General features: G+C 49.7%; 1 protein-coding gene and 2 long non-coding RNA genes across 6 annotated transcripts; 1 reads left to right on the top strand and 2 right to left on the bottom strand.

Annotated features, from left to right (window-relative positions):
- Nucleotides 1-26744: 26744 nt before the first annotated feature.
- Nucleotides 26745-33655, bottom strand: LOC108962208 (uncharacterized). Its single transcript, XR_003944849.2, has 3 exons — nucleotides 33551-33655; nucleotides 27324-27375; nucleotides 26745-26993 (listed from the first exon to the last, which is right to left on the bottom strand). It is a non-coding gene; the product is annotated as an uncharacterized LOC108962208 (long non-coding RNA).
- On the top strand, nucleotides 31202-43571 carry GATA2 (GATA binding protein 2). Of its 2 annotated transcripts, XM_050979354.1 has the most exons (6): nucleotides 31202-32629; nucleotides 33171-33658; nucleotides 34358-35113; nucleotides 37614-37759; nucleotides 40727-40852; nucleotides 41680-43571. In XM_050979354.1, exons 2-6 carry the CDS (start codon nucleotides 33430-33432, stop codon nucleotides 41977-41979), a joined length of 1557 nt encoding a protein of 518 aa, XP_050835311.1. In that variant the 5' UTR covers nucleotides 31202-32629; nucleotides 33171-33429; the 3' UTR covers nucleotides 41980-43571. The 2 variants fall into 2 exon arrangements, with proteins under 2 accessions (XP_050835311.1, XP_018770649.2); XM_018915104.3 differs by lacking the exon at nucleotides 31202-32629 and having other exon boundaries at nucleotides 32972-33658; nucleotides 34358-34957.
- LOC127060079 (uncharacterized) lies at nucleotides 43091-49445 on the bottom strand. 3 transcript variants are annotated; one of them, XR_007778655.1, is made up of 5 exons: nucleotides 49112-49445; nucleotides 46816-46956; nucleotides 45737-45880; nucleotides 44995-45138; nucleotides 43091-43226 (listed from the first exon to the last, which is right to left on the bottom strand). It is a non-coding gene; the product is annotated as an uncharacterized LOC127060079 (long non-coding RNA). The 3 variants fall into 3 exon arrangements; XR_007778654.1 differs by having other exon boundaries at nucleotides 44995-45080; XR_007778656.1 differs by lacking the exon at nucleotides 49112-49445 and adding an exon at nucleotides 49007-49108 and having other exon boundaries at nucleotides 44995-45080.
- Between the last annotated feature and the right edge of the window lie 20679 nt (nucleotides 49446-70124).

Genomic DNA, 70124 nt, shown 5'->3' with positions numbered 1-70124 from the left:
AGCTCTCACCAGCTCAGCACACTCGCCTCAGGCAGTCCCAGCATGCAGGACCAGCTCCCCACTACTCACCCCTGTAGGCTGGGATGTCCCTTCAACACCTCCAGGAAACATGCTCTTCCCTCCTCACAGCACAGGACAGTGCCCAGGTTTATTCTTGAGATCAACTTGGCATCTTCCAGGCTGTAAGGAAAAGCTACATTTGAGATGCTCTGGCTTGAGTAGCCCAATGGCCAACTGTGAGGTCAGCCTCTGACTAGAGGGAATCTGTGCGTCTCAAGAAGTCAAACAAAAAAAAGCATCCTGCCTGGGTGGACATCAACTGGCATTTAAGGCATTCTCTGAGCTGGAGTCCATTCTGCCCATCAGCATTTAATTAATTAATCCTGAAACCCCTCCCTCCTGGGGATGAAGTTTCTTAAATGGAGCTCAGAAGAGATAATAAGTCTCTTGAGGGATGGCTACAGGGAGAGCCAAAAGCTCCATCTCATGCCCCAGCACCGAGTACATCCACCAGCATCTCCAGGGGCTTCCCAGACCAACAGCCCTGCCATACCCCAGGGTCCCCAAAAGCAGCACAGGCAGGTGGGCATCTTCTCTCCAGGCCATATCCCAAGTCAACCACCATGGCAGAGAAATGCCTCTTTCCAAAGTGTTTTGATTGTTTCAGGACTTTCTGCTCTCCCTGAGACCTCTCCAAAACTGGCTGGGCAGTGTGGTTTTCTGTCTCTCCTGGAAGTAATTTCCTCCTGCTGTGGCTGCCCTAATCAATTAGTGACCTCTAAATGGCCTCCCTGATTGCACAGTGACATCCGGAGCACATCATCACCGCCGGTTTCCTCCTCTACCTGGGCAGCAGGCTTTTTCCAGAGCATGGAGGCTGGGTGGGGAGCACCCCTCTGCCCAGCCCTCTTTAATGCTTCCCACCCCTGGGTGACTTTCCACTCTCTGCCCATCTCCTCCCACTCCCATGCAACAAGAAATTAAGTTTTCAGCCTTTGATGTTCTGGTAACACAGAGATCAGCACAGAAACGCCCCAAAGCTCCACCTGAGCAGCCTTTGGAGTAGTAGTCATTCCTACACAATTCCACTGAAAAGCCCATTTATCCCACTTACTCCTGACCATCAGGGTCAGTGCAACCATCCCAGAGGATGATCCAGCTTCCAGAAATGACGATCAACACAATCTCTGTTATCAGCAAACCTCCCAATTCACTGGACAGGTCAAAAAGAGAATCAGGAAACTCTGGAGGGTCACCCAGCACAGGGAAGACAGTAGAGTCTACAGCCAAGATCCAGCCTGACAGCACCTACCTGGGACAAGCTTCTTCCCTCCTGGTGACGCTCTCAATGTCTCAGGCAGGATGGCAATGTGTGGTCACCACTGCATGCTTATTGCTGCAGGACAGCCATCACTACCTATCTCTTTCTTCTGCTGACCAAGCAGAAGAAAATTAAAGATAATTAAATCCCAAAGTCAGACAATATCCTGAGTTAGAAGTCATCCACAAGAATCATCAAGTCCAAGGCTCTGCACAGGACAACCCCAAGAATCCCACCATGTGCCTGAGAGCATTGTTTTTTAACAAAGCATTCATTGAAATAGAGGGAATGGGGTTATCATGGCTGGCTACCATTTTTCTGCCATTTCCTTTCCCAGCTGATGTGCAAACCCCAAATATGATGGGCCCATTGGACTTTTGCTCTACACTTTTTCAGTAGATAAGCAATTGAGGGCTTTCACTTCTGAGTTACAGCAATTGAGGGCTTTCACTTCTGAGTTACTACAGCAGCCAAGCTGGCTCACAAGCCTGAAATATAGGAATTCACAGTTTATTAAATATGTGTAGAAGAGAAATCAGGTTATCTATCAGAGTATACATATTTCAGTTATATTTTTTTGAAGCTTCCCTCACTGGGGTCTTGCCTGGGCCATGTAGCAGGGCTGTTCCACAGAAGCTGCTATTCTGAGGAGCCAAGACAGTCAGTAGTTAAAAAATTTCTTATTTTCTTATATCTCGCCTCCAAAGGGCTGCCTCTGGCACCACTGGAGGAAGTCACCCAGTGTTTTGTTCTCGTAAACTGCCCCTTTGATCAGCTGTTATTTGAGTGGATCAAACAGCTCTGAGGACGTAACCACAAATCCCAGGACATGCTATGACGGGCAGGGAAGTGGTGTCTCCAGCATGAGCTGGCACAGCCTTGGCCATCACAGTCGGGAAACAGCCCCCTGCCCTGACCCAGCCCCAAATCCCCCGTGGGCATCTCCAGGCTGCCACAATGGGCACAGCTGACGGCCTGGCTGGAGCAAAACTCCTGGGACATGGCTCAGCAGGGAAACACTCCTGCCCTTCCAGTGTGCTGGCACTGTGCTGCCAAGCCCCAGGCACGTGGAGGGTTTTCTCACCATCCCAGTCAGTGATGACTGCTCCATGGCTGCTTCCTTTCACCCAGCTCCTTCCCCATCTTTGGGAGCTCACACAGCCCTCATACCTGCTGTGTGGGACAATCCCCATCCTCGAGCAGCAGAGCCAGCTTGAAGGTATCTGACCCCAGTGTGGATAAAAGCCAGCCCTGAGCCTCAGGTAAGTGTCACTGCTCATCTTCCTGGGCACACAGAGCAAAGCTTGGGTGGAAAATTAGATTTTCAAAGATCAGGCTGCACCACAACATTGCATGTTTGACATATTTGTTCCATGTATAACAAGCAAGGGACAGGAGCTCAGCACACAGTTCCTCAGGAGTGGTACCTACATCTGGTCTCTCAATAAAATACTTGGATATACACAAACCTCTATGTTCCCTATGTCTTAGAAGTGTGTTGGTCTGGGAGCAGCTGCCCTACAAAGCAATGTCCAACTATTTGGTGCCACAAAGCCACAGCCCCACGAAGAGTCTCTGCTGGCTAATAAAGGGTTGAGGGCATGTTCTGCTCCTTCCCTCTGTGGTAGCACTAACAAGCCCTTTTCTCTACCAGTTCAGGTCTTGGCACACACAATCTCAGGGGACTTGAAAAGCCCAGAAAAACAGGGAGACAGACACAATGACCTTACATAACTGATGTGCACAAAAAAAGTGCATGTAAGATAGTCATGGCTTTTGTGCTCCAAAAAAAAGGGAGCAGAGGGTCTGCTGGTGGACTGGATGAGACCAGCCATCATGGGGGACAGAACACAGTGCCCCTCCAGTCAGCCACCCTCCCCTCCACTAAAGGGACACCAGCCTCCTCAAATTGCTTGTGTCACAGGTCCTCTCTCAGCTACATTTGCCAGCTCATGTGGCTGCCAGCTCATGGCTAGGAGCTCATTTAGCTGAGCCAAATGTAAAACCCCCTCTCTCTCCAAAACCCAGTAGGCAGATAAAAACAACATCCAAAATGTTCATTTTAGTCAAATTTCTTGATTCTGGTAATTCAAACCAACAACACGGAAGAGATGTTGAACTCACACTGGCAGATGCAAACTCTGCACTAGGTAAAGGCACACAAGGTATGAGACAAGGATGGTGCTGGACCAGGCTGGGTGGGAGATGGAGGATGAAATTCTTCCATCAGAGCCTTTGCCATAGAGAAGGATGGCAGCAGATGCCAGGCAGGGAGGTGGCATGCCCAAGGCTGCCAAGGACCAGGGACCAGCCCTAGCAGGCACTTTGCATGGGCCAGCCTTAAACATATTTCCACAGAGCTGGAGGGAAACCCCAGCTGCAGTCCTGAAAAATAACAAATAATAAAAGCGGCTGTGAGCAGCAGCAGGGCTGGCAGGAAACATTCCCAGTAGCAGCTGCTTCCTGAGTGCGACATTTATTTGATCCCCTGGCACCATCTGGGCCATGCCCTACTCTTTGTTTTCATTAAGAGTTTAGAAAAACAATCCAGCTTTGACTAATTGCTCTTTAAGGTCCCAGGCTCACCCTTTCTCCTCCCCCCACATTTCCTCTCCCAGCCCCTCACCCCCCATCCATGCCCTCCATTCCCTCCAGTCAGCTCTCCCCTTCCATCCACGCCACTAACTCCCCTTGGCCACATGTTCCCAGACATACCTGGTGTCCCCTAGTGCCAGGCAGGACACATCTTCACGTGTTGTCCCCCATGAGCATCCTCCTTTGCCTGCTCAGGCCACATTGGCACAACCAGCAACACATGTCATGGTGTGCCAGGCAAACATGAAATGTCCTGCTGTGCTGGCCTGGAGCTGTGACTCCCTCGGCAAGGAAGGTGCAGCAGGTCAGCAGCACCATCCAGGACAGCCATGCTGTGAGTGGACACCTCCCAAATCCTGTTGGCTGGGAGCTGCTGGTGCCCTGTCCAGACCTGTCACAGTCCTCGTTCTATCTTCAATATGAGGGTGGTGTCCTGGGGGAAGCAGCCCTATGGCCCAGCCTGGACAGAGAGCCTGGTTGGTTGAAATGTGTATTTTCCACCCTGGAATAACGAGAGAGTAAAAAGTCAAGCCTTGATCTGAAATCCTTGCCACGCTGGGAGGGGGTTGTTATTGCACAGGACTTGCACGTTCCCCCCACACCCGGTGTCCTCCACCTGATGGCTTTAGCAGGATTCGCAGGGAGGACAAGGAACCAGAGGAATTCCGGCCCCCTAATTACACTTGCTGGGAGGAATTTGCTTTTGCAATATCCCTGCTGAGTTAACCTAACAAGCATGGAGACGGGCCCTTCTTATTTAATTAGCAGCTCCACCATGAAGTCCCCTTCACAGCACGCACACGCTGGCTGCCCCCTCTTCGAGAGCCCCGCCGGTGTTTGTTCCCTCTCCCCTCACCCTTTGCCCTTTGCAATCCCCTGCGAAAGCTCAAAGCACTTTTATGCCTTCCCTCTCCCACTTTCCGGTCCTGAAAGGTGCGCTTGGGTCGAGGCAGCGGCTCTGTTTCCTTGCTCCTTCCTAACAAGTGCTTCCTGCTCCTTGCTGCCCGTGATTATGCGGAGCTCACGAAGCGCTGGGATTTCCTCCCCTGGCAGCCCCGCTGGCCCCGCGGCGCTGCGCGCTCGGCTGGGCTCTGCTCCCAGGGCTGGGGAACTCATTACTGCAGCCCTGCAATCTCGGCTGCGAGAGCAAACCGCAGCCACCAGCCGCGCTCCCGCTTCCCGCAGCCGCAGGTTGGCAGAGGGCGATCCCCCTGCAGGGGGAAACTGGCCAAGGTGGGGGGAACAGGGAGCTGGTTTGGGGAGTTTTCTTATCCAGGGGGATTGCTGCTGGATGGAGCTGGCAGGGAAAGGTGGAGCGCGTTCACTGTGGATTGCTGCGAGTCGCTCCAGAGCCGTCCGAGCCCGCAGGCTGGGTCGCACTCGGGGGGAGTTGGTGAAGGTCACAGGTGGAGCTTGGCTTTCAAACAGTGATCAGTCCGGTTCCAGGTGTGCTGTGAAAGGCAGCCAAGGCAGCAGAGATCACTGGTGGGCCAAGTTTATGCTGCCAGAACAAGGACTGCCAAGAATACACTCGGGGGGTTTGCAGGCTAAAGCACCGACCCTCTCCAAGACAGAGCTGTGCTGGCAAAACTCTGCAGTGAAGAGACTTGTCTTATACTCCAGACTAGCTAGTTATATTGTAATGAGAGAAAACAGAAAAATAGGCTTTCTGAGCCTCAAGAATCATGGTGCTGGCCTCAGCTGTGGTGGCTGGAAATATTTTACGTTCCCCTGCTGTGAATTGCGGGGTTTCAATAGCTCCAGTTTGCACCCTTAAGCCGTGTGGGCATGTGTCATCTTCAAACAGGTACATCACAACCCTCTACCTGAAAAGCTGCCCAGTGAGACTCTCCTTACCTCCTGTGCCCATCTGCTTTCCCACTGTGCCGTCTGTGTCAGTCTAGCTCCAAAGCAGAGGCTCCTGCAGCCACCCACTGCTTGCACTTCCACAGACAATGCTCAGCTCCACCCAGAGTGGAGATCAGCACCCAGACAGAGCTCTCACCTGCATGCTGAGAGAAGGGACAGGGCAACAGAGGAGCAACGCTGCCAGCAGGTGCAGCAGTGGCTCTGCATGACTACAGGATGCCAGGAGAAATCAACCAGGACGTGACCACTGCATGGACTTTCTGGAGCAAGAGTAAATTCTTGATGAGGATTGAACTTACCCAATGGCCTGGCAGAGGAGAACAAAGCTGGTAGCCCTCTTGGAGGTGTGCTGTTGTGCCAGCACAGAGCCCAGACTTGTATAACTGGTGGATGGATTAATGGAATTGTCTATGGATACAAAGAAGGGGGAATCACAGGGGTCTGGGAGGAAAGCAAAAGGAATCACAATAATTACTGATCAATTGAGGTCCTTCTGGCTAAAACACATGCACCTTAACGCAGAAAATAACCCAAAGCATAAGTGTGGAAGGAGTTTTGGGAGAAAAGCCCAAAGTCTCATCATCCTGCCTGGATTGCAGGCAGCAGGACAGACAGGAGGAAATGGGGAAAGCTGGAAAGAGCAGGGTAACAAGCCCCGCTCTTGGCCATGGCCTAACTGTGGGCCACATGTGAGTGGAAGAAAGGAAACAGCACCATCCCTTAGGGATGGGTCTGTTGCCAGCTGTTCTAAACCACAGCAGGTTGTGTTTCTCCAGGGCTGAAGCCCAGGAGATGCAGAGCAGAGATGCACGTGGAAACGACGTCTGTGTGGGCAGTGAGGATGGATGGCACGGAGGAGACAGGCTGCGAGAGTCTGAGGCAGGACAGGAGCAGCAGGGCACTGCTCATTTCCACAAGAGAGCCATCTCAAAGAGGCATGTGCTGTCTCCTGTGGCATGCAGCCCGTGGCAGGCGCTGCTGGGGTGGAGGCTGTCCCGGCAGGCTGCAGGAAGCGTGACTCGGGTTTCCAGCGCGCAGGAATGCCGGGCAGCGCAGCCAGCTTCCTGCTGCACCGTTTCCTGCCCCTGTCCCTGCCCCCTCCACGGCCACAGCCTTACTGGAAACTCTGAGTGCTGCTCCCAGCCCAGTGTTCCCAGCCCAGCCACCGGCACTGCCCAGCTGGCCACGGGCTGGAGCGAGCCATGGCCTTGCCCTCACCCTTCCCCTCTGCTTTGTGCTACTGCTGGAGCCAAGTGCTGTGTTCTTCCCAAAGGATATGGAGAGAATGGGATAGTGGAAGCAGAGGCGAGGAATGGCACAAACCTTGGCTGTGGGAGACGACACTGGCACTGGGGCTGTGGAGAGTTTCAGCCACTCTATCCTGCTTGGTGCCTGGGCTCATGGGGAGCACTCTCCTTGGAGAGCATCCAGAGGTCTCCCAGTTTGCAGCTGCATTAGCCAGGCAGAGGCTTCTTGCCTGCAGGGTTTGGGCTCACAGAGCTGTGCTGCCTGATAGGAGCAGGGCTCTTCATTCTTTGCCTTCCAACCCTCACTCTCTCCCATCACCAAAGACCCACACCCAGGCTCCCCTCCAAGGAACTGGCTTAATCTCCCTGTCCATTGTTCATCTATCCCAGCCTGCACCAGCAGTTTCTTGCTCTTCAGATCTATCTCCTCTTGTGCAGTTTCCTCTGCCAGCCCTGGACACTGTCACTGGAGGATGCTGCAAACTTCTTGGGACCCACCTCAGCCCCAAAGTTGCTTAGCAACACCATAGATCAAATCTCACCACTTCCAGCTCAGCCCTCCTCATGCCATTTGGTCTCACCTTGACCTTGTTCCTGCAGCACAGACCTTGTCAGGTTTTTGCAAGGTTCTCTCTACACAGCTCAAGCCTTATCCTCATTATCACTTTCCTTCCCACAGGGGATGGAAAGTGAGCCTTCTTCAGCCCTGAGCCTTCTTGCCCTTTTCTCCTTTCACAACATTCTGAGGATGGATAAACTCATCCCACCTGCCTTCTGGGTATCCCCAGCCCTTCCTTCACACCATGAACAGGAGTTAACTCCATGCTTTCACCCCACTGTGGGCATCACCTGCCAGGCAAAGGCCTTCCCCAGGCCAGACAGCAGGCACTGCAACATCCATGGAGGACCAGGGATGCTGGTCCCCAGGCATGCATCAAATCAGTGTCATCTAAAATGCACCTCAGCTGGCTGGGCAGGAGCTCTCACTCAGCACTAGGTAACCACCTAATCTCCCCAGAGACAGTCCTCCAAGGCTGTTCCTGTTCAGGCACTGATAAAAATCTGACCAAGATGTTTTCAACAGTAAGCTGGGAGTGATTACAATGCAACCGACCCCTACCCTCCAGCTGGGAAAGCTCAGTTTGGGGTTTTCTTTAGAAACATGTGGATTTTTAAAAATAATTTTCAAAAAAAATTTAGTCTCTGGTGCCAGCATGACTTGTTGTTGGGGTGGTGCCAAATGTGGCTGCCTGGGCTTGGGGGAAGAGAGAGGGACAGACCAGAGGTGAGACAGAGTTCTGCTCCCCTCCCACCAGGCAAACACCATGGTGGCCCTTGGGTAGCAGCGTGAGAGGAGCAGGGGCTGGACCTGGGTTCACCTCCAGCAAACCCAGGCAGCACCTTTGCTCTTGGGAAGGTGACAGAGCTCTGCCCACACTAATGCCCAGGGAGCAGGGTGAAGAAAATGGGAAGGCAGAGTAAAATGAAGCAGTGGTTCCTGCAGAGGGTTTTCACCTCCTGCTCCCTTTGGGAGTGTGCACAGCACAGCTCCAGCTGCACTCACATCTCAGGCAATAAGTAAATCCAACACAGAGCCACGGACAGGGCACCCAGCAGTGCCTGTGGCAGCTCTGCCATGCAGAGGCCAGTGACTGCATCTGCTGTGTGCCCATCTCCCTCCACCAGGCTCTCACACCAATGCTGTTTGCCATTGCCCCTGCACCATCCTGTGCAAAACAGGGCTCTAGTCTCTACCTGCTCCTTTTTGCAGCTGGTAGGGCGGGAGTGTGGCTGTGGGGAGATGGGAGAGCCATCCTTGGAGGTCTGCAGGCCTTGACTGAGCAAAGCCAGAGCTGAGCTGATCTAAGATCAGCAACAATCCTGCACTCTCAGGCTGGAGCCCTCCAGGAGTGGCTTCCAGCCAACATCTCCAAGACAGATCCCCCTCTCTTGTGGCTGAACCAGCTGGAGCTGCCTGCCCTGGAGCAGCAGACAGAGCTGCTTGTGTGATGGATCCCAGACTCACATCAGTGAAGCTCTCCAGGCTTGCCACAGACCTGCACTGCAATGAAATGAGTTACACCACCCCAGGTAGCTTTGACCTTCTTGGCTGGGTAAGTACAACACAAACCCAGAAGAGCAGAGATGGGCACTGCCACCAAGGCAGGCAGCACCCAGCACCAGCCACATGTCTGTCCTGGACATCACATGCTCTGGGCCAGGGCTGCACATGCCCATGCACACCCACAGTCTCAATAACCAACACCCAGCATTTCTTTGGAGCTCGTGGGATTTATATATGCAGTTATCCATTAATTTTAAAAAGCCACAAAAACCCTATCACAGATAAAGCAGTTGGCATGAAGGTGAAGGAGATGGCAGTTTTGGCTGGAGGACTTAAACACCCTCACTTTATACTTCTGCCAACTCACAGTACAAATGTGTCAGTGCATGAAAACCATTCTGTGAAATTCAACAGTCTCGTTAATCAAAGACATTAAGGATGAAAATTGACCAAAAACACCCTGGAAAGTAAATCATGTCAGGAAAAAAACAAAAAAAGGGAAGAAAAAAAAAAAAAAAAGGGAAAAAACCCCAGAAATGCCAGACATGAGAGTGGCAGCAAGATCCCAAGGAGAACAGAACTGGAAAACAGAACTAGCCAAGCCCTGGGACACAAAGTCCTCCCAAGCAGCTCTGTCACTGCCACTGTGGGTCTGGCTCAGCCCTGGGACTGGACTTAGTGCAATCAACATCTGTGTTTGGGCTAAATAAAGTATTTAATTAGCACTCCAACTAACAAAGAAAGTATCACTACCTGATCTTGAGGAGCAACAGGTATTTTTAAAAACAACCTATTTTAATCCTTGGAGCCATAGGGAAATTACAAACCAGTCACCTGATGATCAGAGGAAAATTAAACATCCAACTTCAGTGACAACAAAAATAACACAAAGTTGTGAAGTGTGATAAACAGCATGGGGACCAGAAGACTCTTTAAAGAGGTTTTTTAATCTCCTCTCCCCTCTGCTCATAATATTGCCTTTATTATTTTCTGATGTGGAACCTGATTCTCACAAGTGCAGTGGATGCTGACAGCAGGGTAATGGAGCAGCAGCAATTTCTCCTGGGCAGACTTTGGTGATTTAATATGCCTGCAGAGAGAGAGAGAGAAGGGCAAGAGGCAGCTCAGGAGGAGAGAGTGAGCTGGCCAGGAGGTGCCAGCAATAAACCATGGAGATTAAGAGCTGGCCATGCTGAGCAGGGTTCAGCAGTGAAGGGTAAGTGATGGCTGCTCCCAGCAGCACCATGTCCCTTCCCAGTGCTCTGCCATGCCTGCCACAGCCCTGGCATTGGCAAGTTCCAAGAACAGGAATGGGTAAAGACAGTGAGAACTCTGTGCTGCAGCCCAAATTCCAAGTCTGCCCATAGCTGAATGTTGCCAATCCAGGTTCATGTTCCTGGCAATCCAGGGGAGCCAGGCTGTTGCACAAGTGCCCCCTCGCAGCCAAGGCCACGCTTATTTGAGAGGGCATTTAGCAAGAGCCCCAGAGAACAGAGGAACAGGATGGATCACTGAGAGGAAGGTGTCCTGTTGTCTGCCCAGCACACTGTACTGACTGCCACAGGGGACAGCTGGGCCTTGGAGCCAGTGGGAAGGTCTCTGCTGGGTTAAGAAGGAAGAAACTTGGGATCTGAACAGCAGCTTTGCTGTTGCCATCCCACATCTGGCCTTTCAGGGCTATTGTAACCATCATCTCTGCCATGTTGAGCTTTCCATGGCCATTCACAACCACCCAGATTCTGACCACTGGTGTGAAACCAGCAGCAGTGACAGACACTGAAGGAGAAAATCTAATGGTGGGACATTGGTGGCAGCACAACACAGAAGGACTGAGAAGCGAAGGACACCAGAAGAGAGCTGATATCCCATCCACTCCTGCACGAGAGCACCCACTGAGAGGGAAAGCTCTCTGGTGCTCGCAGTCCCCGTGCTGCCTGTGCCCTCCTGGCTGACAGTGGGACAGATGACTGTGGCTGGAGTGATGGATGGGGCTGGAGTCCCTCTCTAAGAGTATCTCACAGTGGTTTCCGTAAGTTGATGGAGATTGCACAACACTGCCAACTGCCATGCCGGATATATTTTGCAACCAAGGCTCCTATGCCACATCTGTAGGATGATATGCCAGGGTCTTCTGAGGAGGTCTGGGGAAGTTTGAGCACAGGAAGAAAAAAAAAAGAAAGAAAAATAAAAGGAAAAGAAAAAAGTCAACAAACCTCTTTCCATAGCAGCTATTTTGGTGAGGCACCCTGGAGTGAGAGAGGCTGGCACCAGCCAGCTTTGGAGGCACAACAGCCCAGCAGGCTTGCTCAGAGCTCTGCCCACTCCCAGCTGGGAGAAGGTCCCTTTCCCATGGGTGGGTGGCAGTGCATCATGAAACACCCAGACAGGAACTGCACAGACTGTGCTCACCAGGAGTAGCTGCAAGGCAGGGCTTGAGGTGGCAACAGCAGTGGGGTGGTGTTGGCCAGCTGCTGAGGGTGGCTGTGGGCTGTCCCAGCTGATGGCCCTGGAAGTGCCATCCTTGTCATGCTGGCTCAGCAGCTCATGACAGAAAGTCAAAGCACCAATAACTTCAGTTTATGCCATGTCCCATCTTCTTGGCCTCTTTCCAGAAGAGGAGAAAGGACTTCAAGATACAGGACTGGACTAGAGGATGTTGGAGAAGATGTTCAAAGTGCCTAGCCTAGTTGGTACCACATGTCTTGGACATCAGCAGCTCTCTGGCAGAAGCCCTCAGCAGTGACCCAAAGTAACATCAACTCTCAACATCAACCCATACATCAGCATCACACTGCAAACCCCTCAACAATATTAATTAAATTCACAGCACCATCACAAATGCAAGCTAGCACACCCCACTGCAGTATCTCCACAAAATTACATTCTTTGGAAAAAATTTGGGCCCAGCAGAAGAGGAAGCCTGATGATTCCATCAGGTTAAGGAGGCCAAACAAAGAGAACCCCAGGAATCACTGTGTTCCTGGACTCAGGCATGAAATCATCAGCTTCTGATTTAGGAGGAAAGAGATGATCTCTGACACAGGGAACCTGTATGACTTGTAGACCAAAGCAGGCCATAGGGACAGGAGCACCTTACAGGGACAGAACATCAAAGACAAGTGTTGAATTCCCTGTGCAACAGCTTCTCATCAGCAAGGAGATGTGGCTGCAGAGGGAACCATGGAACCAAGGCTTCAAAGATGCTCAGAGTTCAAGTGCCTGAAAATTAAAGTGCTGGGACATTGTTTCAGCCTGCACTTAACAGTGGGGATGAGATAATGTCAGAAAGCTGAGCAGAAAGCATCTCTTGCAAAAGATTGATTATGCCAGCAAAAAACAAAGCTGAAAACTTTATGGCAGTGCCTCCATCACCTTGGAGCTGAGCTCTGCCCTGTGTGGGATCCCTAAATGCTGATCAATATGGGTCCAGCCACAGGTTCCCCATCACTGATGAGAAATGGTGCTGTTCACATCACTCCCCTGCCTTGTGAGGATCTCCCTGCTCCCACTCCCACGGGAGCAAGCAGCTCTTTTGTTCCCAAATCTAATGTGCTGGGGACTCTTCATGTACCAGTGAGTCTCTTGTTCTTCATGGGTGCTAAGAAAACCTTACAAAAACCCAGTAAGACACAACTCAGTGGTAGATCTGCTAAGGGCTCCCCAAGCCTTTTACATCTCATCTGTTTTCCACAGCCTTGCCAACAGACACCCTCAGTCCTGCCTTGGAATAGCCACGGCCTGACTGCAATCAGAGAGAGGAGAGTTTATTGAGCAGGGGTGTCTCACTGATGTAGGATGGGGAAAGTCTCATGAATTACCTGTTAAATCAGATGCAATGGAATCCTGGCATGCTTCTCTAAGTCTCAGCTACCCCAGTGGTGTCCTGACAACCTGGCCAGTCCTGACCACATCACCTGTGCATGGGTTCTCTCATCTTCAGTGTCTTGGTGGCACCTTTGGACAAGCAGGTGTCCAACTCTTGGGCTGCAGTGAGGCTCCTCTCTCCCCTGAATTGCATGGGTGAAACAAAGCTGGGATCCTCCTCACTTGGCAACTTCACCCTCATCTCAAGGAGCCACCTGGGAGCACTCAGGAGCAGAACTGGCTGCTGCCCACATGGGCAAGCTCCAGCTTCTCTTTGATGCCTCTGTCCCGCCTGGTTTCAGTCTGTTCAGAGGCACAGAAAACACAAACTTCACTCCCTAGGCACTCAGGATACATTGCCCAGGCTCTTCATTCAGGGCCAGCCCTTCCCAGCACCACCACACCAACATTCCCCATCCCACTCTCCTTGTGATGCCACCAGCAGTGCCCACAGGTTGTTTCTGCTGCTGCTCTCTGGTGCCCCGTGAGCAGGTTTGACAGCCAAAATGGTCCCTGGGGGGCTTGGGCTCAAAGCAGCAATAATTGTGTATGTCTCAAGCACAAGCATCAAGATCCAGTAGGGAGTGGGGACCACTGACAGACCCTGTGACACAGAGTGGGGACATTGGAGGAATAACATGGAAAACACTCCCTTCAGATTTCCGTGCACACTCTCTTTCCTGGGAGAAAAAAAGGAAAGGGAAAAAAAGGAAAGGGTAAAAAGTATCCTTTTCAAAGCAAGGATGTGGAAAGGCCCAAACACTCTCCCATGACACATGAGCCAGGATGCAGAGATGCTGTTTTATCCAGGAGGCAAGAAGGGAAAGAAGCTGTATCCTCCCTTTAATGAAAAATTCATCTTACATATCCACAGGTGAGGGCAGCTTGGCTCCACATTCCTGATTGCTGCTCCATGCCTCAATTTCCCCACCAGTAAATCAGGCTGACACTCACCTATGGCAGAGCCAGACAAGGAGCCCTAACCTGGAGCTGCAAAGCCCTTGGAGGGCCTTCACAGGCTCCCCCATCCATCATTGTCCACAACACCAACACAGAGCTTTTGTAGTGCAGAGAGCAGGTCCCAGACAAGGAGAGACACTGCCCTGTGGGACTCAGACCCTCTCCCCTCTCCTCTCCCAGCAACAGTCTCCTTTCCCTCATCTTCTTCCTGCACAGGCCAGACACAGAGCCAAGCTAATAATTCAGATAACAGAATTAAACTGATCCTGATTAGGAAAAGCCTTTACCCTAAAGAAAGCAAACTCTGGCTCGGTGCTGCCTGTAATCCAATAGTCTCCCACGGCCGTGCAGCAAACCCGAAACCTGCCTCCAGGCAAAGGCACTTTCTCTTGGAACAAGGGAAGTTAAATGTGTCTTAATGGGAATTTTGACACGCTTTGCTTTGATTTCACTAATGTTACAAAAGTAACTGTGAGAAAATATTTCATCCCCCCATGAGGAGTCAGGTCCTCGTGTGTATGGACCAGCTGCCCAGAGGGGAACTCTGGAAAGGGATTGTGGCTGTGGGGAGAAGAGGTCTTGGGGCCAAATCCCTCCACACTTTCTGGGGGAAATTGTTTCTGTATGGGTCAGTCAGGGAGGCAGGGAACCCTCCAGCTCCCCAGTTTGCAGTGGCACCTCTGGGGCAGCCAGCATCACTGATGGGACCTCTTCTTGTTTGCCCATAGAGACAAAAAATTGAGAGATAATCCAGGCTGGGGGGCCTGTGACTGCCAGGATGGTGGGTCTGGCACAGTCTTAGTTGGCACTGAGGATACAGGTCAGCTGGATGGGCATCCCATAGGGCCCACAGAAACAGCCATCCAAGATGCAGGAAAAAAGGACATACATTGGAATTGCTAAGAGAGGAGATGCTAAACCAGCACCCACCTGCAACACCTTTCAGGAGGCAAAGATGGGCTGTCTGCAACACGCCCTGGGGCAAGGAGGATCCTTCTCTGTTTATTTCCACTTCACTTGTGCTGTTTGGGTATGATAGGGCAGTCATTCCTTGCAGAAGAAACACCAGCTCCTGGGGTCTCTTAAATGCATCTTCCCTCTCTGTGGAATGGAAAACCAAGTCACTAGGTGCCCTTCTGCTCAGGCATTTGTTGCTGTTAATGACAGTAATGGCCACTGCCATGCCCCTGAGGGGGTAGGAGAGGTGTCTCCCCTCACCCCCACGGAAGCCCTTGGCAGCCCCTCCTGGGGCTCCCCCCACCCCCTGCACTGTTTCCAGCCCCAGGTTCCATTTCATCTGGCCCTGGCAGAGCAGGGTAGGATTCAGTGTGGGCAGGATGGTGGCACGAGCCCATTAAGAACTCCCTGAAGCTTCAGCTGCTGCTTTTCATTTGGCACCAGAAGAGGACCTGGCGCTCCCTGGTCCTCGGGGATGTTCTATGTAAACAAACCTCACAGACATTTTGGGTGCATTTAACTCTGAAGAACCTGGGAAATACAGGAAGAGGGAACCAGATGTCTCCCACAGTGAGGCACTAAGGTTCAGGTAAAAACCTGGGAGAGCAGGGGCAGGACATGCTCTCCCCAGTGTTGGGTACTCCTCCACTCCACATTCAGAGACAGGAGCATCCCTGATGGATGCACTCTGGATCTCAACTGCTATCCCAATGAAATGTGCCACATAACCCCTAATCCCAAATATTTAATGGACAAAAAGCAGGATTTCCTTGGCTTTCCAGCTCAGCGATCACTCTGTGGGCTAGCAGCACGTGCCTGGCTGGCCTGAAGGGTGGTACCCACAGCAAGACTGCTGACAGCTGAGCAAAAAGCAGGGAAATTAACCTGGTGCAGTTAGGACAGCACTAATTTTAACAAGGCTGAGTGCAACAAGCTCAACTGGAATAAATCAGAATACTGCTCAACTGGAATAAAGCAGCCAGGGCTGTGGGGTTGCAAGAAGAATCTCTGTGCCTCCATAGAGATAGGGTTTACTTGCAGCAGCTTTTCCCATCCCTGCTCCAATGGCCCCATCTCCACCAGGCCTGACACAGCCCACATTTGTAAGTTATTTTTTGTTGTTTTAACACAATGCTGCAATTCTAACCCACAGCCTCAGATTGTCAAGCAGTTTTTCTTTTCTTTCCTTCAGAAAAAAAAAAAATACAGCTGAACTAATTTGATGAAAGGAGAAAATAAAATGTAAGCCAGACTAAACACATGCAGTTCCTACCTACAGCCAGGGCCCAGCTTCTCCCAGGCCAAAGTCAACACATGTCAATTTTTAACATGACAGGGCTTTAAAAGGGAGGTTTGAGCCCTGGATGAGAGGCGGCTGGAAAACATTAATAACAAGGTCTGTCAATTAAAGGCAAGCATGACAAGTCACCAAGACAAGAGCTGAGGGGTTTTCCTTCTTCCCCTTCTCTTCCCTCTTAGTCTGGTGAAAAAAAAAAAAGTGATTTAAGGAAAAAAACCTCAATTCTGAAAAAAAAAAAAAAAATGTAGCCACATTACCTAATGAAGGATGGGTTTTGTTTAGGAGCCTTGAGAACAGCCCAGCAGGCAAGGGTTGGGATCAACAGGTTAAGGAATGCATTGTTTTGGGGATGCTCCCAGTGGCTCCACCCATCCCAGTGCATTGCTCCCACTTCACCTGGGCGTGCTGGGGAGGAGCAACAGCCTGGCTGCCTCCTGCAGAGCATCGAGCATCACCATCCAGAAGGATTTGCAGTCACTGCACCGAGGTGACTTGGTGGTGATATCTGTTGCACTGGAAAGGGCTATTTTGGGTTCTGGTCAAGGAAAAAAAAAAAAAAAAAAAAAGGAAAACCACCACCCTGCTTTTATCAGCCCCATAGGAAGTGTTTCTATGGCTTTCATGAGCTGGGCAGGTTTCTGTCCCAAGCCACCCACTGGGCTCCAAAACAGTTGGGAAAAACAAGGGAAAGAGGCAGAGCAGCGGCAGCTCCACCAGCCTTTGGAAATGAAGGCAAAAGTGAGTGAGGAGAGGGGTAAGGGGGAAAGGAGGAGTGAGTGTTGGCATTGGGGGGTGTGGAGGGAAAAGGGCTTTACTCCCAAAACCCAGCAAACATCCCTCTGAGCAGGGAGGATGTTCCCGTGGTACAGAGAAGCAGAGTTGTCTTTCAGCTGGGAGAGCAGGTAAAGACTGAGCCCAGAGGGAATGGCAGAGATTGATTTCACCTTCAGCACCTAAATAAATACTGCATCCACAGTCACACACTCTGCACAGTACATATCGTGCTGGTGTGCATTACACATCCACAGCAGAGGAGCTGGCTGGTGCAGCAGCTCCAATGTCCCCTGCTGCCGTGTCTGTCCCCAGCCAGATGCTCCAGAAGGCCTTAAGAGCCCACAACAGTCAAAGACAACGTGCTCTGCCTCCCAGCACCAGCTCTCAGCCTCTGAAGGGGAGAGGGCCTTCCTGGAGCCCCCCTAGTTAGAGGCATTGCATCCCCCCACCCACCTGGCTGGTGTCTGTGTGGGGCTGGAGCAGCACTCTTCAAGTGGCTCAGATGTGCAGGGCTTTGAGGGATGAAGCTCTGCCCCCCCATGTGCCATTTGCCTGAGTGTGGCAGGTGAGCTGGGCTCCAGCCCTGATCTCAGGCTGTGTTCCACTTTTTCTGGCCCAGCAAACAAAACCTCCCTCCAGCACACATGGGGTTCACTTTGCAAGGACAGGCAGAGACATGCCAGGCTGATTTAATCCAACAAGCCCTGGGCCAGGCCCCTGAGGTGGTGAAAGGCTCCTGGGCTCACTGAAATGCCATCTCCCCTCTCTGTGGAGTGGGAAGCAAAGTCATTAGGTGCTTTTCTGCTCAGGGCTTTGTCACTGTTAAGGACAGTAAGAATAGACCTAGGCCAACGTGCTGAGTGAAAACAGTGGTGAAGCTGATGCTTTCACCCCAGTACAGATTCAAAGCACTGAGGATGAAGAAACCCCACCCCTGAGCAGAGCCACCCCTGAGCTCCTGCACTGGGCACATCAGCCTTCTCCATTTGGGGCATGCTGACCTCACTGCCCAGCTTTGGCCACTGCCACAGCAGCACAGGCCACTAGCCCAGGCAGTGCCCCCCCATGCTCAGCACCAGAGAGCTTGTGATGATATTTCACAGGAGCCACTTTCATCATCAAAAAGCATTTGAAGGCAGAGCTCAGAAAGCCTTTGGCTGTCCCTGTTGTGTGCCCTTGACTTCTGGAAGCTGCTTCACTGATGCTTCCCACTGATGCTATGGTCCTGCTGGGACAGCTGTTGGCAGCACCACGGACATGTCCACAGGCAGAGCCTGGAAAACATTGGTCTGAGCAATGGAAGCACTGTGGCTGAAGTCAAGAGCAGCTGCCTGTGCTCCTGGCCTTACACTTGGCTCTGGTGGCTGCCACGAAGCCCCCTGCACCACCCATGCAGTGGGTGAGTGCTGGCTCTCAGCTCCCTCCAGGCCCTGCACAGAGCCAGAGCACTGTGCACCATAACTGGGGCACAGGTATGTGGCACCTGTGATGATCTGTGCCTTTGCTGCTGAGGTGCTGTTTGGGCTTTTGGAGACAGGCTGTCAGGGCAGCTCAGAGGAGACTGAAGCAGGGAGATGATCCCTCTGTGGCCAGCAGGGACTGTCTGTACATCTCCATCCCCATGGCTGCCTGCTGTCACTGTGCTGTCACCACACCCATGCTGTCCTCTAGCACACAGGTCCCAGATATCCAGCACAGCCTCTCATGCTGTCCTCCCTCCTCCCCTTCCCTTCCAGGCAGGCAGAGCAGCCCCTGCTTCCCACAGAATCACCCAGCAGGATCACTCAGCACTGGGGAACAAAACTGAAGGAAAGCCCTTTTAAATCAAGTTCATGCCTTGTATCAAGCAACGTTAGTCTTCCACTCTCCAGATAATGGATACAGATGTTTCACTGATGCCACGTTTGATTTCAGCCAAAAAGCCAAGAGAGTTTAAAACAATCATTCATCTCAATCTGTAAGCAAAACTTATTCTCTCTAATCTCAATAATTACCTGGCTTCTCCCACATCACAAGCAGCAGCCATACAATGGCAAGGGGTCTTCCACAGGACCCTGCTCAGAGCAGGGATCAGAGATTTGCAAGAAATTCCCTCTTTAAAGAGACATTGCTGGGGTTGCTGAACTAGATTCAACAGGATTGCTTAGGACTCAAAGCAGGACTGGGGCCCAAACTCTTCCCATTCAGGACCAACATCTTTGATCCAAGAGCATCAGGGCTGTTGGTGCCACTGTAAGACCAGAAATGTACAAAGCCACGAGGGATCAGGAGGACTGAACTCCCTCTCCAACTCCACAGGCTCTCTTTAGGCGTACAATGGGGACAAGGATAAATTAAGCATCTCCAATGTAGCATCAAGTGAACAATTAGCAGAGAAAAGCTACCCATGAGGGCCTGATGGAACTGAGCAAGGAGAATTTCTTCCCAGACACGTCTGCTAGAAACAGCCTGAAACATTTCCATTTCTGCTGCCTTTTAATAGCAAGGTCAGCTCCTTTCTTCCTACCCTGACATCCTCCATCAGGGCCTCTTTCTGGGAACTCACAGCAATGCACCAGATGTCACTGAGAGACAGAAAAACAACCAGGGGCCAAACTGGGGCATTCACCATGGCCCTGAAGGAGCCACGCAGCATTTGGCTCACTGGGGAGGGGAGCAGAGAGCACCCCCTTGGTGGCACTGCCAAGCCTCCCAAGCCCCTGGGGCTGGAAGGAGCCCCCTTCTCCCAGCAGGAGCATCCACCCTGTTCCTGGAAAAAGCCAGCAGCCCCACATCCTCCAGGCTCCCCCAGCACTAACTGGACACTGGAAATAATCTTCATATTTGCAGCCCAAAGGAGTCTTGTTTTCCCCATATTTGCTGAGTCTGAACAGCACTCAGCATGGTACCCAGCACCATTCCAGTTCCCAGCAGCCCCAGTGGGCACCAGCACACATCCCACACACATCCCCACTTGCTGGAGGACAGGAGTGCTCACAGTGAGCTCTGTCACAGACCCTCCATAGCAGCCACACTACCAGCACTGGGGTAGCTTACCCCCACCTGTCACAGCAGCAGCTATCACAAGAGAGCCAGAGCTGGGAGACAAGACCAGCACCACTGCCCCAAGAAGAGGGTGCTGACACTCAAACATGTTCTTTTAGCTGAAGGATGCAAATACTCCCAGATTTCTAAAGGCTTCTCAAGACCTCAGGTATGCAACTACCATGTCAGCTGCTGACCTGGAGGGCAAGGGTGAAGTAAGGGAGAAGAGAAACCACAAGACTTAAAAAAAGAGACCCACCTGTGTTTGGTGATGGGCTTAATTCCTCCTTCAAATATTCAGCTTAGGACATATATCCAGCCTTCTTCTCTCTCATCCAAACTTTGAGACTAAAAAATACATCCACCTTAAAAAAAACCCAAACCACCAAACATCTAAATCCCAGGTTCCAAAGTTTAAAAATCTGTGGGTTGGTATAAGTTCTAAAAACACAGCCACCTGCTCTGCCCCCAAAGGAGCAGAAGGAAGCAGAAAGCAGAGGAAGGGGAGGGGAGGGGAAGGTTCAGGCTGTGGGCTTTTATGGGTGCACAGGTGCTCTGTGTTAGCAGGTCCCCAGCTGGGGAAGGCACCTTGGCACCCCCTCCCAGGTGTGCTGCTGAGAGCAGGGGCTGCTCCCTGCCTTCAGAAGGTGGGCATGGCTCTGGCAACTGCTGTGCAACACCTTCCTGCAAACAGCTTATTGAGAGTACCCCTGGGCCTGTGCTGGCCTCTGGCAACACCTCTGTGTCCTCACCCAGGCTGGGGGAAGCTGAGGTAGCGGGGGAATGCAGGGTTAGGCTGGGATTTGGCTTTGCCCACAGCAGCTCCTGTCTCCCAGTCCCACTGCAGCAGGTGTAGATCATCCCCAGGGACAGACTGGAATACACCATCCCTGCTAAACCCCTCAGCTGGCCCCTCCTGAGCTGCTCCAACAGCATGGCTGGGGCCACTGGGACACCCCTGTGGGGCCTCCTAGGGATGGAGGGATGGGGAAAAGAAGGAAAAAATAATCTACAATCCTTTTGCCACTCTCTGAGCTTCTCCCCATTTCCACCTATTTCCAGAGTGTCTATTTTTCCACATTAAAAGGGCTGGAGTAAATGCCACATTGCAGCACATATCTGTGAACAAAGCCACAAGTGTGAATGGCCACATGCACAAATTCTCTGCCCTGATTTCCCAGGTTTTCAGGAGTGACCTTGGAAAAAGAGTGAGCCATAGTTCTTCATGCCACGGGTGATAACATGTTTGTCACCGTTCAAACTGTCTGAAGGCTGCCCGGGCTTTACTTTATTGCATTTCCAGGTGTCACCAAGGCCCGGCTGAATTACGTTGCCAACTCCTTCATAAAAAAAGAAAAGTGACTTTGCTTTCCTGCAAAGAGATCAGGGCTCACGGGAGCCACTCAGTTGTGTGTAACACTTTTTTCCCTCTTTTTTTCCTGCAAGCCTGCATTAGCTAAAACCTGTGGGTGAAAGGCTTTGGGAACCTACCTAAATAAAATTGTTTAATCACGGCGGAAAGCAGAAAAGCAGACTCCGGAGTGCTGCAGCCCGCAGCGGGGGTTTATGAGTTGTTCGATCCGGCGCAGACTCGGGCGGTGCCGTCCCGGGGGTGCCCCCGGAGGAGCCCCCGGAGCCCCGGGCGAGCTCGGCTGTGCCGGGCTCCCGGCGGGCCGGGGGTGCGGAGCGGGGCCGGCCCCGCTGCCCCGGCTCCGCCGCCTTCACCCGCCGCTGCCAGAAGGTGCCGCCGTCCGCCTGCGAATCGCTCCCAGCCCAATTAGGCGGCAGGTATCGGCTGCAATCACGGCTGCTGATAGAGATAAATGGGGAAGGCACTATCTGCCCGACAATAGTGGGGTTTTTTTTAAAAGGGAAAAAAAAAAGGAGAGAGAGAGAGAGGAAAAAAAAAAAAAAAAGAGAAAAAAAACAATTGAACTTTTCATCAGCTGCTAATCATGATTTTTTTATTGCTTTGCTTAGCATTTTCTGGGGAATAAAACCTCAGAGGAGCCCAGTCTTTTATGGAAAATGAAAGGGCATATAAAAAAATGAATGTACATGGATTCTAAATATTTCAGGTTGTATGACTTTGTGTTTGACCTTAGCAGAAGATGAACTAATCCTGCAATATAATAGACTTTCATAGAGATATGGAAAATGGCTGCTTTTTTATCTCAGTTGCCATGGGAACCATCAGAGAGAAGGCCTAGCTGAGATGCAATAGAAGGTTATTAAATGTGTGCTTGTGTATATTGGAAAAATACAGCTTTTTGTCATCTTGTGTCACTCATAGGTCTTTAATGCGTAATGTTTAGGTTATTAATAAACTAACACAGGTCCATTTTTTACAGAGAACAACTGTGAATACAGCCATACAAAATTAGTACAAGTTGAACATTTGCAAAACTTTCAAGCACGGGCAGGGGCTGCTGCTTGCCTGCAACATCCCATCAAAGTTTCTCTCTCTTTCCAAGCAGGGATGAGATGAGCTTTGCTGGACAGGCAGAGGAGACCAGGAGACTGTGGGTGTCCTGTCCCCAAGCCAGAATCTTGCTGTCCCCCTGGCCTGGGGGTCCAGGGCAGTGCTAGCAATATGTCATATGCTGCAGTGGTGCAGAATAAAATGTTTCCTTGTCTGGTTCCTGGCACAAGCTCAGGTACTGCCAGAGGAAAGAAGGGTTGGGTGAGCCAAAGGGACATCTGTCTCTGGCTCTGGAGCTGGGGGCTGCACACCTGGACTGGGAGAGATTTATTGTTATATAGACAGGTTTTGGGAGGGAAAAAAGAAAAAAGGAAAAATAAAAAAAAGACAGAATAAGAAACAAGAAATGACGAGAAAAGTAAAAAAAGAGAGGAAGAGAGAAAGAAAGGAAAACAAATCTGATACTGTCCTGAGCTGGAAGGGACAGACTTCACACTAACTCTAGGAGCAAATAACTCCCTTTCTGTAAGGTTTATTTCTGTCCCTAAAAATCACCAATTGCTTCCCAAATTTGGGCTGTCTCAGGTGCCCTGTTCTGCCTGTGGCTGGGAGGTAGAGGTATCACCCAGCCCAGCCTGTGAAGGACCCAAGGGACTGGCAGGGCTCCATGGCCAGGGTTTGGGGGGAACAAGCTTGGGGGAGCCCTGGGAGTTTTCACGAGATTGACCCAGCCGGACGCTGAGACTGCTGAGGCAGGGGCAGGACTGGGACACAGCTGAGCCTGGCCGTGGCTTTCTGCATGGGGACAGAGGTGCTGCCACACACTTCATCACTCCTGAAGCAGTGGCTGCCCAGGGATGCAGGTGAAGGAGGCTCTGGGTGCAGGAGTGAGTGTGAATACGAGCAGGTGCCTGAGGTGCCCAGGATGATGTTCACAACTCTTCTCCCTTCCCTGCAAATCCACCAGTACCTCAGCAGAGCAAGCCCAAATTTCCAAGCATGCTGTGTGGCAGCACCCTGCACGCTGAGCTGCTGTCCCACCCAGCTCCCCTGGATCGGGGATGGGCAGGGGACACTCTTGTCACTCACAGAATCCTCAGCGAAGACCCGTGTGTGCCAAGAGCCTCGGGGGTGTCCCAGGCCCGGCCGGGGGCAGCCCTCGTGCACAGCAGCCCCGCATCCATGCATACTAAGTAAAGCAAGGAATACATAGATTTTGCCTATCTGCCGATCAAACGCGGAGATCTGCTCTGGTAAATGATGCATTAGATGCGGTGGCTGTATTTGTTGTGTGAGTTTTGAAAGGGTTCCGATAATCTGGAAGCGAGAGATAAGGAACACCATTTATTCAGCAGCACTTTGGAACCAATTTTCAACCCTGTTCAACCCCATTCTCCAGCAGCCTCCAGGAGCCCAGGAGATAAGGATTGGGCTATTCATTATCTTCACAAGGAACAAAGATTAGCTAGCAGAGATGAAAAATTACCCCTGGATAGTAATAATAAGGAAGCTAACCTGGAGAGCTGCTGAACCTATATTCTCCTTGCTGCTGGTGCTGCTTCTTCTCTTTTAAAATTCTTTCCCTTTTTTTTTTTTTTTTTTTTGAATCAATATTGAAAAGGTTGGGGGTTTTTTCTTTTCTTTTTTTTTTTTTTAATGGGGGAGGAAATCTTCCCCCACTGTCTATCATATTTTTCAATATGATATGGTTGTTACCGTGAAAGAGAGCAGAGCACGGTCCCCCTTCCTCCCAGACTTTCTGATGACATCTTTAGTACGAAAGCTTAACAGGAAAGAAAACATCCTTCTTTTCCAGCGGGCATGAGGGGAAAATCCTGACTCCCTGCCCGTGCGACCCCCAATGTCTCTGGTGGCACGTGGAGGGGTGACCCCGGCTGTCCCGGGACGGCGCGGCTGGAGAGCAGGCACAGCGCAGTGAGGCTCGGGTGGGCTCTGCTCCGGTCTCAGCCCCCTGAGCCCCGGGCTCGCACACCCCCCTCTGACCCCGCTTGGGGAAAAATCTGCAGCCTTCAAACCCCACTTTTCCCGTAGTTTTTCCGCCTGAGTGACAGTTTCTCGTTTTGGAGTCGTTCCGTGCCGGGCGATCCCGGGACGCGGCTGCCGACGGCGTCTCCTTCTTCCTGGGCACAAGGGAAAAAAGAGGGGATATATGTATGTATGTATTTTAATACCACATTCTTTTGTATTTTTCCCCTGCATAAATCTGGTGATGTATCTTCTCTCAGAGGATGAAGGGTAATACAGGAGGAGTAATTAAAACACTTACTTTGGAAATGGGCTGCGTGGGGCTGATAAGAATTATCTGCCGCATATCAAGGACCCTTTTCCCCCCCGAACCATATCACAAAGACAGACAGAAAATGCCAGCAGAATAGGATCCCCCCCCCTCTTTTCCCTGCTCACATTTTTACCTCCATTATTATGATAATTCCTCTCCCGCGAAACTTTTCTCCTTCCCTTCCCGAACCATATTTCGTTACCCAGCCACCCGCAGGGCCCCCACCGGACGGTCCGGCCTTTGTTTCTGTATTAATATGGTTTTCCTGCAGCCTCGGGCGGGGGTCCCGCCTGTCCCCTCCTCTGGAGAATCGCGCCGCGCCCCCCGAGCCGCCTGGACGCAGCCCCCGCGACCCCGGTGCCCGTCAGCCCATGCAGGCAGCGGGCGCTGGGCGAGGGAAGCCCCCAGCCCCGCAGACACACGCACCGGGGCAGGGAAATACCCGGCAGGTGAGGGCTGCCAAGCCAGGGCTGGGATGCGCAAACATTTCCGAAAACATTCGTTCTGGCTGCATTTCTTAGTCCTCTACGAAATACGTATTTTACCGTCTCTTTCCTAGCTATAACAACGACTCGTCCCGTAATAGCTGCTTGTGCAAGCTCTTCCAGCTTCTCTGCTGCCTCACTTACGTGCAGGTGCATAGCCCGCAAGGCTGAATTTGGAAGGGAAAGGTGTGAGAAGAAACATGAGGTTATGCAAAACCCAGGCTGGTCAATGGAAAAAAAAAAAAAAAAAAACCAAGACTCCCAAAGCATTTCCTTCTCTAGAGAAGAAAAGAAAATTAATAAGACTAGGAGTAATTTATAGGAATAATTGATCCTACCAAGGGTCTCCCCCCCAGCCCACTATCCCTGGGATCAGAGGAAGAAACGAGAGGCTCGGGAGAGGCTGGGGCTGCCGCGCCCGCCGCGCCGGAGCCCGGTTTCCCTGCGCCGGGGATGTGAGTGCGTGTTGTTGGTATAATATCAATTCATTTAAAATATGAAAGTCAAGTCGCGTAGACTGTGACAGCAACCGTAACAAAAGGTGCAAGCAACAGACAATGTGATGTGCTTGTACAGATATTGTAATGATGCAAATGAAGTGGAGGGGACGAGCTGCCGTATTATGTACATAAATACACAGTGGCTCGCCGTGCCATCCGTGAATGCAGGAGAGTGAGAGAGAGAAGGGGAGGGAAAGAAGGGAGAGAGGAAAGGAGAGGGAGGGAGGAGGGAGGAAGGGAAGGGGGGAAGGAGGGAACGGAGGAGAAAAAAAAAAAGGGCTCAGCTCGGAGCTGCTGCCAGTTTTCAGCAGCGTGCGCGGCGGCAGCCCCTCGGCCGGGCTGCGCGCACCCTCCGCCCGCCGCAGAGCCGCCGCTCCCGGCGAGGGCAGCCGGGGAGGCTCTGGCTGCCGAAGCCCTCCCCAGCCCGCGGAGCGGCCCCGCCAGCAGCAGAACTGACGCTTCCCATGCACCGTGCGGAGAACTGAAAGAAAAACCAGGATAGGCGAGAGGCAAGGTAAGGGGCCGCGGCAGCGCGGCTTTGCGCGGCCCGGGGGCGACCCTGCCGGTACCGAGGCGCGGGTCCCGTTGCGGGAGCGCTTCTCTCGGGGCAGTTTTCCCCAGGGACAAATCTGGCAGGGTTTGTAAAGAACGAAAAAAATGTCCCCAGCGCGGCCAGACCTCCCGGGCTGCCGCCTCCCAGCCGGCCGGGCGGAGCCCGGTGCAGCGCCCGTCTGCCCGGGGGCACGGCGGGGCTCCCCCGGCTCTGCCCGGCGGCGGGGATCTCCCCGCAACGCACCCCGCGGGGAGCGGGGCCGCCGGGCCGTGGTTGGTTGTTTTGATTTTTTTTTTCTTTCCCATTGTCACTGGGGTGATTATTTAAATCTCCATCTTGGAAAGTTGCATTTCACCCAGGGCGGCCAGGCAGAGATTTCCCGGAGACAGAGTGTGCAGAGAGCCCTGCGTCCCCTCCCCGCAGCTACATCCTATCTCCTCTCTTCCTTTGTTGGCAGATTTGGGCATTCAAAAAAAAAAAAAAAAAAAAAAAAAAAAAAGATGCGAGGGTTTGTTCTGCCCAGAAAGCCGGCAGGGCCCGGCCCCGCTCTCTCTGCACCTGCCTGCCGGAGAGTCCTCCCGTCCCAGTCCCGTGCGGCAGCTTTACGGGGCTTTGCATGATTTAAAATTACCCAGGCACATCGGGGCACGGCCGCTCCTCTCCGCCGACTCTTTCACCCCTTCGCCTTTTTTTTTCTTCTGTTTTTTGTATGTGCAAAGTTCTCCTCTTTATCCTCCTTTTGCTTTGGGGTGCTCAGGCTGGAAGGCAAGGAAAAAAAAAAATTAAAAAAAGAGAAGAGTCCAGGAGCGAAGCCTGCCTCGTTTTGATGAGATTTCAATAAGAAAAGCGATTTCACTAAGGGAGTGCGAGTTTCGGTCGCGGGGATTGTTCTTCCCCGGTGCACGGAGCATCTTTATTAAACGCAATTATTTTTTCCTCGAAGTCTCAGCTCCGGCCTGGCTCAGCCCCGCGGCTCGGGGCAGGCGGCCGCGGGGCACCGCCGTTGCCGGGCGTGAGTCGAGTCCCGCTCACCGTGCCAGCTCGGTCTCTCCCCACCAAAGTTTTGCCTGAGGAGAAACAAATCAAACCTGTGGGGTCGGCCTCGTTCCTCCCTCCTACAACAACTCTTTCCGAAATAACCTTGAAAGAAAAAAAAAAAGTTATATACACACAAAAAATTAAAGAGAGATCCTGTAAACGAAATCTTTCCTGGCAGCTCCTGAAAAAGAAAATTATACCTTTTTCTGGACAAAGCTGCGCGTGTCCAACCTCCCCCTTCCCCACGCACGCATTTATCTTCGGTAACTTTTACACAAAAGGCGGTTTTGTGGCCAGGCTGGGGTCTGCTTGAGGCTTTCCCTCCCCTTTATTTTGCAGCCTAGCCAGCCGGGGGGCTGCGGGCACCAGGCTAATTGCGGACAAAGCGCAGGTGAAGGCGTGTGCGGGAGCGTGTCGGGAGCGAGAGTGGGACCGAGGGTTCCCACGGTGGGGTACAAACCCCGCAGAAATCCTCTGCGGGATGGAGGATAGCGTATTTACCAAAACAAGCAAAAAATTAAATTTCCGGGATTTATTCCCCTAGTCGTATCTCTAGCGCGCCTTTGCCTTTTTCTTTCCTTTTTGTTTTTCTTTTTGTTTTTCCTCAACGCAGTTTAAGTCAGGGTCTTGTGGTTACGAGGTAACTGTGTCACTTTATAACCCTATCAGGAGCTATTAATACGAGCTAGTAACGCAGGACGGGGGAGCCGGGGGAGACGAAAAGCAAAGCGGAGACAAGACCAGAGGGCCGAAAACACGGAGAATTTTTTTTTTTTTTTTTTTAAGGCAGAAAGCAAGAACTTTCTCTCCCCCGAAAAATCCAAGGAAATTTACCCGATGCGGGTGTTGGGGCTGCTCGCAGGGACCGGCTGGCCGGGGCTCCTACCTGCTGGCAGAGCCGGCTCTCCCCAACCTGCGGGGGAGCAGGGGCGGGACGCCCACAGCAGACCCTCCCAGCCCCCTCCCCGCCAGCGAGCAGCCCCTTCCCCAGCCCGCCCGGGGCTCTCACATTGCCCGCCGGCACTGGGAGCGCCGCGGCCCCGTGCGGTGCTAAGCACTGAGCACTTCTCTCCCTCTTCTTCCTTCTTTTCACGGAGTTTTCCTGCCCTCCCTCCTGGCGTCTGTGGGCTGCACCTCGGGGAGGCAGCGGGCAATGCTGCCCGGGAGGTCTCGGCCCCCCGGTCTCCGTTCACCGGGACAGAGTGTGGCCCTGGGGGTCGCCGGGGGCACCCCAGGAGAGGGATGTCTGCAGGAACGTGCCTTGGGGTCTGCGGGTTCTCCCCAAGTACAATTTTTCCCAGATCCAAATACCCAGAATGAAGGGGGAAAAAAAGAGGAAGATTCCCCTCCCCGGACATGTAAATAAATGGTCCGTGCGCGGCGCCGGCTTATTTGTTTTCTGCCTTCTCCTCTGCCCAAGAATAGGTGTCAACTCTATCACATGGCGCTACTAACTGTTGCTAAAACATGCTGTCGTCTCCCCCCCTCCCTTAATGATATGACATCACTTGTCAATCAAATCAAAATAACCAGTTGTGCCTCCAGATCTGGGAAAGCTCCCTTATTAAAAGAGAAAAATAAATTGCACAGCAATAATAATAATAAAAATAAAGGTAATAAAACGGAGGCTGTAGTCCCCGGGGGAAGAAGGGGGGAAAGAAGGTAAAAGGGGGTTGGCAGGCGCGGGGTGAAGGAGTGGGGCTCGGTCGGACCCTCTCCGGGGAAGCTTTGGCAGAAAATTGAGGGAAGAGCTGCTTAACCAGCCGTGTGAGCGGCGGGCTGCGGAGCGGAGCTAAGCCGCTCGCCTCCAGCAGCCAGCGCAGTTCGCTGCTGCTCCCGGTGGGTGCATTAATTCAATTAAAAACCTCAGCCGTGCCGCCGGGGCGTTGAGCGGCCGAGACCAGAGCCGGCACCCGGTTCGCCAGAACCAGGCAGCGGGGACGGGACACGTCGGGAATTAAAAAAAAAAAAAAAAAAATCGGATAAAATTATAAACTAGAACAAAACAAACCAACATACTGCGAGCCGGCTGGTTAGGAAGTCTCCCAGCTCAGCCGGGCTCTCAGCAGAAATCTTTCATCCATGCTGGAGGGGTCATTTATTTGACAAAAGGTTTTGATGGGGGGGGTTGCAGAAGGCGAGAGGTGGGTGCGAGGAGAGGCGCCGGCCGCCGGAGGAGAGCACCCGGCGGCGGGGAGTTGGTAGCCGGACCCTCGGGCCGGAGGTGGGGCGGGCGCCGGGGAAGCCGGTCCCGAGGCGGCGCGGCCGGAGCCGCCGCCGCCACCCGCTCGCCCCTTTTGTTTTCCTTCTCCTGCCGGGCCTCGGGTAACCCGAGACGGGGGCTTCAGGGAGCCCCGGCCGGGCAGCGCCGGGGTCTGCCTCGCCATAAATCAAGCCGCCTGATTAATCTTTACAATTTGTCTTTTAAAACAAACACGAACGAATTATCAGCTCGTTAACTGCGATTTTATCACCTGCCTAAAACAAACAGCCCACCCCATTCCCCCCCCCCCAAAAAAAAATCCCCCCAAATCGCGTCCTCGTGCTGATGGCAGGAGGGCAGTAATTAAAACATCCAAATTAATTAATAAGCATGTAGCGAGGAGCTGGATTTGGCTGGCGGGAGGGAGCCGGCGAGGCCCGGGTGATCCCGGCTGACCGCCGCTCTGCTCCACCGGCCCGGGCTCCACGGGCACGGCGCACCCCGGCCCCGGCCGCCTCCGGCGCTGGGTACAACCAGGCGCCGAGGGGATCTTCCTCCAGAGGCCCGCGTTTATTTTGTAGCCATCATTCTTTCAAAACATTGAAAAATTCATTTTCGGGTGCTACTTGGGTGATTTGGGTGCATGTAGAAAGAAAATGCTTCGGAGGGAGAAGTCAGATTCTTGGAAAGCCCGCTTGGTTTTCTCTCTGCCTTTTAACTTTCCCTTTTTTTTTTTTTCCCTTTTTTTTTTTTTAATTTTTGCTTTGTTTCCCTTTCCTCCCGGTCACCACCGGACTGAGGCTCCCGGGCACTCTCCGCAGCGCGGGGCGCATTTGCCCTCCCGAACCCCGGCCCCTTTTTCACCAAGCCCGGCCCAGCGCCTGTCCCCGGCCTGCCCGGGTTAACCAGCCCGTCCCGGGAGAAGCCCGGCTCCACCGCCCCTTCCGCGCCCGGCAGCCGCCGGAGGAGCTGCCCGGCCCCACCGCTTGCTACCCCCCCGCAGCGCCAGGAGGGGCCGAGGGGCGCCGCGGTCCCGGCGCCACCGCACAGCCCCGAGGTCAGGGGGCCGGGAGGAGCGGGACACCCGGGCTTTGGGTGGAGGAGGCGTCACAGGAGAGCATGCGGAGGGGGAGGGGGGGGAAGCATAATCGCCTCTCCCTGTCCCAATCCATAGGTCCCCCAGTATGGCCCCGCTCCCGCGGGCTGCGCTGTGCGATTCCCCCGGGGGGCTGCGTTGAGGGTCCCTTGGAGGAAGGTTACAGGGGGACAATGATTGTGGGGGCGGGACAGTAAGAGAGGGAGCCCCATGTCGCTCCGACCAGACGTGCTTCGCAGCGAGGAAAACGAGCTTTATTATTATTATTGCCGTTATTATTATTATTATTGTTATTATTTTTTAAAAGTTCATTTCCTGGCGAATTTGGCAGTGACGGGTGACGTCAGAGCCCCGGCGTCGTAGTGACTGGGGCGGTCGGGCCGGGGGAGGCCGGCTCCAGATCCCAATCCCCAGCGCTGCCCGCCGCGGGGGCGGCCCCGGGGGCAGCAGCAGCAGCATCCTCGGGGCCGCCCCGCTGCCCCCGCCCGCAGCCCCCGGTGGGGCCCGGCGCAAGCCCGCACGGCCCCGACGCTCCCGCGCCCCCTGCCCTGGCCGCGCCGTCGGGCTGGAGCCGCGGCCGCTGCCCCGCGACCGGAGGGGCTGCTCCCCGCCACCCCGAGCCCCGGGCAGAGACGGTGTCCTCGCCCGCGTCCAGCTAGAGGGCTGGAGAGCTGTGATCAGCGTTTCCCTTTTTCCCCGAAAGCAGCGGGTGAGGAACGGGACAGGAGCGCCTGGGAAACGGGACACGCAGCAGCGCCCGGCCTCGCTCCGGGGAGTTGTTTGTGCCTTTCCCATTATTATTATTTTCCGCCCCAAAGGCGGACCGGTTTATCCGCACCTTCGCGGGTGGCGAAGCCAGACCGGCGACCCGGCTGCTGCCGCTGAGCTGCACCACAAACTCCACAGAAAACGCCTGTTGATTCGGGATGCACCTCCGCCCCCCGCCCCAAAGCACACGAGTAATTGCAAATAGGAAAACTGTGATGTTTGCTTTTTGTTATTAATTATTTTAAGAAAAGTTTGTGAGGTTGGAGAAAAAAAAATCATTAGCGATGTCGCAGCCCCACTGGGAAGGCTGTATTCCGTCCCAGCGTCCTTGTGCCCGGCCCGGCTCGGCTCGGCTCCCCGGGCCCAGAGTTGCCAGCCAACCCCGTCCCAGGTCCTGCCCGAGCACTACGGGCCGGGGAGCGGGCAGGGTCGGTCCCTGCCCTGCAGCCGGCTTGCAGCGGCCCTGCTCGTCCCGTCGGTCTCCGGGGTCGGCGTGGAGCCTCGGAATCATTTGCTTTTAATTATTTTTTCCCGATCCAAACAGTTATTTCAAACTAATGTGACCGGGCTGAGGTTTGTCCCGCTCCCGGCTGCATGCTGCTGTGCCTGATTTAAGGGATTTTAGCATATTTATCTCCCCGGTGCCGATTTCCAGCCGCGGGCATCCCGGCGGCGGCGCTGAAAGTCACGGCTCAGCGGCGGGGCAGCGCTCGGCGGAGTCAGCCCCATCGCCGAGCCCTTCCCGCACTCCATCTCCGCTCGGCCCCCCCCTCCCCGCTCCGCATCCCCGCACTCCCCGGCGGGACCCCTCTGCTTTGCCGTCCCCGCCCCGCAGGGGCGTGCAGCGCCCGGGCGGGGAAAGCCCCCACGGCGCTGCCGGGCGAGATGCTGCGAGCGGGGGAAGAGGGGCGGAGGAGGGGGGTCTGCTGCGCTCCCCCCACCCCGGGCCGGCTCCGTTTGGGGCCGGGGGTGCGGTTGGGGGCGGTGTGGGGCGGCGGGATTGGCTGGCCCGGCCGCCGGCCCTGCGCACCCCGGCCCGTCTGCGGCGCCGCGGCCAGCTGGCGCCAGCGCTCATATAGGATGCGCGGGGATGGGACCGAGTCGGCCAGAGCAGCGGCTTTGCCATCTGAGTAACACTCCCCATCCAACCTCTGCTCTTCCCGCGCTCGCTCTGCCTTTCCCCCCTCCTCTCCCTCTTCGCTCTTTTAATTCCCCCTCCGTTCTCCCCCTCTTTGCTGCGCTCGCATCCTCCACGCCGGCATTCATCGCCACCCAGCCTCCCGCGCCGGGTAAGTGTGGGGCGCGGGGGGGTCGCCGCGCCACTGCCAGGGCGCACTCTGCTTTCTCCAAACACCCTTCACTCCACTCTTCTTGTCTACCCCTATTTCTCCCCCTCCTTTTCCTTTTGTGTCAGTTGGAGTTCTTGCTAGAACTACGCTATATTAGTTCTGCCGTTCTTCCTTTTTTACCCCGCTTTTGAAGCCAGCTGGAAAAACTCCTATTGACGTTTCTAGCGAGGAAGGGGGGGGAGAACGAAACTATTTCCTTTTTTCTCTTTTTTCCTTTTTTGTTTTCCCCTTCTTTTTTTTTTTTTTTTTTTTTTTTTAGTTAAGAGTTTGAAATGGATCTCTGTTTATTTTGTGGGGCAATGAGCAGGGAGAGAGCAAGGCAAGGAGTTTTGGGGACAGGATATTTTTGGAAGGGAGGAGGGGCTCTGCTTCCCCCTCCCCTTCCATGTACCTCTGGGAAAAGAAGCCGGCCGGCAGCCGGCCCGGCGAGCAGCGCACCCACGGCTGCCGAGCTGCTCAACCCTCCTGTCTCTCCCTACAGGTGCTGCCCTGGCGCTTCCCCGGACCTGCCTCCGCTACCCGCCTGTTGACGGAGGGACACGCTGACTTCAGGGTCCTCTCCCACGCCTCAGAGGGCGCGCTCCAGCCACCCGCCGGTTTTCTTTCCAAGAAAAGCCACCCCAATCTCTTAAAACCCACCAGGCAGCGTCAAAAGCGACCCCCCCGAGCAGCACTCCCCGCCCCCACCGAGCGCCGCTCTCTCCTGGCCTGGGGGTGGGTGAAAGGGGAGGCCCAAGGCCATGGAGGTGGCCACGGATCAGCCTCGCTGGATGGCCCACCACGCCGTGCTCAACGGGCAGCACCCCGACAGCCACCACCCCGGGCTGGCTCACAACTACATGGAACCAGCGCAGCTCCTACCTCCGGATGAAGTCGACGTCTTCTTCAACCACCTGGACTCCCAGGGCAACCCTTACTACGCCAATTCCGCCCATGCCCGGGCCAGGGTCTCGTACAGCCAGGCACACGGTAAATCAGCACCCCTGCCCCTTCCCCGCCGAGTCGGCAGCGCTCCGGGGCCCTCCGTACGAGCCGCGGGTGTCCTGCTCGGGGGTGAGAAGTTTCACTCGGGGCCGCTTCGGTGTGTCGGAGCCGGGGAAAAGGAGATCGAAAACAGGATAGACAGGGAGGCACGGCTGGATTTTAACCCTAGGGATAACCAAGGGCTAGCGGAGGGGAGGGAAAGAAAGGGGGGAGGTAAGAGAGGAAGGGGAAACAGCGTGCGCACGGGCTAAAACTTCTCAGACACGGCTACTTCCCGGATGCAAAATACAAACCGATTCAAACCGGCGATGGATTTTATTTGGGGGTGTTCTTAGGAGCCGAAGAGAGAGCATTACGGCAGCTTAGAAAGACAGAGCAGAAAGGGGTTTGCTGCATTTTCCCAGGAATGGGGTGGGAGGAAAGGGATTGCTTGAGTGCCCCTCCTGCTCCCCCTGCTCCTTCTGGTCGTGCTGGCTGGTATATCCCTCAGATGAGACAAGGGGAAGGGGCTGCTGGACCAGCCTGGCTGCTCTTCCCTGGGTTGTGAAGTCTCTCCCGTGGCCGGCTGTCCTCCAGCTGCCCGCAGACCGATGAGCTGCCCAACCACGGGGAGCTGGCGTCTTCCCCAGTCGCTCCGGGCTGGGCCACCCCACGCTGACCCCAAATGCTCTTGTGTTTCTACAGCCCGCCTGACCGGGAGTCAAATGTGCCGGCCTCATCTTATCCACAGCCCCGGGATCCCTTGGCTGGACAGCAGCAAGGCGGCACTGTCTGCCCATCACCACAACCCCTGGACCGTCAGCCCCTTCACTAAGACACCCCTTCACCCCTCGGCGGCCGGAGCGCCTGGGGCCATCTCGGTGTACCCGGGCAGCAGCACCTCCAGCACCGCCTCCGTGTCTTCACTCACCCCGGCTTCGCACTCCGGCTCCCACCTCTTCGGCTTCCCCCCGACCCCTCCCAAGGAAGTGTCCCCAGACCCCAACTCCACCAGCGCCGCCTCCCCTTCTTCCTCCGCCGGGGCTCGGCAGGAGGACAAAGACAGCATCAAGTACCAAGTGTCGCTGTCGGAGGGGATGAAGATGGAGAGCGCCAGCCCACTCAGAAGCAGCCTCACCAGCATGGGGGCCCAGCCCTCCACCCACCACCCCATCCCCACCTACCCCTCCTACGTGCCGGCAGCCCACGACTACAGCAGCAGCCTCTTCCACCCGGGCAGCTTTCTGGGGGGCCCCGCGTCCAGCTTCACCCCCAAGCCGCGGAGCAAGGCCCGGTCCTGCTCGGGTAAGTGTCGCACCCGCGGCCGTCCCGCCGTGTCCCGCCTGGAAGGGCCGCGCTCCCGGGGCTTCGTGCGTGGGGCTGCGCCGGCTGTTGGGGAGAGCATGCGGGCTGCTGCGAGGCTGGGTGCGTGTGTTGGCCCGCTTCGGGACAGAGGGACAGGTGACTGCTTAGTTTTGCTTTCCTGGGATTTTAAAAGTAGGAGATGGAGCTTGGCCTGGGCTCCTGGGTGCCGATGCACACAGGCACTGGCCACAGGGCGCTCGAACGGGCCGCGGGGCACGGGACCAGGGCAGGCTGAGCCAGCAGACCGCGTTGTACAAAGAGGGATTTATATGGAGAAAGAAACCCGAACCCTTTTCATCGGAGAAAAGCAGGCCTCAGGCTCCCGAGGGGCTCAGGCTCGACCCTCCTCCCTCAAGTCAGGCAAGCCCCCGTGGATGACACATGGGGACTTTCCAGCGATAGGTATTTCTCTCTCCGTAATTTCCACGTCTCTCCATTAACACCACCCAAAGCTCCAGTGCAAGATGAAAGCGAAACTTCCCTGGCCTGTCCCCTTCATATCGCAAAGGGCCTTTTTCCCTTCGCGTTTTACAAGAGCAAAAGTTCAAATATAGTTTACATACCAGTGCAACAGACTAAGGTGTCCAGTCACTGCTAACTTACCCCAGCCTAACTTTAATTAGAAAATACTCCCCCCTCGCTTTTTTTTTTTACCCTGAATCAGACATATCTCTTCTTCCAAACAACTCCTGCAGACCTTTCCCATGCTCACCCTTCCTTGCATTTCTTCTAAAAGTGCGCTCCTAAATCTGTGAATTAGGTGATGAGCAAAGTTTTGACCCCACTTTGAAATCACAGTAGTTATACAGTTAGACACAAATTATGACAATTTATGTAATTCTACTGACCTTCATGGTTTAGTATTCTTACCAATGGAAGGAAATTACTGCAATATATTGGGGCTGAATTTAGACAGTCCTTTAAAAATAAATATCCTTATAGGCATTTGCATATGTATTACATTGAACATATTTATTTATGAATATACTACATGTTTTTATTTAAGTAGACAATAATTTAGAAATGTGATCTCTTATGAGTTTTGCAACAAAAATACCAGCTATTTTACAAGCTCATCAGTACTGTTTCAAATGATTCCTTGGAAGGGAAAAATACATTCTTTTTCTGCCGTTATTCCCAGGCAGTTGCTACGATGTGTATGCAATTTTAGTGCATAGGAGAGAAGCTACAGGCAATGGGTAGCCCAAATCTCCTGAGTCTGGAATCTGGCTCAAAATCCAGGTCTCTAAAGACAAGAAGGATCCCGAGTAGCCTTTAAAAATTTTTTGTCCCATAGCTGCTGCTGATTTTTAGATGGGGGAAACAAGGACCTTTTTTCTTTTGTTTTACAGTTGCTTCTTTTTTTTTTTTTTTTTTTTTCTCTCTGTAAGGGAGCTCCCAGTGTAAGGAACTGGGGAAGGTTCGTGACCACTCAGTGTTTTTGTAGGAAAACTAAGACTCACGACAGGACGACTCCTGCAGCTTCCTGCCCTGGGAGGGACAAGAGCTACAAATGCAGTGCTGCAGAGCTCCCCTCATTTCTCACTCTAGACTGTGTTGTTTAAAAGCTACCCACTCCCTAGATTAAGGCAGACCGAGCCCCGCTGAACTCAACATGGCCTGCTTCAGTTATTAGCAAAAAGAATTTCCTTTCCAGTTAAATACTGTAGGATTTGCATAAACGGTATTAAGAGAGATTTCTATATTAAGCAGACCTGCCCTCAAACCATCCAAGGCAAATGAACTTTTAGCAGGAAGCTCTCTGATGCAGAAACAGATATCTTGAAGTTACATGTTGTGTTTTATTTAATGCAGCCATTCTACAATGCTATGTTTACCACATTGTACTTTAACTAATAATGAAGGTAAACTGCTCCCTACCAAATCCAAACTGGACTGTTGAAAAATCACAGAAACAGAAAAGCACTCAAGCCTGTTTTATACAGTAATGTCCAGTGAAACTGAACTTTCTCAAAGGACAGCATTAACAGTGTTTTTATGCCTTAAGAACAAAAATAATAACTGAGACTCTGGTATTTTGTATCCATTCCCAATCTGCTCGGCTCTACTTTCTCATCCTGTAGCATTTGCAGCAGAAAAGAAAGTGCAGAATTGGAAGTCATTTTGCTTAGATTTATTTCTAGAAAACCTCTGACTCTGTCTCTAAAGTGTTGTGTGTTTGCAGGTGTGTGTGTTGGTGTGCACGTGCAGGGGGGTTCTGTGGCAGGGGAACACGGGATTTCACCACCGGAGTGCAATAATCCGGGAGGGGAGCGGTGCCCAGTGAAGGCTGAGGGAGTTCTCGCTGAAATGATAACTTCCATCTGACACAATAAGAGTGTCACTCTTTCTCACTTTGCAGAGAGCGCTGCCTATTCCTGATCATGACATAAAATACTCACTGGAGCCTGGGAGTTCTTGAAACACTGAGCTCCTTGCTGCCTGTACTGTAGATGTCACTGCTGTCTGGTTGTGCTTAATTAACAGAATTAACACACTGTTTTGACTTCTGAAAAGTGCCTAAAGGACAATGCAGAAAGATTTTGTGAAGTCATTTTTAAAGCAAGTAATCTGTTTTCTTTGTGTTTCCATTTAGAAGGCAGAGAATGTGTGAACTGTGGAGCCACTGCTACCCCTCTCTGGAGAAGAGATGGCACCGGGCATTACCTGTGTAACGCCTGCGGGCTCTACCACAAAATGAACGGTCAAAACCGACCTCTCATTAAACCCAAGCGAAGGCTGGTAGGTGTCTTTATTTCTCCTGGGTTTGGGGATAAATAAGCCAATAGGACCACACACAGGCACGAGTCAGTCGTGCCTCATCTCTGCTCAGCCCCTGCGTGGAGCCGAGCTGTTCTGTACCGGGGGTCAGTCACGGCGAGGTCACTGCCGTGCCTCGGGGCACATCTCCCCCTCAGCCCCCATCGCGGCAGGACCACCGAGCCCGCCTGTCCCAAGCCTCCCTGCCGCTCACAATGCATGCAGGATATCGTGTGTCCTTCTCCCCGTTTGTCCTCAGATGACAGCTTTTAATTTAATTCCTCATTTACTTGGCCTCTTGGGACGCTTTGGGCGCACGCTGGGAGCGAAAGGGTTATGAGCATGAATGTCCTCCACCATGGACTAAAAAAAAGTTCCAGCTCCAGAAAAGCAAAACAAATCAGATGAGTCAAAGCTACTGCTCCCCACTCAAAAATTATTTGTATAAAAGCCATGAAGTAATTTTCACTCTTATATTCTCTGGCAATACTAATATTGGTTCCCTCCCCAGACAATCCCCTACTGTTAAAAAAAATCCTATTATTTTTCCATGGAGTCACCTATACTTTGTATTTTCATTTGACTGATTAAAAAAAAAAAAAAAAAGTCCTTTCTAAGCTCCTGGTAGTAGTTTCCTATCCGGATATCTGTACGTTAAAGATAATGAAACTTTGTGTATCTGTTTCCTGACTCTAAAAGCTTTAGAGAGTTTCTATAGGCAAGCCTTGCCAGTCATGCTTGCTGTTTTGAAATTTCTAATACACTCTACTCCGCAAATAATGCGTAAAATGCTAAGAATAATAAATATATTTTTTGGAGCTTTGTGATTTATGGTGCCTAAGTCTCCTAGCTATTCGTGGGCAAATATCAACGAGGTTTAGAGAGCAGAAAATTGGCATTACTGTTCTAACACTGGGATGGGATACAGAAGATTTCTGTCCTGAGTCAGAATTTCAGCTATGTAAGCTTCTTAATGACTCGCCTTCTAAAGTGACTGACATGTAGAAAAATGTTAAGACAACAGTGTAACATTATCGTCTCTCAAGCTCAAGTGCTTTCCAGACTGAATGGGACAGGCCATAGAGTTAAGCAGCGTAGTTGAGTATCAGTAAGCCATCTCAAATATGCAAACATAGGTCTCCACCTTCCAGTGTGTTAGGAGACTGTTATACTTAGCTCACTGTGCAGGGTTTGGGGGGCACTAGAGAGGTTTTCTTTTAGTGTTTCGCTGGTTAAATGTTTAGTTTTAATTGATTTACAGCTTTGTTTATTGCCCCTTTTTCCACTGTAGTTTGCTTGTTTGCGGGGCAGAGGAGGTGGCCATCTTTGGGAATTTGTTCATCTGCCCTGCAATAACAGAGTGATCGTATTAATAATGTCAGCATTTGGACGTCTGGCATTAATTGTGTTTGGGTTGCATGAGTGCATTTGCAGTAGGGGGTACCCCCTCTTTCTGCCTTTGGCCTGTTCTCACAGGCGAGTAAGGCACCGAAATATATGAGTCTCCGAGGGCCTGATTCTTGCCTGAAGCTGCTGAACCGTCCATCAGCTTTGGGAAAGTTACAGGGGGCCGTGGCATAAATCAGGAGCAAGTGAGAACAGAGCCCTGTGCTCCTCTTGGGTGAGCGGGCCGAGCTGTGCTTCCAGCGGCGCCCGCTCCCCACCGGGGCTGCGGGCAGGGCGGCACACCGAGTTCCCTGGGAATCCCACTGCCCTGGGACTGGCTCTGCTCAGGAGATGCCCTGTGCATTCCTGTGAGCTTTGCTGGGCTTCACCCCATGGCTCTCCATGGCTAATTGCAGAAATATCCAGGGAGCAAGGCCCCAGGGAAGGACCGCGATTGATTCGCTTTAGGAAGTAAACTCCAATTCAAGAAAACCCTGAGTCCTCAGCATTAATTCAGTAGCACAAAATGGACTTGGTGTTTTGACCACTTCTAGAAGCAAGGCTGAAGGTTTCTAATACAAAACAACTTCCCAAAATATGGGGTGCAGTTAGTCTGTCCATAACACTTTATACGTCACTGTCCATGCACAAAGGACGCTTTTATCGTGGGTCTGCTAGACAAGGGCCGGACCAGGAATCACGGGCGCCTGCAGCTCTACTTTTCCTGTTCTTGTTCTGGGAGCTGGGTGAATGTTTGCGCTTTCTTCTTTCCCCTCACCTTAGTTTCAGCAGAGCAATAGTTTTATGAAAGGGTGGTGGATTTTTTGGCGGTTTTGTTTAATTTTAAGACAGTTGTTTGAGGGCTTGTCAGCCAAGGAGCTAAGTAGGGACAGAGGCGGCAGACGGGGGGTCAGCGGAATCACTGCTGCAAGGCATGAAATTTGGTTTGCTAAATATTTAAAGAAAGTTGGAGCCGGTTTTGTTTTCTCCCTTTCACTTGTAAATGCAAACTGAATTGTCAGTGATGGCTCTGATAAATACTGCACCCAGCTAAGTAATGTGGTTCATTTTCTTTTGTGTCCACCTCTCAAGGGCCAGAGTAGGGGTAAAAATCACATTCTTAAAGATTCCCTGTTTTCAGACCCAGTCCCAACATTGGCAAAGACTAAAATTCTTCACTGAAGGAAAAGCAAAATGCAAATGCATTTTCATGACGGATGCATTCTAGAATTCTGAAAAGGGAAAATTTGAAAATATCAAGACTATTTTTCCCCCCTCTAAAATTTTTGTTTGTGGAATCAGAGATTCATTGTTTCTCTCCTTACTTCCTTTGCACACAGAGTGCCGTGGGGCTTGAAAGTTTGCACAGGATAATATTTAAATTTAAGCAAAAACATATCATCCATAAAACTTAAAACCGACAGCAGCTTTCCTCCAGCCCTGATGCTCAGTAAAATCTTAGTAACAAGTTCTCCTCAAACTAAATATTGAGTCCAATTTGAGCTTTCTCATGATCTCCCTCCACCTGGTGATACATTTTAATTTTCTTTTTCTTTTGGTTAGTCAGCGGCCAGGAGAGCAGGGACTTGTTGTGCCAACTGTCAGACAACCACCACGACCTTATGGCGACGCAATGCAAACGGGGACCCGGTTTGTAATGCCTGTGGACTCTACTATAAATTGCACAATGTGAGTATTTACTCATCTCATGTGTCGCTGCTTGCCTAGTGTGGATTGATGTCTTAACTGCATGGTGTACACTAGGCTTTTATTGGTTTCAGGGGTTTGGTTGTTGTTTTATTCCTTCCCTGTCTCTAAAGTTCCCCTGGGAAGTGACAGCCGTTCTTTGTCAGCATAGTGATGCTAAGTTCAGTGACATTACAATGTATGAGCTTGGCTTCTAGCTTGGGCAAACCAGGCAAAACAGAGCTGCCACACTTGGTTTTAACTAAGAGGGTTTTGTGTGCTGTTTCCCTCCAGAAACAGAGGCCATTTGGAATGGGCTCCGTGCAAAAATCAATCCTGATGGGCTATCTTCATTTTGACTCGTAAAAAAATAATTGTATCTAAGGCTTTGTTGTATTATTTAATTTTTTAAAAAGAAATTAATTCCGAGCAGGAACACTTGATACGTTGGGAACGTTATTTACGCTGTAGGTAACAGAGGTTACTGGTACAAGATTGCTCATGTCTCAGGACTGAATTTGGGTCAGCGTGTGCCTCCTAGTTTGATCTTCTATTAGGAAATTAATGAGGACTGAGAGTAAGCCTACGGGAAAGGGAGTCATCAGCTGCCAAATTCAGTTCAATTTGTTTTTCATGTCTAGGGGTTTTTTGTGTGTGTGGTTTTATTAAACAAATCAATATAAACAAGTTCTGCAGAGAGAAACACCATTTTTTTTGGCCAGAAAAAGGTCTCCATCCAGGAAAAACACATGGGGGCTGTCCAAATATTTTCATTTTTGCACAATAAAGTCATTTTGTCTGCATGAGCCTGATTTTCTCATTCCTTGCAGGTGAACAGGCCTCTGACCATGAAAAAGGAAGGAATTCAGACCAGGAATAGGAAAATGTCCAACAAATCAAAGAAAAGCAAGAAAGGCTCTGAGTGTTTTGAGGAACTGTCCAAGTGCATGCAGGAGAAGTCGTCTCCCTTCAGCGCTGCTGCCCTTGCCAGCCACATGGCACCCATGGGGCATTTGCCCCCTTTCAGCCACTCTGGACACATCCTACCAACACCTACCCCCATCCACCCATCTTCCAGCATCTCATTTGGACACCCACACCCATCCAGCATGGTTACAGCCATGGGATAAAACCTGATGACCAAGAGACCCATCCAAATATTAGGAACATGGGACTTTGCCTAAGATGACACCAAGTAAGACAATGTTCTGCCAAGAGGAGAATGTAGGGATGGCAAAAGGAGACCTTTGCTCCCATGTGGTTGACTTTTAATGCTGGACTAAAACCTTGCAAATGATGGGTCTTCTGCAGAAATGTGTAGTGGTGCCTGTAATGCACTTTGCCCCCTCAGGTATAAGAAAAAAGAACTCACCTGTTCGATACTTCATGGTCCAGCAGGAAGCAAAAGATGGCAGAAGCTGAAAGAGAAGGCTTGGAACTGGTTTTCCTTTCTCTCTTTGTTATTACTGTGAATATTGTAAAGAGATAAAAGCAGCCTCCCAGGATGGAATTGGCTCACTGGAAGCCAGACATGCTGGATTTCTATTGCGGACTTTGTTTGGGATAGGGAAAAAAAAGAAGAAAAAAAGCCAAAAAAAGAAAAGTTAAAAAAAAAAACAAACCACAAGAGAAAGAAAAAGGCATCTTTATTAAACCATAAATTTTAAAATCAGACACAAAGTCATATTTATTTTGTTTTCCACAAAAAGCCTCAACCCCTCTGATTGCATGTTTTTGTGCTGTCATTTGCAATGGCTACCCTGTAAGAAAAGCTGCCTTCAAGACAAGGAGAGGGGAAATGTACTCAACAGCCCTCTTGGATTAGCTCCATCTATCTTCCATACCAAAGTTACCAGGAAGGGGGAAAAGATTGCGAGGGCGAGGAACAAAGCAAAAATGTAGCCGTAACACGGGATTTTAATATACCCAAGATGGTGATTATTTTGACACAATTCCTTCATTCTTCTCCCTAACATGAAAGATTAATTTAAAAAGAAAAGCCCCTCTCCCAACTACCCTATTGTTCCTCAAACCAGACAACCTAGGTCAGACAAACTGTTGGGAGAAAACTCTGGGGAAGGCAATCCTGCACTAGCAAGGGGGTGATAGCTGCAACACCATTTTGGTAAATGCCTGGTGAAGTTCTAGCACAGCCAAAACCATAATGGGGCAGAAAAACCAACCTGCTCACAGACTTTGAGGTTGAAGCATTTTGTTCTGTTGTGTTGGCAGCTGTCGCTTAAAAATGCAGATTAGCTGCTTGGGTAAACTTTGGGCACTGTGGCCACCACATCCACATGCAGCCAGCGCCGGCTGTCTCAGGCACCCACCCCGGTGGAGTCCACCGGGAGGAAGGGCAGAAAGGAGGCTGAGATCACTGGAGAGGGGAAAAAGAGAGACAATCAGTTTGAGCTTCACACATCCATCAAATCCCAGACACAGAGACAGCTGAGGGAAAGCATCGTTCTAAGGGGAACGGCTGTTTTCCGTAGTGGATTTTATATGAAAACAAGAAAAGAACAAAAAAAAAAAAAAAAAAAGAAAAAAAAAAATTAATCTCCCATTATGAAACCCTATTGTACGTAAATGACCGAAAACAAAGCTATTGCCAACGTGAAGTGTACTCTATTGATTGTTATGATCTGATGCCTCTCGTGAACACAAGCTCCAGTATAACACACGGTGTACATATTTAGGTATACTTCTGATGAAAATGCCCCAATGAACAGAGGGGTTTGATAATGTAAACCACGTAAGCTTAACTCTGTGAAAAGCTTTTTGTTTTATTTTTTTAAATTTTAACTATTTTGTTGTTGGGTTTTTCTTTTTTTTTTTTTTTTTTTTTTTTGGATCAAGCCAAATTGTATCTTTACTACAAAAGTCCTGCTTTAAAGAAAAAACCAGAATGAAACAAAAAAAGATGTATGTAAATTTTTTTAAGCCTGTAATTTTTAAGCCTACTAAAATGTAGTATTTTATAATTAAGAACCAAGCAGCCATGAAAATCCTGCTTTCCTCTTTTTTTTTTTGGTCTGTGTAGGCATATAGGTGCACTTTGTAAAGAAGTGGAAATAAATGGGAAACTAAATTGGTTGGGAGAAATCATAAGAATTTTTAATCTAGTGAGGTAAAAAATTAGGTCCTTTATACTTTTTACCTTTTACAATGGTACAGTTGTACATTATTTGTACCCAACTCAAATTTCTGTAGGATTTGGGCAGAGGGGAAGGGGTGTGGGTGAAAGACAGGGATTACTGATACAGTTGACAAAGTGCAATATATTGTCAGTCACTGCAGCATAGACAACAGCAGTTGAGATTTAAATTATTTTGTACTTGTATCAGCATAAAAAATTCTTCAGTATTTTCTGTTTTTATTTTAATTTTTATTTTGCTTATTTTTGGATTAGTGAACTAAATTATTGTTAATTATGTACAACATGTTTATATATTGTCTGTAAAAAGTGTATGCTTTCCTTATATTCCTTCAAGGTGAATATTGCTAAGAATAATAAATACCTTTTTTGTGAAATTACCTGTGCCCTGTTTCATGTCATAAAAACTGCTTTTAGTAGGGAGAGAGGAAATATTATCGTCACTGTTGCTGGTGGAATTATTAGCTTATACTTTATGCGGAGCAGGCTATGATATTTTGAAACGCTACCAGGGTAGGACAAAAGAGGGTAGTTAAAGAATGATTTAGTATTGGAAGCACAGGTACAAAACCTCATTCTACAGTGTTGTTTTGGAGTGACAGGTCAAGCAGTTAAGTGTGCCTAAGTTTCTAAGAGCTAGTTTAAATTTTGAGGGAGCAGCCACATTGGAGATGATGAACTGTGGTTTCTCTTGAATTTTTTTTTTTTTTGTGTTTTATTAAAGTGTTTGGAGAAATACTTTTACATTAAAAACACATTTTAAAAGCACTGTAAACATAGAAAAGAGGCCAGCTGTGGAAAGTTCTCCAAAGGAGCACTCTCCACCTGGAAACCTGTTTCTTGCCATTTGTCATGATCAGTGTTGGGAAGGGAGCAAGGGGGGATGGCCAGCCTGGAGCTGCTCAGTGCTGCCCTGGGAACAGGAGTGCAGCCCTGAGCGCAGGGAGGTGTGCACATGGACTGGCATGTGAGGATGGAGAAAAGTGCTTACCAAACAGATCTTCCATGACACCAAAACTTTGCAGGTGCTTTCATCACGCAGTCGAGTTTGACCCGCACAAGGAACTCCTTGGGGCCCTACAAAGTGAAGCCAAGTCTTGCAAAGTCACCCTGCCATGTGTAGGGGTGGGCATCGCTGCTGCAACAATATTTTCAAGAAAACTGCTAGTGAATTTTGGGTTTTCTCCTTTGAACCCCTGTGGAAATCAGCTTGGGGATAACTCTTTATTCATTAAGGGAAAAAATGACCTGGGTTCCTTTTTCAGTGTGTGTGTGTGAATTCCAGCCCTTTCTAGCAGTGCTTGTCTTTCCCTCTGCAGCCTCCTGCCCAGCCCTGGTTGCAAGCCCTGCTGGTGAATACCACGGAGCTGCAGCAGCTCTCCATGTGCTGAAGGAAGAACACACAACTGGGACAAGGCCTTCCTGCATCATTTCAGACGAGTTAATCATCTCTCTAACTTGTTCAGCAAGGCTTAGTGCAAACACCCATTAAAAAAAAAAAAAAAAAGAAAGAAAGAAAAAAAAAGAGGCAGTTTATAGCATACTGTGCAAGCTTCATTTAAAAAGAAACATGTTCTTTTTCAGACAGGTTTAAATAAACTCAGCCTCTCTCCTTCCATCTTTGAATAGCTGAGAAATGAGAACTAGCAATACCTCTTTAAAATTTGGAATAATCAAGCTGTTTGCTTTGGTTGCACAGCACACATCCCATTCAGGTTGTGATGGTGGCTTACCTGGGGGCTGCCTCTGCCTCTTTGCTGGTTTGGTTGGATCCACTGACAGAACTGGGGCCATAATCCATCAGGCTGTCAGGAGGGGTGGTGCATCTCCCAGCGCCTGGAGGAGCGTGCTTCTCTGAGCGGGGGCTTCAGCAGTTCCTGCAACACAGATAATAAATAATCCCATGTTTGTCAGGTGGCACTAATCTGTGAAAGATCAAACCATCTCTCTGCAATGTGTGTATTGTGTTTGTCTCCAGACATTTCGCATAGCAGAAGAAAAACAAACAGCAGGGAATGGAAATGGAGCAAGTGTGTAAAGTTCAACGTAAAGTGTAAGCACCGAGCAGATATCAAGGCAACAAATTGGGATTTATAGTCCTTTCACTACCACCAAACACTGGGGGACAGGATTTTTGTAAGGGGGAACCCTGACATTACTTGCCTTTGGTTCCTGTTGTTGGGATTATTGTTTTAAGCGGTGCTTAATTGTCATGTCTCCACGGCCACATCAAAAGCCAAGAAGATTAGGTTACAGGGAGTGTTTGATGTCAAAATACAAAATAAATAAAAGGGAAGCTGAAAAGGTACTGTATTTTCCATGATGTCTACTGAGGTTTTTGCTTCAAACATCCCTCTTTTTATTATTATTTGGCAAAGGTTGCACTTTTATTGACAAGATTTTATTTACTTGCTTTCAAATGGCTCCACTGCTTTCCTGCAGCAGCTCGAAAGGGTTAATATCCCCTCTTTGATGGCAAACACGGTATAATTAACGCAAACTTCTTAAGTATCCTGGTGACCTGTAGATGGCCACATGAGAATTTTGTTATTTACTGACTTGCCAAACATTTATTGCTTATAGAAGGACAAGTGGGAAGCAGGCATTAATTTTGATGCTGTTATCTGTGATTGCATGTAAAGTTCATAGCAGAGAGTGCCTATATGTCATCTGCAATTAAGCATTTTCCCATTTTTAAAAAAATTAATTTCACATTGGTGGAGGGGGTTGGGGCAGCAGATTTACAAACTGAGCTCCTGCCCATCCGCAGGGCAGGCGTGACACAGCCAGAAATAGGACAACTTCCCCTTACCTGCAGGCTGCAAAAGAAAACAGTCTGGCGCCATGGAGCATTTGATCCTTGGCTTCTCCACAGAGACAGTCAAATCAGGACCAACTGTGACAGGGCAGAGAGGGACATTTTGTGGTGAGGCATCTCTCCTTGGAAATAAGCCTGAAAAACAAAAATGAAGCCAAAAGTGGCTATCAGGTGAGTATGTTCATTTATCTCCAACCTGGACTGGATTAGAATGCATGACCTAGAAGTAAAATGCTTTGTTTAGCCCAATTCCCTGGGCCATCTGGTCCTTGCAAGTAAACATTTCTGAGTGAGAGTAAGTGACTGTTCTTTAAGCATGGTGATGTGAGCGCAAACCAGGCTGCTCTGGGTCTAACAGATCAAACCTCAGCACCAGGGCAGCTGGCTGGTGCCAATTCACAGACACCATTTGCTGGAACAGCTTTGGGTGCAATTCTCTGTGGTGCCAGCTTTGCAGTCAGCCCTGAAGGTTCAGTCTGATGTGTTCCTGCCAGATCCAGAGCTTGTCCTAAATCTAGGGCGCACATTGCACCAAGGTTCTGCTGGGAGGTCTAGGACCCCTGTCAGAGGAAACTCATGGGAGACACTGCAGAACTGCCCTGCATTTGCAGTAAGAGCTAAGTTGCATTTCTGAGCACTGAAAGCGCATCTGAACACAATGTGGTTGCAGGATGAGAGACACAGCAGAGAAAACTTCCAGCAGGTAGGAGGACAATAGTGAACTAACCCCTCCTTCAGAGAAAAGGCTTCAACATACCACTGAGGGAGGGAACTGCTACTGTTTGGGCTATAAAAACCCGAATCAGGGAAGTATAACATTCACCCAGCCTGTGGAGCAGCACCAGGCAGAAAAGAGCCACTTGCCTGTATCCTGCACGCTCCTCTCTCTGTGGTTCTGCACTCTGGGCTGCAGCGAGTTATTTGGGGGAAAGTTGACTCTGGCTCAGGAGGGTCAAGAGCCTGTGTAAATCATTTGGAGTTGGGCTATCAATGCCAGAGGGTGAACATGGACCCTTGTTTCTTCTAACACCTGCTTCACCAAAGTCTTCCCCAATGCTTTTAGTTTTCTCTGGCTCTTTATTCAGCTCCTACCTGCTCTGTGTCAGGCAGAGAGTACATGGTAGATTTCTTTACCTGGGACATTTTATTGTCTATTTGGTTGTGATTTTTTGTCTCTTGTTCTTTAGTTCACTCCCACTTGCCCATGCTGATATTCTGGTGGCTGGTTATACTGCTAGGGTGATGTCGAGGCAATCCCTACTGGATTTTGCTGTAAAATACAGATTATTTTACCATCACCTGCTTTAATTCAGCCCATCCATTATTTTATTTTAATTTTACTTTTGTTTTCTTTTTTGTGGATCCTTGAAAAATGTGGAAGCAAACCCACCCCCTGTTGAGAGTTAATCATAGATAGAAGAGAACTAGATGAACAAAAAGGAACAGACCAAAATTGTTCACATAACCTTTGAGCCCACGGGCACTCTGGACTGCACACTATTTTCTTCTTTCCAAGCATTACTCCCAGCAGCACAGGAAATATGTTCTTGATGAAAAAGCACATCTCTGGAGGCAGACCACTGCCTGACTGGTGCCAGGACTCACCCCATTCCCTCACACACTCGCTTTCTGATAACAAGCAGAATGACAGCACTCTGTGCCTCAGTTTACCCTTGCAAAGCAGGCATAAAGAAGACATGACCTGCCCTATCAGCTACACACAAGTGTTAACTTGCTCCAGCCTAGCAAACTTCAGGGCAAGTTCTAACAAATGTCAGTATGTGGTGTGCACTGATAGGCACAGGGAAAGGGCACAGCACTCTCTAGGTTAGAAACTCCTCCCTGCCTCTGCTGTGGAGCTGCTGCACTGCTCTTACCACCTCCCTACAGCTGTTTGTGGCACAGATGACACATTGGAGACATTAGTCATTGGAGTGCATCCCCTGGCTGATTCCAAGAGCTGACCACACAGCCCCACGGAGAGCCCCACGCACACGCAGAGCCGCACGCAGCGCCTCCAGCCCGGGCCCATTGTGAAGCAGCCCTCTCGCCATCTCCCATGCTGTCAGCCCCTGACCTTCCTTTCACATGCTCTAATGGTCACTAGAACACTGCAGAGGGAACACAGCCCTGGGATTAAACAACCCTAATTTGTCTCCAGGCCTTTCCCCCTCCTTCCCCTTACCTCAGTCTCCCGCGACTTAACGTTTAAAACAGCTGAAGTTTACAAAAAATCAAAGCTCCCAATAGGCCCAGATTGTCTAAATACGGAAAACAGGAAGTGAGTAACCTTCAAGGGGAAATTGTTCATCCGATGGAGGCCAAGACCCAAGGCCCTGCGCTTTGCAGTCCTGCCCAGCCCCGCAGACACGGCGTGTACCGAGCGCGCACGGAGCCTGGCGGCAGGGAGGGCCGGGGGAAACTTTGGCTGCTCTGGCCGTCGTGTCGCGGCTGCCTCGAGAAAGGAGATGGTGTTTGCTCCTGTTCAGAACAGCAGAAGGGCTGCTGGAAGGGTTATTCTTAAGAAGGCCGGGGTAGGATGGAGAAGCAGACAAAGGTCGGAAGGGAAAATGAAGATACAAGAGTCCTAACTAAAACGGTCTCTGGCTTCCTATGAGAGTGAAGATGGCAAGAGAGCACTGCAAATGGCATTGGGCTTCTTCCAGAAGGGCGGGGAGAGATTTTGTGTGACAGCCCACTTGATGATGAAAAAGAGAACACTTCATTTCCTACGCAGTGAGAATAATAATTTCTTTTTGTTGAGTAACTTGCCTGCTTCCCCCCGCCAGAAAAGATCCCAATTATTTTACCGGGTGTTTATCTAAGGCTTATATTATTCACTCCTGAACTGCAACCATTAGTGGGGTGGAACACAGCAGCTGTTTAAAAACTCAAAACAATGCCCCTTTTTTCACCAAAGGTCATATTAAGATCCTCTTTAACTGAAGGTGAACTTCTTGCTACGTGCTGTATCCACTGGAATAAAACTTTGCTCACAATTACACTTTTGCAAGAGTCACCAAACTGCCAAAGAAACTAGGATGCACAAACACACCCAAGCATGCCTGAGTCCTTCCACTCCATCTATGGACTGGGCTAGTGAACCATGTGTCACAAAGGCCCCTGTGTCACAGACAACCTTCTTCTGACCCCCTTGGAACCTGCACCTGTGCTCATGTGCCAGTTTTCCTCTGGGCAGCTTACAGGATAAGCTCCAGCAATGAAGCCTGGTCTCCAATTAGAGAAACAGGCAGAAAAAAAAGTTGTGGTTTGGTTTGGAGTTTGGCACCACTGTCAAGGAGATGGGGGTTGTTTGGTTCCATCCTGGTTTCTTGCCCCAGGACTGGAGTGCTAGGGATAAAGGGCACTCCTGGGCAGATGTGCACACCTGGGACAGACTCTAGAGGACATTCATGCAGAAAACACATCGGACCTGCCTGACTGGGATGCTGCACCTCTGCAAAGACAGGGGCTACAGAGAAATGTACAGCAATCCTAACTGTTGTGTCTCTTGAGGAAGACAAGATAGAGATGAAGCTTCTAGATGGATCTCTTGGCTGCAGAATTTAAAATACTGCACTGAAATTACCCTTTTAAAATATTTTTTTAGATATTTAGTTTGGGCAGAAATATTTTCTCTCTTGCTCCTACAGTCTTTTTCTGGAAAGATTTCCCCAGATTTCTTGTGGTTTATGTAGGTGAATAAAATGGAACTCATGACATTTGCTCCACAGAGATTCCCTCTCTTGCATAAAGATGAAGTTTAGTTGGTTGTTTTGCTAGCAAACCAGCTGGCTGGGAGAAAGATGCTCTCAATCAAACAGCTCTGCTGCCTCTCTGGAGAGAACTCTGTCTTTTTTCCCATCACAACAGGTCTCTTCTTTGTTCACTGGTGGGCAGGTGTTGTCCCTGTGGGATGTGAAAAAGGGCAGGCTCTGATCCCATTAAAGATAGCCCCATTGGTAATAGATCAGAGGGGCATCCCTAGGTTGTGGGAGAGTATGCCTGTCTTGCTTCACTGGCTAGGGAATAATAGAGCTGGCTCTCAATGATACTTGCAGGGTTTTTAACAAGAGTCCTGTTCTCCAGAGGGACAATGAAAGGGAAAGGAACCCAGAGAGTGATGGCTGTGTCTGGCATTGCATTGCGAGAAATCACAGCTGGTCCTGCAAGTGATGGGAACAGGGACAATGCCTCTACCCAGGAAAAATGCAAGGAAATGCTCCTCCACTGCATTATCCTCTTGCTTTACTCTCTTTCTCCACTAATTCCACAGCAAGCTGACTTTGAGGGACATGAAAGTGAATTTTGCTCCAGTGGAAGACAAGACGTGGATAATCCTGAGACAGCAACACTGCTGTAACCCCTGGTCTCAGCCACTCCATGGACCTTCATCTTGAGGGTTACAGCAGCTCTGATGTGACTTCCTGGGAAGAAAGATTGGGTGTGTGGGCTGAAGGAGGTCAGGGAGTTCCAACCACATCCCTGCTCTGGATGAGGTGGTCACGGAATCAGGGCTGTGGCTTGCCCAGTGGAGCCTGTCTCCTTGCAGTCCAGACATAGCATGGAGAAGCTGTTTTTCTGCCTTGTGCTCAGAAGAACTGAGATAGCAGCAAGGATCTCCAGTGTATTTCCTTCTTCTGTGCCTTTTAAAGTCCTCCAGGAGGCAAATCCACTGTGCCCAGCAGCTACAGACTTCTGAGATTTAGAACAGGCTCCACACCTGCTTAACTCACACCCCTACAGTCTATGCCTGCTTAGTTAAAGCACGATTTTTCTATATCACGTAGTGCTGTGGCAATCCATGAATCTGTGTTAGTGTAGGCCTTAGGCATGGTCACATGCCAAGAATGGAACCTTGCAGCTGAATACATGCAGCAGGCATGTTCAGGAAGGACACACACCTGCCCAGCAAAGGTCCTGCATCACAGAGTTAACCCCGAGCTCCTGACTTGCAGGAAAGCAGCCACCTTGGGCAGAGTCACTGGGTCAGCTTGGAACACTGCCTTCATAGGAGCCTGCACAACTTGGAACACAACTGCAACTGCACTCAGTGGTGTCAGGACAAGAACAGAGGTGGTACTGGAATGTTAGACAGCTAGCTGTCTAAGCATTGTATTTTTACTTTCATTTCCTATGTTCTTCCTTAGGGTCACTTGGAAATTACACTCCTTTTGCCCTATACACTCTGCACCACTTGGACTTCTTTTTATCTGCACCCTCATCCTTGCTGCTCTCTTTCTGATGGTTCACTCTCCCATTTACCTATTTGCTGAATTTACCTGTGTGGCTTTTAAATCACCTAGAATCCTTTAAATCCACTGCACTAGGTCCTGGGAAGACTGGTCATTCTCCTTGTGAAGCCACTGTCTCAGGCCACTGCACTTGATCCAGCCCTGTCTGAAATCACCACCCCTGCTCAGCATTCCTACATCCTGCCTTCACTTTTAGCCCTGATGCTGAAAAGCACAGCTCTCTCTGTGTGTATGTGTGTATGTATTTATACACATGCTCCCCACCACAGAGAGAGACCGATTTTGCAAGGTTTAATATGCTCCCAGTTCTGCTGTGGACTCTTCCTCTTTTGTTGCAGCTGTGGTTTTAGGGCAGGCTTTGTGGGTTTCAGAGAGTCCTTGGATGTCTTAGGAAACGTTCTGCAGAAGTGTGCTTTCTCTTCTTGCATTTTGCACTCCAGCCACCAGGTCCTGAAATCTCAGTGCACAGGATTTCCCCTATTTAGATGAACACCAAATCTACTTGACTTTCAGGCATTGTTTCTGATTGATACCACTCATTTATGCCTCCAGGATCAGGCAAGGAAACAGAAGAGGCAGCTGGACTCCCTCCTGCATCAGCAGTGGCTCTAACTGAGCCACAGCACAGCATCAGGATGCTCTGAATGGGCAAAGAACCACCACCTCCTCACAGCCACAGCAGCCCTGGGGAGGCTGGTGTGAGCTGCATTGCCACAGCTCTGGGGAGAATAAGATCTCACCCAACACCCCTAATGTCTGTCCCTGACACAGGAGAAGCAGTACAGCCTGCCTTGTATAAAATAAGGGAAAGCCTGCAAGTGCCAAACAACTGAAACAGAAACACCTTCTGCCTCTCCTGTGCCTGTTCTAGTTACTCATGGGGGAAAAGGAACCCTGCCTTAGAAAAGCCCAGGATTAGCCCAACACACCTGGGTACCACCTGCTGCTTTAGTGTCTCCAGCTCACAGTTTTGTGACAAGCTGGGTGCTTGACAACAATGTCCCTTTGAAATGGCAGGTATAGAGCTGAAGGATTGGAAAAGCATTGCTCCAGCACAGGGTAATTGTCAATATGCATGAAGACAAGCTTCCTGAGGCTGGCTGGGGGCAAGAAGGGGGCAGCTTGGGTGGAAAAAATGCTTAAACCACAGCACAAGGCATGCCTGTGCTCCAAACCAGCTACCCAGCAACTCGGCCCTCTGGAGTTAGAGCAGCCTTGAGGTGGCTCTGACAGGCAAAGCACACGAATGCTGTGATAAGAAAACAACCCCCAAAGCAACAGAATGTCTCACAAGGCTTAAAAGCACAGTTGTTCAGCCTTGCCTATTTGTATGGGAAGCAGGAGCTGCAGCTCCTGAACGTGCAGCTGGCAGGCAGCATAGGGAAGGAGAGGGAGGCGAGATATGTGGCTGAGGAATTTGCAGCCTTCAAGTTCCCTCTCTCCCGCCTCCTCCTCTCACAGGAAATGAAAGAACCCTCTTTTGTGGAAGGAGGCTGGTAGGTGTGCATGCGTGAGTGTGTGTTTGGGAGCAGCCTGGCCTCGCTGCTCCCCTCCCGGCGTGACAGGCACCTCGAGTCTCCCCTGGGCTCGTGTCTCCCCTGCCCTGGGCTCGTGTGTCCCCTGCCCTGGGCTAGTGTCTCCCCTGCCCTGTGCTAGTGTCTCCCCTGCCCTGGGCTCAGCGGCAGGAGCACTCTGGGCCGGCCCAGGGCAATTCTCAGAAGTTTCCTCATGTGTGTCTGAAAAGGTGGATCAGGCAACAGAAGTGGCAAAACCACCAAACGTGCCCAGGCCCCAGAGAACTGCCTTTTCACTTTTTTTTTTTTTTTCTCCTTTTTTTCTGTAAAACAACCCCTCAAACTTCTTCCTCCTTCCCTTCCCCATTCTACCTTGCTGAGCCGCAGTGCTAGAGCAGCAAAGCCTGAAACTGGAAGAAAGTAAAGGGCAAAAAAGTGGCCATGGGCTTTGTTAAGTGATGACAGGGACCAAGGCCAGCAGGACTGGCTGTGGGCATGGCCATGGGCAGTTGGTGCTGCCCTCACCCAGGACTGAGCCTGGAGTGGAGCAGGCTGTCTGCTGTAGCCTCTGTTTGCACAACAGCAGGAGCAAAAGAATGGGCTGTTCATCCCCACTCCCTGCATCCATTACAGGGTGTACCTGCATGGCCTGCTGGCCTCTTCTTCGGGTGTCCTTGGGAGGGAGAGGAAAAGCATGGCTGGAGAGTGCACTTCTGTTTATATCTATTTCTCAGCAGTAATATCATCCTCTCACTGTGCTTGCTCCTGAGGGAGGTGGTAGCAGTGGGCTGAGGAATGAGAGGGTGGCCCAAGCCCCCTCCTTGTGTACCCTAAAAGAACAGGCAGGACAGGCTGCCTCAGCATGGTGATGGTGAACATGTCTGCACCATCCCTTGTGGGCTTTTACCACCCCAGTCCTTAGAGCTCTCCAGCACTCTCTGGCTGAGTCCACATTCAGCCCTTCTGGTTTACTGGGTCAGAAATAAACCCTGCATAAATAATATTTTCTGAAAAATAAGTAATTTTTACTTTGCATGTTTTCTGTAGAACAAAAGGTATTGGGTGAAAGAAAGGAGCTGTCTGAGAAGGTAGGAACCTCCCAACAAGGAAGGGCAAATCCAGCATTGCAAAAAAAAAAAAAAACATAGTGCCAAAGGAAAAAGGTGAATGAGTTGAAGTGAATTAAGAAATGGAGCAAGTAATGTGCCATGTGAGTCAGTCCTGAGATCTACACATCCTGAGATGTGTGTAAGGTAGATGGGGTCTACCTTACACAGCAAGGTGGGAGAGGAAAAGAAGAGAAAATAAAGAAGAAAAATGCAAGAAATAAGCTTGCTCAGAGATCTGAGGATTAAAAAGAAAACCTTTAGTAGAAATGGAAAACAGGGAGGCAACCAAACAAGAATATTCAGTCAGTTAAGGCTTGCAGGGAAAAGATAAGGGCAGCAAAAATGCAGAATGAGTTAATTATAGCCAAAGGGATTAAGGAGAATAAGAGGCCTTTTACAAATATATCAGGGGAAACAGAAACACTAGGTAGAAGGTGGGTCTGTTAATAATAGGTCAGAGTAGGGAAGGAGAATAATGAAACAAGGGGGCAAATCATGCCAACAGCACTGTGGGCATCTTCCTGTTACCAGCCAGTCCAGGATCTCCAAATAACAGGTCCATTGGTGGTGGCTGGTTCCAGCCCAGAGACTGCCCATCCACAGGGGCAGACCTGAGCTGCCCCCACAGCAGAGCTGGGCATGGAAATGAAACTCCCCACGCAGTGCCTGACACTTCCTACAAGAAATCAATATCTTTTCAGAGATGTAATTGCCTTAGCCTGGTGTTTTGTGTTTTGTAGGAGGCTGGAGAAAGCACATACATCCAGCTTAGGCCACACGTGTGGTGCAATGGCCTTGGAAGAAGACCTGGTAAAACAGCATTGAGTGATAGGCTAAGTGACCAGCTAACTATGGGCATCTCATCAACTCTTGTTCCTTGGCTTGGCTATCTCCTCTGTCTGCCTCTCTTCCTTCCACTGAAAGCAACAGAAATAAAAACCAGTAAATCCCCGGGGATGAAAGCAAGGATTGGCAAATATTAGTACTTTGCACAGCTTACATTGAATTGATTTATGGGTCAGATTCTCACCTTCCAAGAAATTTTGTGCAAGAATTTTAAATATTTGAAAAATGCACACACTTCTGACGTCAGGATTTTGGCTTTCTCCCCTCTCAGAACTGAAGTTTGGCTCCAAACGCTGGCTTTCCCTCTCAGTTTCTATTAAAACAAAAAGCTCAGTTAGTAAAACTACAGACTACTTATGTCTTCTCAAAGTCAAAACAGAACCATCAGGAGACAAAAACTGTTTCACCCAGGTCCTTCTCAGGAGGAAACCCACCCCTCTCCTGTCTGCCTGTGGGTGCGTTTTGCATACTGGAGCCTTTCCTTGAACAAGACCCCTCAGGCACCTTCCATCTGCCAGGGAGTCACGCAGTGAAACAAAGGGCCAGCTCCTTTGTCTGAGGAGACAAGGTGAAAACCTTCCTGTCTGTCTCTGTTTACCAACGGGAGGGATGCTAGCAGGGTGAGAATGGGGGCTGGGACCATTGCAGGGGTGGGCACCATTTGTCCTCGATTCCCGGCTCTCCGGCGCTTTCCCCACCCTGCTGTCTCCCTCTGAGTTTCACGTCTTGCCAGCTTGGCTTTTTGAAATGTTTTAAATAGATGTTTAGGAGGCTGCTGCTTTGAGATGGATGGATGGATGGATGGATGGATGGATGGATGGATGGATGGATGGATGGATGGATGGACGGACGGACAGACAGACAGATAGATAGATAGATAGATAGATAGATAGATAGATAGATAGATAGATAGATAGATAGATAGATAGATAGATAGATAGATTCTATTTCTGAAAGGGTCCTATGATTTAATTCCATATAGCTCCACCAATGATACAGGGTTCTTAATCCATGGATAACCATGGGTGCTCACAAACAACCCATACCTTGTCCTTCACTCAGTGCTTACCTTTTCCTGCACCCCTCCTGCATCTCCTGTCCAGAGTAGACAGTAAGGAGATACCTGGGGCCAAGTCCTAGAACACAGGACAATCATCTGTTCCCCAGCCACACATTTGCACACTCAACCATGTCAGAAATGGACAAACACAGCCAGAAAAATGTGTGGGACACCAGCACTACAGACTTTCCTTCCATGCACACCCTTCTTACCTGGGAGACCACATGGGTGACACAAAACAAGTCAGCCTTCCCCCCTGTTTACCTGTGCTGCATGTTACAGGGTGAAGTTAATGCTCTCTATCTCCTTGCTGCCTGTGCACTTTCAACTCAAATACATAAAACTGAACAAAGAAGGAAAGGTTAAAATAACAACACTCCATTATAAATGATATACTGTCCTTTATAGGTCTTCCCTTTACACTATTGGTTCTTTTACCAGCATTATCTCTGCTGGCTGTTATGTTAGAGGGAGTCCTCAGAAAGATGATGAACAGGATTCTTGATTTTTTAAAAATTAAAAATATATGCTGCTGCTTTGTATTGCACCCTCAACCTAACAAATAACACACAGGTGATGCTTCTAGAGGCAGATTTGCCCATGCTCGCCTATCTCTTGCTATATTTGCCCAGCAGTATCACAACATGAGTCTTCCTGCTTCTTCTGTCCACTCTGGCACTCCAGGGCTCAAGCAGGAGGGGCAGAATTGCAAAGTATTGCTGCTTCCCTGGCTCAGCCCCTCCTGGAGCAGGGACAGAGTTCTCTTGCTCTCTGGACTCACACAGATTTTTTTTTTCTCCCATGCACAGAGACTTTGCTGCAGTAGATCTAACCTGCTTTATATTTTTTCTCCTCCTGTGGCTCCCAATTTCCCAGGAGATGGTTTGCAAAATCTGGCCAGGAGAGGTGGTGTTGTGGGGAGGGAAAAGGAGGTAGAGCCCAAGCACCAAAAGCAGCAGCCACAGCAGAAGGCAGAGCTTTGAATGATCTCATGAATCAGCCACATTATCTACAGTGAAATGCCTGGGAAGGGGTTTCCCATGTCCTACCCTGACCTGGAAGGTTGAATCCTCAGGGGCCCGAAGGGCATTTTGATTGCCAAGGACAAAGGCTAAATTAGAAGGAAATAATATTTTATTTAACCTCTGCATCACGATGGAGGCCTGAGGAGAGGGTAGAGGCAGGGGGGTGGTGACAGAGGCTTTGGATTAATAAGGGGAATTCAGAAGAGATAACTGAGGGACATATGGGCTCTCACTAAAGCAGTGTGTCCCACTGAAAAGCCAATTTCCCTTGACGTGCTGTCAGCCACAGCCGGGGGAGGGCAGAGCCCTGCACTGGCCCAGCCTGCTCTGCCAGGGCTGTGCTCTGCCATGCCACACTGCTGTTCAGTGCCAAGATGGAATTTCCATCTTGGGAAAGATGGAAATTCCCACCAGGGCTGTGGTGATTGTTTCTCTGCACAGTGCCAGACACTGGAGCCCATATAGAGGCAAATCTCCCAGGGACACCCTGACTTGGCCTGGGTGCCACCTGGGGCTGGTTCAGGACTCAGGACAGGGAGGATCAGGCTGCAGGACTGCACCTACTGGTGCAGGGACCACCTCTGCTGTGGGTGTCCTGTTCCCAAAGTGTGACTGGTGGCCACTGAAAAAATCAATATCACAGGAGCTTTGGAGTGTGGGGTGGGGTGAACTTACCTCTTTGTTTTCATTGCATTTTAGCTGCAAAAGCTTTGGATGCTTTCCTCACGTGACATTGCTGTAGGAAGTTGCAGTAGATGTCCTGAGGACCCGGGCAATCCAGTGAGTAGGTGGAGAAGGGCTATCTACAGGGAGGGACCGGGAGGGAAGGCAGGGAATGCAGCAGTGCCTGCAAGGGAAGGTGGGGCCCATTCCACCCTGAGTGGTGGGCTTTATGCAAGAATGGCCCAGGGGAGAGGTGGGTCCGTGGCTGTGGAGTACAGCCTGTGGTGCCAGCAAGGTGAGACCTGGATGGTGGTGTCAGCTCTGGTCTGCTCTGGATTCAGGAAGATTACAGGGGTATCTCAACATCTCCAATGCTTCTGTGAAATCCAGCCTTTCCAGGATTGCTCTCTCTCAAGTTTTTAGCCCGGCTGCAGGCGCAAAAAGGGTGGGGATCAGAAAACAAGAGGCAGAAGAAATGGCAAAGGCCTTCACTATAGATCTCCTCATCAGGTATTTCATCAGACAATGCAGGCCTACAATGGCACCTTATCACTTCTTTTGGGAGGTAATTTCCCTACCTTTTATGCACCCAGGAACAGGTTGTGTTTTGCCCAATTTCTGTTTCACTTTAAGTAGAAAATAGTCATGGATGTCAACATGAGTTTTTACACCTGAAAAGACCTTAAAAGTGACACCCCATCCTGTCTTCTCACCCTGTCAAAACATCACATGTCAAAGATCCTCCTCCTGAGAGCTGAATTCCCCCTTCACACAAAGTTAAACGACTGAGGCTTGTTCCAAGCATTTCTATTTTAACCTCTTGGTTTTTGATCAACTCACTGCATTTCAGGCTTGTGCTGAAGACCTGAGGACCATATTTGTTTGTATTCCCTTTGCACTTAGGGCTCCAGGCACAGCCCCATACTCAGAGATGTACAAAGGAAAAAGCAGAAAGCCTCAGCCTGTCCTGAGCAGGTTCTCCCAGAGAGGTGTTTCCTTAGAGGTCCTGGATACTTTGGGGGCAGGTCAGGCACACAGCAGTTCTCCAGCTCTGCTGTGCAGGGAACCTACAGCACGAATTGATCTGTGGGGAGCATGACCCAAACTGTCAAAACAGGGCCTTTAACATTTGCCACTGCCACCAAACCTGTTTGACTGAATTGCAGGTTAAAAAGGCATTGTGTCTATAATTGTTGGGCTTTAGAGAGCATGTCTTTTCTTTTAATGAAATACCTTGCTCATTCCATTCGAAAAGGAACCAAAGACTTCTCAGGTTTATGATGAAGTTGTAAAAATTTTATTTACCCCATATTTCCTGCTGGGTTATTTACGAGGCATTTTGTCAGTTCTCATAAAACTGCCTAGTAACATATATTTTCTTACAAAAAAAATAAAATCATTTGTGCGGAACATCTTGAGAGCAGTGAGGACAGAGTTAATGGGATACACACACGTTCCGACCCTGGGAGAAAACAAAACAGAACCAAAGCCAGGCATTGTTGTGCTGCATTAGTTAATAATAGCTTTAGAGCTGAAATCCTGCTCCCACTGATGTTACTGGAAGTTGGTCCTTAATATAAAATAATCAGAGAACCAGCTGCCATGAATTACAGAGCCCCAAAACGAACCTGAAATGCATCAAAGCACCCAGAAGACACATTTCTGCTATTGAGATTTCACAGGAAAGGCCAGCTCAAGAGGTTTTTCTTTAAATTATGGTGGTTTGGGCTTACGCAAGTTGGGGATGGACTCAAATTGTCACTCAGTCTGGAACCCCAGGTTGGTTGATTATTAATACAATAACTTTTACCTAGTTAAGGGTCAAGAGACAGGACAAGCTCCTTGATGTAAACCTGGAGGAAATCCCATCCTGGTAGTTGCTGTCGAATAAGCAGCTTGGGCACAGGAAAAGCATGACCCACCCACTCCAGGCACAGCTGGAGTGCATTTGCCTCTCTTGGAGCACAGTTTTCAGTTTTGTATCACATGTTCGCATCTGCTCAGTTCTCTGTGGTCTAAACTTTTGCTTTTTATTCCAGCAGTGCTCATGTTCCCTAATCCCAGTGGGAATCCTGAAGCACAAAATTTGTTGTGCAGTATTACCCCCAACACCCTTCATTTCAACCCTTGCAGCTTCACTCCAGCCACACTCACCACCTGCAGATTAGCAGGACACAGGTGAAAAGTCCTTTCCATGTGGCAGGCTTGGCTTAGCTCAGTCAGGAGCTCAGCAAAAGTATTCTAGCTTGGAGGCATCAGAAATATAAAGGAAACAAGAAAAGAATGAATAAAAGATAAAAAGACATACAAACAAACCAGGGGAGGTTGTTTTTAAAACAAGACCTGGATGCTGGGAAGCTGTCAGAGGTCTTCTTTTCTGTGCCTGTACAGCACTTTGCACAATTTAACCCCAAATTACAGCTCTTGCTCCTGCTACTCTGCAAGCCTTAAGAGGCAGCAGCCAAATATGGGAAACAGGCAAGGAGCCAGGTTTGCAAAGGTATTTAAGTGTGTAAAGACACAGGGGGATATTTATTTACAGATGTTAGTAGAGGTCCTGTTTCCTACAGGAGCCGAGGGGCATTAGGCTCTCACTCCAGCAGTTTATCAGTGCCACCAGGATCTGTCTTTAGATACAGATAGAGCTGGGCTCACCACTCCTCTCAACAACGTTTGTGTTTTAAAAGCCTCTCTTATCATGAGCTTGCTCTGTGTGTGCATTTTGCAATGCAAGGTCCTTCCTCAGCCACAGAACCTGTGACAGCATTTAGCAGGGACAGGTCCCTGCTGCTTTGGGCATGTGCAGATGTTGGGCTGAGCTTCCCTTTGGCACAGCTGTGTTTCTCTTGGGAGGCAGGTAGCTCATGAGGTGTCTGGGTGATCCAGGGGCCTGGAGCTACCCAGAAATCCCTCTCAGCCTGCACTTGGGGAGTAGAAGGGGGGAACTGTCTGCTAAACAGAGCAGGGGGTGCTGCCCCTGGAAAACACCAACATAGAGTGGGATGTACCAGACCTGAGCTTTAACAAGCAGTTCAGGAACTGGCTGTGATTTTAACAGTTTAACCAAGCTGGACCAAACTTCCTCCAGCTCAACCCAGACAGAAGTGTCTGGTAGACCAGAAAATGTTCTCCAACTGCTACATTCTCCCTAGACTGGACTAAGTCCATTACACTAACTCAGCAAGCAAATTGAAGTTGGACTCACCTGGAAGATTTGTCAGTTGTCTAAAATAAATGCAGTGGAACTGCAATGCTGGTAGTCTGGAGAGGAGAGGAAATGTGTCTAAAGGATCTCAGGATGTTACTTGGAGTGTTGAGTAGGTGGAGTTGGAGAAGGAAAGCCATTTCTATTCCAGATATCAAATAAGCTCTCAGGAAAATTCCTTCTAGAGCTTAATTCCTTTTAAAAGAGAACACCTTTGCCTCCCAGCTTTCAAGAGGTTTTAGCATCCTCTACAACCAGCACAGACAGTTCCAGAATCAACAGTTTTGGTCAATGACTGACAAGGAAAGGCTGCTTTGCCTCAGTGCACCAGGAAGAAACTGGCAGACATGTGGCAGACACCTTATTTGCACTGGTGGGACTAATGCCTTTGAGTCAGCTTGAGAAAGGTGAGCTGGCAGGATGTTAGCATACTGCACGCTTGGACAAACCCCTGGTGATGAGAGAGCTGCTGGAGACCAGAGCAATCCGGCCCAGGAGGAATGTTTCTCTCCATTCCACCAGACCGTGCCTATTAATGGGGCAAATTCCAAAATTAAAACTACAAAAAGCACCTTCCTGTGCTCCAGGCAGGGGTCAGAACATATGGTGCTTAAGCTCTGGAGCTGGCTGCTGCTGGCTTTAGGAGGGGAAGCATAAAAGGACACAGATAGTGGAGATGCGCAGTGGCCCGTGCTGAGGTCTCTGAAATGCTGCCACTGATGGGAGTCCTTGTCAAATCATTCCAATCATATGAGCACACTCCAGGCTTGTAGCTGCCCCTCTTTTTTTTTTCTTCTTTGCAACAAGCTGTGTTATTTCTCTTCCCTGCTGCCAATTGGCATCAGAGACCAACTTATCCCCAGCAAACACAAAGATTTGGGTTGTCCGAAGCCAGGCAGGACCCTCATCTAGGGAACACTCTGGGGCTGTTTAATAAAGTAAAGAGACCAGAGAAGCTTCCAAGCTTTCCCACCCTAGTAGAAGAAGATGAAATTCTTTAATTGTTTGTGTTTGAGTGAAACTCATATAAAAAGAGGATTTGGGATTCTGGGGAAGCTTTAGAGTGGAGTCTGACCTTAAGCCATGTTTCTGAACAGCATCGCACGCTCTCACACTGTGCTCCCTGCACCCACTCTGGGAACTCAGCCCTCACTCACATCCCTCTCACTCAGGCACATGGAGGGATTCAGGCAGGCAATAGATATTTTATCCTACAGTTAGTATAAGATCTTTTGGGGCCTGTAGTCCGGGCAACATAAAAGAAACTGTGCCGCTCATGGGTAGACAAACATACAAACACTCTGCATCCCATTACAGCTCAATTATCCAGTTATGCAGAAGTCATAAAGTGGTTTGGATTCCAGGTTGGGGTCTCTCCTTAACCCCAATTCCAGCGTATCTGCAATGTTTAACCTATTCTGCTCTCATTCTACTTCACACAGTCCTTATCACAGTGCTTAGACTTTTCCAAAGAGTAGTAAAAGGAATAGACAAATCAAGTTTAGAGTGTGAATTTGACTTTGAATGGCAGAAATCTCATAGGACAATCAGTTTTCATAATTCTGTCCTCATTTGGAATTGAAGTTCTTTGAGCCTGCTAAATTAGCTGCTATTTAGACCCAAACAAAGTCCTACCTGCTAAAATCCACCCAAATTTGAAACTAGTTGTGGTAACATGAAATTTAAGAACACAAACAGAGCAGCCACCAGCCCAGATGCATACTAGAAACAACAGTAGAAGGATCTGAATCTTCCTAAACCACAGACAAGTTCATTAATGCTGTAGTCAGCCTTTGTGTCATCTCTCAATCTTGATAAAAACCAAATGGGTTCTGGTGGTGTTGGTTTTTAGTTGGGTGAGTTTTTATTTGCTTTAACTGGTAGATACAGGGACCACTAGGAGCTGTCTTAACTTTTTAATCTTGAAAGTCCTTATGGGGTGAGAACTCTGCCTTCCATCCTTCACCACCTCACATTCACAAGTCACTTGTAGAGATGATGAGAAGCCTTTCCCTTACAGATTGCATGAATTTTGTCGTCATTAGAGATATTGTAGCTTTGGATATCATCAAAGCTGTGGCACAATCACAGGCTTGAAGGTGAAACACAGAACCTTTCTTTGGCTCAAAAGATGCCAGGATACTTGCCTTCAAATAACACTGGGCACAGTGGACATTTCACTGACAAAAAGAACAAGTAACCAAACTGACAATGGAGGGAAACCCAGTCATGACAGCACTGTCATGACTGAAATTGCCCTGTTTTAACCTACTATACCTCTATGAGGAATAACTAAAGAGACTGGGGTATTTCTGGGAAGCAAATGAGAGGGTAAATGATCACAGACAGCTATAAAATGCTGTGTGCAACTGGCAAAGGTGAATCAGGAGCAGCCGTTGAGCGGCTTCTATGGCAAAGGTAGGGAGCACCTGGGGAAGCTGGGAGGAGGCAGACTCAGAACAAACAGAAGGCACTGTCTGGGCACTGTGTGCTACAGCCTGGCCCCACCAAGTCTCTGTTTTGAAAAATAATCCTGACAAGGGCTACCAGCCCTGACGAAGCCGGGCTGAACAAGCACCAGATCTCTGCATGCTCAGCTGAAGGGCAGGTCTGGTCAGTGACAGGGAGCCTTTGTGAGGGGTTGTCTCAACTGCAGGGAAGACAGATGCTTTCAGTCAGCCCTAAAAAAAGAATTGTAGCTTTTTCCCCTGTGGAAGTGACTTGCAAGTGGATTAAGAGCCTTCCACCTTCTGGTAATCCTGGATGGCAGGAATGTTTAGCAGTCAAAGCATGGCACAGGCTGGTTCAAATTCTCATGCTGCAATCCTGGTTTTACTACCAGTTTGTTGCATGGCATTACAAAACATATCCAAGGTCTTGGCACAATAAATGATGAGTGTCAGTCAAGCAATAGGCAGGGTTCTGTAGTCTAAACTTTGGCTCCACTTGAGAATGTTGGTCTTTGCATGCTGGTGTCTCAGGAGGGTGGGAGTTCCCCTAACACTGCAAAGGTTTAAGGGTGCCCAAGTGTTAGTTGTGCACATTTGAATCAAATTGAGTAAATGAACCCCAGTTTTTCAGGGTAAGTTGGCAGAAGGCAGAACAATCTGCAAATGGAGAAGTGCAAACAAGGAGGAAAAAAGTTCAGTTTTGCATCCTGAAAGAAAATACAAATCTTAGGGTTTGGGTTTTTTGTTTCTACTTGAGTTTCAGTGCTGGTCTTCTCTGATTCTACACCTTGTGGCACAGGAATGAAACCAGTCTAATTTCAGGAACTGGCCAAGGAATGCTCAGGCTTTCTGAAGTCCCAGCCTACTTGGTTAGCTCTCTTTCTGAGAATGAGAAACAGCAATCTTTCTACTTTTAACATCAATAACACCAGTTATTCTCCCAAAGAATTATTATCAACAATTCCTTTGCTATATTTACAAAGAAGCGGGGCTATTCTTAGAGGAAACACTAAAAAAGCCATTTTATTTAGCTTTCTTGGCAGTTATACAAAAATGTAAGGAATGTAGTCAGTTAAAAACATCAAATCCCCAGCACGAGCCTATAAGAGCTTTCTAATGCATATTTACAGTATAGAAAGAAACCACTTTCCTGTTTTGTAGAACAAACAGGGAACCTTCTCTTTTCCTCCTAGCTGTTCCTGAAGACCAAACATTAAGTTAGACACAGAATGTTGCTTTTAATGGTGTGGGTTGTAAACTTTTAATGCCTAGAAAATGAGATTTTATATTACAGCCTTCCTTTCCTAAAAAGGAATGGGAGGCAAATTTTACTGCTGGTTTTAGGAAAGTTCTGAATTGGCAGCCCAGGGTATCCAAATACTCCTTTAGCCACAGCTTGGTTTGCCACAGGGAACAGCAGTGCTAACTTGTTCCATGCTGGTGTTGGCCCAGGCAAGGGCATGAACCCAGAGAGGCAGGGACTGGGGAAACCTCTGTGTTCCCATAGGGACCCAGCTCAGTGTGGGGACACCAGCAAGGGCCCATCCCACTTCTCCATACATGCAACAGCCTTTGCTCCTGATAATGGCTCTGATTACCATTAGGAAGATTCTCTTGCTGCTGAAGAAGGAGACTGTGTGGAGCATCCAGATCACAGCTTTCCTGATGATGCTGAAAACAAAGAAACAAAAGACAGGCATTATTGCCTCAGATTTTGGGGTGGGGGTTAATGAGTTCATCTCTTAGCTGGTGAAAATGGACACATTCCACCAATGATACTTGTATTCCATGTAGCCCAAAAGATTCCCAAATAGTTGTGTCAATACCTCTTTTAAAGAATAGTCTTTCTCACATTCTTCACAATAAAACCCAGTTGTTGGGATTTTGTAAATTAAATGGTATACACAACATACTGCAAGGGATAATCCTCTACAGGTAGGATGTTTTTATCCAGCTACAATTAAATTCCCCCACTCCATTTATCTCTTAAGATTGCCAGTGTTGGAGACCTGCTGGTCTCCTGAGTCATCTTGAAACTGAAGATCTGAAAAGGCTCCAGATCCCATTCCCCATACTTGAAATATCTCTGGTCTCCCAGGTTAGAGGGAGGCTGGAATCATACTGCCCTATCCCAGCCTCTGAACTGTATCACCATTTGTTGCTGTTCTGATGCTATAAAGCCTGTTTAAGATATATTTTCAGTGGGTCCCACCTGAACCTTCCTCAGTGAGGTGATAAAACGGCTTTGAAGTTCTCTAAAAGCTTTTGTTTTTATAACCAATATTCATCGAATTTATTCGGATTATTATTTTTTTCCTTTTCTGATCCTTATGCAAGATAATGGCCAAAAAGGTCAAAATCCTTCCTTGACCTACATTGAACCAGTGCTCCAAAACTGGAAATGTGTTTAGTTTCCTTTGCCCAAATGGCACTGACCACAGTCCTGAGGGTTCTATCATCATCCTCCCAACCAAGGGTGCAGTCTCCCTCTGTGCCACAGCCCTAACACCGCAGTGGGAAACAAACATGTCATGCAAACATTTTGCAGAATAACATATCAGGATCTGACAAATTAGCCCATCACAGCACCCTGCTGCTCCATTGGCATGAGCTACAGCCAGCAGGAGAGCAGCTTGGCTCTCACCACCCTGCCATGGAGCAGGGAAATGCCAGGTTGGAACAAATCCTAATATGGCCCAAAATCCCACTGCAGTGAAGGGATAGGACCTAGGGGAGTAATCCTCCTTGAAGCAGATGATGCAACCCCAGTCAGGATTTCTATGGGCTTTTGTGATTTGTGCCACAACCACATGCTTCTTTTCTACTTCAGAGTGATCAGAACTGAGCAAGACCTCACCCAGAGAACACCAGGCAAGAAAACAACCACAGCTAAAGACATGAAGAGGAAAGGAGAGACTCTTCAGCCTTTGGTTCCATTTGCTGTCATGGAACAGTCTCATCATTGTAAGAAGTGTCAATAAGATATCAACAGGGTCAGAAAGATTTTCACAGAGCCAGTTAACTGGACCATGGCTGCTTCATACACATTGCCAATGCAGTGTCATTTCTAATGGGGGAATTTATACAGTGTAATTATGTCAGAATTTCCTCCAGGCTACACACTGTTGCATTATAAACCTGGCCATTGCCTGTGATTAGTCAGAGCTTTAAATAACACTGAAAGTAATTATATCAAGCTAGAGGAAGAAAAGTGGTGCATTCCAGTGCTTGCCACATACCAGCCCCTGAAGGGAACAAGCTAACGATGATGCTCCTTTATTGCTGGAAGTTTTGATACCTTAGGTCACATCCTCATCACCTGGATCACCTCACAAACCATTTAAAGACCTTATTTTGGCCCTTGTAATTACAGAGCAGAGGACTTCATGCAAGTGACAAGATTCCCAGATGATTGGCTGTAGATGGATGGGATTGAAATGCAAAGAGATGGAGGCTGCCTGCACAGAAGCGCATGGCCAAAGGGGCTTTGCATCAGAGAGATCTCCTGGAATGTTTGCAGGCATACTGCATGTCAGGCATGCTCTCACCAGCGACCTGAGGATTATGGGCAGCTCTGGTTGCAGCAAAAGGTCACGTTTTTGTCCTGATGGTGGCACTGGAAAATGCAAGGCTCCTCCAGGCCTGCATGAGCATGGCGTCACATTGCCAATGCTCTGCAAAAGTGAATGCTCCATCCAGGAGGGACAGAAGAAGAATCTAAAAGAAAGTAATCGCTGGACGAAAGATGAGCAGACTGCAGGGTTATGTGATACTTCTATTTTGCATTTTCTGTTAAAAGAGCCCTAATCATCTGACATCTGTGGATCCCTGTTTCCAAGAGAGAGAAAACAGGTCCTTTGCTTTCCAAGTCATGCTAAGCTTCAGTTCTGTGACGGGGACAGAGCTGGCTGATACCTTCCTTGCTCTGGCTCTGGCCCCACAGGGCTGTTAGAAGCTATTCTGGTTTGTAGCTGCTCTCCTGAGGGCTGTTACAATGGTTGAGAATTGCTATCACACAGCATTTTTAGCCTCATTCTGTCCTGCTTTCGTTTCTTGCTCTGTGTCACAGGGGGTGCTACCCCTTCACTTTACTTTCTCTTTCCACTAAATGCTCACTTGGACATGAAGCATTGTGTGGAGAGCTCTAGATATCATGGGATGAGGCACCTGAGATGTTGCAGCCAAATTGGTCTGAGTCACAATCAGAAATGGTGCTATTGCTGGTGCCTTACAGTGTCTGCTCTAGAAGAAGCTGAGATACTCAAGACTGGACAGATACACTTTTAGAAACTGGTAGGATAATTAATGAGAAATCCTCACTACTTCTGCTTCTTCCTGACCTGAAGAGCTACAGCACCAACAATCCCTTGTGGTATCCTGGCATTTCTACTTTTGTCTGGGATGAGAATTAAGCCAGGTGCGAGATTGACAACAGAAATAAGAGAGAGTGGTGGAACATTAGCCAAATTTTTTTTTTTTTTGCTGAGATTTTAAAGGTTGCCTTTAATTTATGAGCCAGCATTCAGAATAGTTTTCATGTGTTCTGGACTGATTCACTCTTCCCCTTCCTTTGACCTGATGGAATGGTGACTGAAGCTCTAGGCTGTGCATCCTGTTCCAGCTGCAGCCAAACTCCATGCAGAGGTGTCTGGCCACAGCTGCTTTTCATGGCTCTCATCCAGAGGTTGCCACCTCTTCTGATCAGCCAGCACAACTATTTGTGCTATCAACTATTTGTGTCATTACTTCCCCAGTTCTATCAAAATAGTCCTGCATACAGAAGACTGAAATTAAATGGGCTTTAAATACAGACACCACAGATACAGATTGCTGGGCTGGGACTAAGGGAAGGACTTTGTTAAACAGCATTCTGGTCAATGCATTGAGCAAGAACCAGAACAAGCATCCACACAAGATATATCATGTACCAGCATTAAAGAAACAGGGTTGGAGGCAGCAGCTCTGCAGCATCCCCAGCCAATCTCTCTGCTGAGCACACTCTCCTACTTGGTCTCCCCCTTTTCCTCTCCTTTTCACTTGACCCTGTAAAGAATTGCCTCAATACACTGAGCTGGCCATAAAACCTAATGAAATCAAAAATTGCTTTCATTTTGCTCCTCAGCATCCTGAACAGGCTCAGAGAAGCATCCAGTGAGCCCCAGAGCTGGTGAGAGGAGGAAGGCTGCTCTGCAGCCACAGCCCAGATACATTGCTGTAACAAGGTGTGTCTCTCTAGGTCTTAGTCACAAAATCTGCATTTCCAAGCTGCTGTGAAAATAAAAGATGCTGGGGGCAATCGTGTGGGGGAACTGAACAGATGCAAATTTGTGTTTTAAATGAGAGAAAGGGGGTGGGGTGAAGAATAAAGGGCAGTGAGATGAAGGATGGATTTTTTGAAAAAAAGCACCCACTGTTTTATAGGACAGGGGTTACTTGACAGTTGTGCATTTGACTGGTTTCTTACCACAGCAGAGCTTTGAGAGGTGGTGTTGGCTTAATATTGCCAGTGCCCAGGATATCCAGCCTGTCCTGCCCAACAAACAGGGTAAACCAAGCAAGGTTTCATTCTGAGCTGCTTACCTCCTCCACTGTATAGAATTTCTGAGCATGGCAGGTGTGGGATGCTCCAGTCCCAAACTGTGCTGGTGACATGTGGCTCAGAGGGCCTCTGTGCTGGCAAAGTCCCTGTTCTGAGACACCCCAGGAAATATTTAAGGGATCTTCCAGGTTCCCTGCTTGAAGGAGAAAGAGAAGTTAACTTTTCTTACTTCCTTAGACTTCTATTAATAGTCTCAGGAGTCGCAGTGCTACAGCAGCCTGGGGCAAAGCAAACCCCACTGCACAGGGCCTGGTAGCTGCAAGAGCAAGTAGAATGAGAGACCAGCCAAAGATGTGTGTGGGCACAGGTGCTCCAATGTGCAGCCCCATATTCCTCTTCCAAACACCTCAGGAAGGTGTTGGTGACCATGGCTCTTGGATGAGAGAAGGAGGCTTTGCTCTAGAGAGTGACCCAAAGCCTGTGAAGTCTGTCCCCAGCCCTGGGGTCCCACTGGGCTGTCACCCAGCCCTGAGTCCCTCTTGTTCTCTAGCAGTAATAGAAGCCTGGCACAGCTTTGCTGAGGAACAAGCAAGGCCAAGCAGCCTCTGGTTCTGCCTTGTGCCAAATTATTTTGGTC

Source organism: Serinus canaria, chromosome 12 (assembly GCF_022539315.1).
Source record: "Serinus canaria isolate serCan28SL12 chromosome 12, serCan2020, whole genome shotgun sequence".
In the NCBI taxonomy this organism is placed as follows: domain Eukaryota; kingdom Metazoa; phylum Chordata; class Aves; order Passeriformes; family Fringillidae; genus Serinus; species Serinus canaria.
Note: the sequence above shows the minus strand (reverse complement) of the source record. Positions and strands in the feature narration are given on the sequence as shown.

Bases quoted from the DNA above. Each gene is read 5' to 3' on its own strand.
- GATA2 (XM_050979354.1), top strand. From the start codon at position 33,430: ATGGAGGTGGCCACGGATCAGCCTCGCTGGATGGCCCACCACGCCGTG. The intron at 33,659-34,357 runs GTAAATCAGCAC...GTGTTTCTACAG, and splicing joins CTCGTACAGCCAGGCACACG to CCCGCCTGACCGGGAGTCAA. The intron at 35,114-37,613 runs GTGACTGCTTAG...GTTTCCATTTAG, and splicing joins GCTTCGGGACAGAGGGACAG to AAGGCAGAGAATGTGTGAAC.